This window comes from Elephas maximus, chromosome 4 (genome assembly GCF_024166365.1).
Source record: "Elephas maximus indicus isolate mEleMax1 chromosome 4, mEleMax1 primary haplotype, whole genome shotgun sequence".
Classification (NCBI taxonomy): domain Eukaryota; kingdom Metazoa; phylum Chordata; class Mammalia; order Proboscidea; family Elephantidae; genus Elephas; species Elephas maximus.
In genome coordinates this window covers 169,631,308-169,703,396 of record NC_064822.1, presented here as the reverse complement: position 1 = coordinate 169,703,396, position 72,089 = coordinate 169,631,308, and positions in this window count along the sequence as shown.

Sequence of the window (72,089 nt, the reverse complement as noted above, 5' to 3'; positions counted from 1 at the left end):
CTGAGATACAAAGACAACCAGCAACAAAAAAAAGAAAGAGAGCGGGACAGAAAGTTTCATTACTAAGAACCAAAAAAAAAAAAAAAACCTCTGCATTGCCCTTGGGTCATAGCCATGGATCCCTATGTAGAAATGGGCCATTCATTACAAAGGTCCAAACTTTAATTTGACGTAATACGAGTTCTTCATTTCACAAAGTGTCTTTCATCATATTGACCTCTGAATTAGAAAATAATTATTTAAAAAAATTGAAAGCTAGAAGCTGCTTTTTGAAGGGGAAAAGGAGTAAGACAAATTGTTTTCCTCCTTTGAGACTTAATTTTGACCACAGCACAGGGAAACACATTCATAGTTGCTTTTCTGCATCCTGTATGCGTCCTCTTGTTCACAGAAACCACTATAAAAGTATGCAGCATTCATCCTGAGCTGCCCTAGATGAGTGCATCTTCTGCGTCATTAGGAGACTTCTGAAGTCTGCTCCACTAGCCAATCTTGGGCTTTTAGAAATCAGAGCCTGGACCATTTTGCTCTCAGTTTTCTCAGTTGATGTCACATTTGGGCCGAGACTGAGTGGAGACACTTGGGGCATTTAGGCTGAAAAGTTCTGGGTTTTTTGATTATTTCGCAAAATGCAGAATTTGCTCTTTAATCTCCTACCCATGATCCAAGGAAGCTGAGCTTCTTTTCCTACCACGTGGTTAATGTAATAGTGTACGCAAACCATAATTAGTACATACTTTTTGGAAAAATGCTTTCACCTCATGATGTGAACGGAGACATAAGGAAGAACATTCTTCTCTGTCTCGTGAGCATATAAAGACATTTTCAACTTGTACAAAGAGACATGTCTTCCTTAAAAGGCGCCATTCATACACAGCACATTTTCTGCAATAGCATCTACACAATTGTTCTTGCCTCTGCATGCTCAATTATGGTAGAGTCTATTTTCTTTAGAGTCCCTGGTTGGCACAAAGGGTTAATGAGCTCATCTGCTAACTGAAGGGTTGAAGTTTAAGTCTACCCAGAGGCACCTCAAAAGAAAGGCCCAGTGATCTACATCCAAAGTATCAGCCACTGAAAAACCTGGAGACAACAGATTTGCTTTGACAAGTATGGGATTGCCATGAGTCAGAATGGATTCAGTGGCAACTGGTACTGGTAATATTTTCTTTATATAAAAGAACTTACAGATGACTTTTATTATGTTTTAATTACATAATATTTTATATAATAATTACATAATACTTAAAGACAAAAAATCAAACAGAAAATGAAAAGAAAAACATAAAAATTACCCACAACTCTAACACCTGAGTTTACCATTATCAGCATTTGGTGTATAACATTCCAGACTTTTTTTTTCTCTCAATATACATTTTTTTATATTAATCCACACAAAAAATATTTGAATTTTTTAAGTCCAAATATCACTGTACTTCACATACTGATTTGTAATCTTTTTTTTTTAATCTTGAATATCTTTAAATGTCAGTAAACCCAATTTCATAACATCTTGTAATGATTGCAGAGTATTTCATTATATGGTTATACCATGGTTCTACCTCTTGTCTGTCAGCTTGTCATACTACAGTGGCTTTCGTGTTACTGTGATGCTGGAAGCTATGCCACAGGTATTTCAAATACCAGTAGGGTCACGCATGGTGGACAGCTTTCAGCAAAGCCTTCAAACTAAGACAAACTAGGGAGAAGGACCTGAAGATTTACTTCTGAAAAAAATTAGCCAGTGAAAACCTTATGGATAGCAGTGGAACATTGATACAGTGCTGGAAAATGAGCCCCTCGGCCTGGAAGGCACACAAAATACAACTGGGGGAAGAGCTGCCTCCTCAAGGTAGAGTCAACCTTAATGATATGGATGCAGTAAAGCTTTCTGGCCCTTCATTTGCTGGTATGGCACACTCAAAATGAGAAGAAACAGCTGCAAACATCTACTAGTAATCAGAATGTGGAATGTGTAAAGTATGAATTGAAGAAAATCGGAAGTTGTCAAAAATGAAATGGAACACTTGAAGCTCAATATCCTAGACATTAGTCAGCTGAAATGGACCAGCACTGGCCATTTTGAATCAGGCAATCATATGGTCTACTATGGTGGGAATGACAAATTGAAGAGGAATGGCATTGCATTTATTGTCAAAAGAACATATCAAGATCTAACCTGAAGTACAGTGCTGTCAGTGATAGGATAATACCCATACGCCTACCAGGAAGACAAGTTAATATGACAACTATTATTTAAATTTACACACCAACAATTAATGCCAATGATGAAGAAACTGAGGACTTTTAACAACTTCTGCAGTCTGAAATTGATCAAACATGCACTCAAGATGCATTGATAATTACTGGTGATTGGAACGTTGAAAGCTGGAAATGAAGAAGAAAGACCAGTAGTTGGAAAATATGGCCTTGGTGATAGAAATGATAAGGGAGATTGCATGACACAATTTTGCAAGACCAACAACTTATTTGTGGGAAATACCTTTTTTTTTTAACAAAATGAATGGTGACTATACACGTGGACCTCACCAGATGGAATATGCAAGAATCAAACTAATAGTGTATGCAAACCATAAATTGACTACATCTGTGAAAAGAAATGATGGAGATGCTCAATATCATCATTCAGAAAAAGACCAGGGGCCAACTGCAGAACAGACCATCAATTGCTCCTATACAAGTTCAAGTTGAAGCTGAAGAAAATGAAAACAAATCCACAAAAGCTGAAGTATGACCTTGAATATATCCTACCTGAATTTAGAGATCATCTCAAAAATAGATTCAATGCATTGATCACTAATGACTGAAGACCAGAGAAGTTGTGGCGTGTCATCAAGGACATAATACGTGGAGAAAGCAAAAGATCGTTAAAAAAGACAGGAAAGAAAGAAAAGATCAAAATGGATGTCAGAAGAGACTCTGAAATTTGCTCTTGAACATAGAATAGCTAAAGCAAATGGAAGAAATGGTGAGATAAAAGAGCTGAACAGAAGATTCCAAAGGGCGGCTCAAGAAGACAAAGTAAAGTATTATAATGAAATGTGCAAAGACCTAGAGTTAGAAAACCAAAAGGGAAGAGCATGCTTGGCCTTTCTCAAGCTGAAAGAACTGAAGAAAAAAGTCAAGCCTTGATTTGCAATATTGAAGGACTCTACATGCAAAAATCTGTTTCTTCCTGTTTTGAGTTGTGCCACACCAGCAAATGAAGATCCTGAAAGTTTTACTCTAGCCACATCATTAAGATCAAGTCAACTTTGGGAAGCAGATTTTTCCCAGTCGCATTTTGAGTGCCTTCAAACCTGAGAGGCTCATCTTCCAGCACTATATCACACAAATTTCTGCTGCTATCCGTAACGTTTTCACTGGTCAATTTTTTTCAGAAGTAGATTACCAGGTCCTTTTTCCTAGTTTATCTTCGTCTGGAAGCTCCACTGAAACCTGTCCACCATGGGTAACCCTGCTAGTATTTGAAATGCCTGTGGCATAGCTTCCAGCATCACAGCAACGCAAAAGCTATCACAGAACGATGTACTGACAACAAAGCTCCAGGAATTGACAGAATACCAACTGAGATGTTTCAATAAACCGATGCGATGCTGGAAGCACAAATATCTATGCCAAGATATTTGGAAGACAGCTACCTGGCCAACTGACTGGAAGAGATCCATACATGTGCTCATTCCAAAGAAAGGTGATCCAAGGGAATACCAATATTATAGAACAATATTATTAATATCATACACAAGTAAATTTTACTGAAGATAATTCAAAAAAGGCTGCAGCAATGCATTGACAGGGAATGGCCAGAAATTTGAATTGGATTCAGAAGAGGACATAGAACAGGAGCTATCATTGCTGATGTCAGGTGGATCATGGTTGAAAGCAGAGAATACCAGAAAGTTGTTTACATGTGTTTTATTGACTATGCAAAGACATTCAATTGCATGGATCATAAATTAGGGATAACATTTCAAGGAATAAGAATTCCAGAACCCTTAATTGTGCTCATGCAGAGCCTGTGCATAGACCAAGAGGCAGTTGTTCGAACAGAACAAGGGGATACTGCATGGTTTAAAATCAGAAAAGATATGCATCAGGGTTGCATCCTTTCACCATACTTAATCAATCTGTATGCTGAGCAAATAATTCAAGAAGCTGGACTGTATGAAGAAGAATGTGGCATCAAGACTGGAGGATGATTCATTAACAACCTGCATTATGCAGATGACACAACCTTGCTTGCTGAAAGCAAAGAGGCCTTGAAGCACTTACTGATGAAGATCAAAGACTATATAGCCTTCAGTATGAATTACAACCCAACGTAAGGCAACAAAGATCCCCACAGCTGGACCTATAAGCAACATCTTGATACATGGAGAAAATATTGACATTGTCAAGGAATTTATTTTGCTTGCATATTGTATTTCGGAGTAGAACTGCCCGCATAGGGTTTCCAAGGAACTTCTGTGAATTCGAACAGCTGACGTATTGGTTAGCAGCTGAACTCAACCACTGCACCACCAGGGATCCTTGTTTACACTAATTTTCCCTTTAAGATAAATTCCTATAAATGGAATTATTAGGTCAGAAAATGTAGACATTTTTTAAGGCTTTTTATACATAATGCCAAATTACCCTCCAGATGGGCTACACCAAGTTAATCTCCTATCAACAGTGCATGAGAATGCCTGGATATTTATACTCTCACCATCTCTAGATATTCTATTTTTATCTTGGCCAATTTGATAGACCTAAAAAAAAAAAAAACTTAGCCCATCCTTTTCAAAGCAATAAAGATGAACTTGAACTGTAAAATCTCTGTTAAGGGCAATGATCATCGCTACATTTTCTCACAAGAACTCTAGGAATCTCTTTGAGATTGATAAAGACCCATAGCTTACTTAATTCAAACTAGAAAAGTCAAAATTTGAAGAATTAGCTTTTTGGGGTAATAATAGACATCCTTTAAAAGTATAAAAGATGAAAACCATAACCAGAAAAACCAGAATTTAATAGTAATTTATTTTGGCAGTTTTTGAGAAGTACATTGTAGAGATGCGTTATTTAGTGGTCTAATATCCAATACCGCTTTCTAGCATCCTGGTTGTTTTTCTGGATAATCTCCCATGGTGTGTAGTCTTGATAGGAGACAGTGCCCACTCCCAGTGTTGTAGCTTAAGAGCGTGTAGCCTCAACACAGCCAGGGATATGTCACATGACTCAGTCTTGGCCAATCAGATACTCTCCCCTGGGATTTTGAATCTTGAGGGAAGAACACAGTGATGTAGAGATCGTTGTCAAGCAGCAATGGTGTGGTTCTTATAGCTTAGCCCTCTAGAGCCCCATGGTTCTTGCTAAAAGTCTGGTCCTCCTAAGCAGCCCCCATAACCATCCAAAAAAATTCCCTTCTTGAGTTGCCAAAGTCTATTACCTGCTGCCAAGAACTCTGACTACATACATACATACATACAAATGGATAATGTGATATTTTCTTTAAAAAGTTGTAAATGCTAAAATTTTTCCTCTACTCTTCAAAATTACGTCACTCTTTAAAAATCTCCTTTATTTTTAGCATCATGAAGAATGTATGTTAAAGCTCAACCCTCAAATGAGAGAACTCCATTGTGGAAGACTTTTCTCACTGACTTGAATGATGAAAGCTGATACCAACGTCTACTTTGCCTGGACCATTGCAAAATCAGAAAATTGTTCTCTTTGCCTTTATGGTGTCTCATTTTTCATTAAGGGACTTACCTTCTGTACTTTGAATATGGCGTAAGAGCGGAAAAATACCACGGGACTTTCCTCAGTCTTGCTAAGGTGACTACAAATAGCCACAAATCTCTGGAAAGATAAAGCGCTTTGTATTCAGAGCCAAGATTGCCAACGATGGCACTTTTTCAGCTTTTTCTCCTCCTCCCCTTCTCCTTCTCTTCCTCTGCCTTATTTTTTTTTTCTTTTCTGTTATTGGAAGGAAGCCAAAGTAGCCTACTGAAAAACATTTCAAGACAAGCTTTTAAGCAAAATACTTGGTCAAGACTCTTTAGTCCAAAAGTTGCCCAGTAAGTAAGTATTGTCCTTGTTTATTATTTTCTTTCTGACTGGGAAGATGATAATGATGAACATATCAATAACAGTTACTAAGCACGTAATATCTATGACACAGTGTGGTAAGTGCTGCATTTGTGTTACCTCATTAAATCCTCACAATAACCTTGTGGGGATGATAAAAATACTAACAATATACATTAATTATATAGCATATTACATTAAATATGTTAATAGTATATGTAATACATTGTGTACAGTATAAATACATGTATAAAGTATATAACAATACAGTATAATAAAATATTATTGCTATCCATATTATATAATAATTATATAATAATATATAATTATTATATAATTATAATTTCATGGAGGGGAAAGTTGAGACTAGAGATTAAAAAAAAAAAAAACAGCTCAATGTACACAAGTAGTAAATGGCAGAGCTTGGATTTGTACTCAGATCCTTAACCACCATTAGCTTTGTGTTCCTGAGATCACAATTACATAAAAAATTTCCCCAAATATTTCTGTTATTTCACCAGGTAGATTCTTCAAAAGCCTTTTCACCTATTAGAGAAAGTCTTTGTAGACATCATTCGGATCTGCAAGCCTTTGGGAGCACTTGCTATGGAAATATGGAGTGGATTTTTACTCCTTTCATAGAAATTGGTTGTGTTTGTACAAGCTTACATTGAGTCTACACAGACAATCTGGCAGCTGGGGGGCAAGCGTCTCCTGTCACGCATCAGAGAGCACTTTTCCTGGTTCCTGGTGTCTAATGTGGTACCACGCGGACTCTATGGCCCTGGGCGATGACAAGAGCAAGGAGGAAGGGGCAGCAGAGGCTGGGAATGCCAAGGACTGCACAGTGCCCAGCCTGCTCCAGATCCTCCTCTTTATCTTACCCTTATCAATCGCATCTCCTGCTACCCAGTAATTTTCCAATACTGGATTCCACACCAGCCATTTGGTAAACATCAAGCTACCAAGGCCCCCTTTCATGAGTCAGGCCCCTTGAAAACGCCACTGCTGGACTGGAAAAGAGGACAGCCTATGGTGTCTACTATTCTGCACTCGCTTGTTCAAAGGCACAGAGATGGTCAGATTGACTTTTTTTCCTCTCATTTTTATCCCCTGGAGTGAAAGCTTGCAGACAATAAGCTCATCACCTGTCACGTTCCAGTGTAAAATGTACTGCTCACAGACAGATAGTCGTGAACCGACCCAAGCCTCTAACCATGCTCACTTCTGCGTTTTCGTGTTCTGAGCAGTGAGGCTACCCCACATTGTGGTTTTTTTCTTTTTCTCATTAAATAGAATCTCATATCTTTTTATATGAAATTCAATGACTTGTGTTTAAAAACTCGACTTGAACACACTAGTGGACTTGGTTAAAACATTTATTTCATTTTTCACTATAGTTATTCCTAAAAAAAAAAAGGGCTTACTGCTAGGCATGAAGCACCTTGAGCACAGAGTTGAAGCACTAGCTGAGACACATGCAGACAGCTCTCAGGAAGGTTTTTAATGCCCACAAAGGTTTGCGGTTTACTTTAACAGCAACTGCCATCTCCTGCACTCTCCTTCCTTTCCAACTTCTCCCATCATTGAATTTCATAGTATAGTCAGTTCAAAGAGCCCTGGTGCAACGGGTAAGTGCTTGGCTGCTAACCGAAAGGTTGACAGTTCAAACTCACCCAGCGCCCCCACAACAGAAAAACCTGGCAATCTGCTCCTGAAGAGATTACAGCCCAGAAAATTCTATGGGGCTGTTCTGCTCTGTCACATGCAATTGTTAGGAGTCGAAATTTAGTCAACGACACCTAACAACAACAGTTCAACAAAATGATCAAAATGGAGCTTTCATTCTCTCTTTCATATGCAACAGTCTTAAGTTTGGGACCAGTCCTTCAATGTAAAATATTAATGAATCTACCAAGTTAAGTTATTCAAACTCAGTGAAGGCTTAAAAGAAAAATCAACCAGGCACAATTACCTTGACGGGGGTGAAACTTGCCAAAAGTGTTCCAAATTAACACCCGTAAATATCGGAGGCATTAAAATGATTTATTTTAAGTGATACTCTCTCCTGAAAATCAGTTTCAGTAATTTTAGTCTACCACCACCACCACCAACAAAATAACTGCGCAGCAAAACTAGTCTCACGGAGTTTTGGCTGGCCTGGAGCAAACACTTGCTGATTTCCAAAGATCACATTCTTCCATCTTTGCTACCTCTGGCTACATATTTGGTAACAATATTATGTGAAAGGAAAATGGAAATTAAAGGGGTACTTAATTGGACATTTTTAAATATCTAGAGCTTTCATTTCAGTATAGATTCTACTTTTAAAGTCACAATGTTCATTTATTTTTACCCAACATTTTATTATGAAATGTTCAAAATACAGATAATTTGAGAGAATTGTACAATGTATATTCATATGCTCACATCTAGATTCTACAATTAACATTTATCTATACGGAACTGACTCGATGGCAATGCGCTTGGTTTTTGGTTTATACTTGCTTTATTACATACCTATTCAACATATTGCATTGGGTAAATTTGCTGCAAAAGACCTCTTCAAGGTGTTAAAGTGTTGAAAAGCAAAGATATCACCTTGAAGACTAAGGTGTGCCCAACCCAAGCCATGGTGTTTTGAATTGTCTCATATGCATGTGAAAGCTGGACGATGAATAAGAAAGACCAAAGAAAAATTGATGCCTTTGAAGTGTGGTGTTGGTGAAGAATATTGAATAGACTATGCACTGCCAAATGAATGAAAAAATCTGTCTTGGATGAAGTACAGCTAGAATGCTCCTTAGAAGCAAGGTTGGCGAGACTATGTCTCACATACTTTGGACATGTTATCAGGAGGGATCAGTCCCTGGAGAAGGACATCATGCTTGGTAAAGTGGAGCGCCAGCAAAAAATAGAAAAACCCTCAACAAGTTGGATTGACACAGTGGCTGCAACAATGGGCTCAAGTATAACAATGATTGTGAGGATGGCACAGGACCAGGCAGTGTTTTATTCTATTATATATAAGGTCGTTATGAGTCTGAACTGACTCAATGGCACCTAACAACGCCAACAACATCCATTTATCTATCCTTGCATCATTTTTTAAATTGTGATAAATATATATGTAACAAAATGTTTCCCATGTCAACAATTTTCCCATGTACAAATCAGTGACATTAATTATCTCCATTATGTTGTGCAACCACCACCCTTATCCATTCCTAAATTATGCCATCACCCTTAACAGAAGCTCAGTGTACCCTAAGCATTGAGTCTTCCTTTCTCTGTCCGTCCTCCCCATCCCTGGTAACCACTAATAAATTTTGATCTATGTTGTCGTTTTTAGGTGCCCTTCAGTTGTTTCCAACTCATAGTGACCCTATGTAAACAGAACGAAGCACTGCCCAGTCCTTCGCCATCCTCACAGTCAATGCTGTGTTTGAGTCCATTGTTGCAGCCACTGTGTCAGTCCACCTTGTTGAGGGTCTTCCTCTTTTTTGCTGACCCTCTACTTTACCAAGCATGATGTCCTTCTCCAAGGACTGGTCCCTCCTGATAACATGCCCAAAGTATATGAGACAAAGTCTCGCCATTCTCACTTCTGAGGAGCATTCTGGCTGTACTTCTTCCAAGATAATTTTGTTTGTTATTCTAGCAGTCTGTCTTAGTTATCTAGTGCTGCCATAACAGAAATACCACAAGTGGATGGCTTTAACAAAGAGAAACGTATTCTCTCACAGTCTAGGAGTATAGAAGTCCGAATTCAGGGTGCCAGCTCCAAGGGAAGGCTTTCTCTCTCTCAGTGGACTCTGGTGGAAGACCCTTGTCACCAATCTTCCCCTTTTCTAGGATCTTCTTAGGGCAGGAACCTGGGTTCAAAGAACATGCTCCCCAACTTGTTCTTCATTCTTGGTGGTAGGAGATCGTGGCCTCTCTGCTTACTTCTCTCTTTTATACGTCAAAAAAGATTGACTCAAAATACAACCTAATCCTGTAGATTGAGTCCTGCATCATTAGCGTAACTGCCTCTAATCCTGCCTTATTAACATCATAGAGGTTAGGATTTACAACACATAGCATAAATATATCAGATCACAAAATAGAGGAAAACCACATAATACTGGGAATCATGGCCTAGCCAAGTTGTCACACGTTTTGTTGTTGTTGTTGTTAGGTGCCGTCAAGTCTGTTCCAACTCATACAGAACATACAACAGAATGAAACACTGCCCAGTTCTGTACCATGCCCAAGTCATTGTTATGCTTGAGCCTGTTGTTGCGACCACTGTGCCATTTCATCTCATTGAGGGTTTTCCTCTTTTTCATGGACCCTGTACTTTACCAAGCATGATGCCCTTCTCCAGGAACTGATCTTTCCTGACATAGTCTTGCCATCCTTGTTTCTAAGGAACATTCTGGTTGTACTTCTTCCAAGACAGATTTGTTTGTCTTTTGGTAGTCCACGATATAGTCAATATTCTTCGCCAACACTATAATTCAAATGCATCAATTCTTCTTCAGTCTTCTTTATTCACTGCCCAGCTTTTGCATGTATGTGAGGTGATTGATCTCTATTCACTTGCCTATTCTAGATATTTTGTGTAAGTGGGGTCATATATTTGTCCTTTTGTGACTGACTTATACATTTCAAAGTAAGTTGTGAACATCAGTACACTTCCGTCTAACACTTCACCCTGCACGTCATTAACTCAGCAACCCTACAGGACAGAGTAGAACTGCCCCATAGGGCTTCCAAGGAGCAGCTGGTAGATTCGAACTGCCAAACTTTTGGTTAGCAGACAAGCTCTTAACCACTACACCACCAGGGCTCCACATCATTAACTAGAGTTCAATATTTGTTTGCCAATTGGTTGATTTTTAACATATTTTATTTTTGGCGTATCTTTGTGTTTCTCTACTGACATTTGGCAGGGGGGGCATTTGTGGTTCAATGGTAGAATTCTCATCTTCCATGCAGAACTGGGTTCGATTCCTGATCAATGCATCTTACGTGCAGCCAGCACCCATGTGTCAGCAGAGACTTGTGTGTTGCTGTGTTGTTGAACAGATTTCAGCAGAGCTTCCTGGCTAAGACAGACTGGGAAGAAAGGCCTGGAAATATACTTCTGAAAATCAGCCAGTGAAAACTCCATGAATGACAACGATCTGATCCACAACCAATCATGGTGATGGCGCAGGACCAAACAGCACTTCATTTTGTTTTGCATGGGGTCACCATGCGTCGGGGGCCAACTCTACAGCAGCTAACGACAACACTGACATCATGCCTTTCTAGATTTTTTACTTTCCTTTCCCTGTTTCTTGCCTATCCCCAATTGTCCTCATTCTTTTGTTTTTCTTACTCTTTGTTATCTTTAGTTTCATTTCTTTCCTTTTTCAACAGAACTTCTCAGGTGGAGTGCTATTGATCACTACAGAAAACTGACTTGTGCCTAGTAAAGATTACAAAGTTTAAAAAAACAAGCAGCTAAATTAGGGAGTGTAAGAGTCTGCTAGGCAAATGTGAGGCATTTGCTTTGTTGAAATAGTCGAAGTAGGCTCTGCCGCCGCTGACCCCATAGTGAAGGTGGTTTGCTTGGAAGCTAGTTAAGGTGAAATGCCTTTCCCAGATCTTGAGGGTTTGAGGCTCAAGTACAGGCTCATATTTTGCTTTTGAATCCAATAGCACCTTTTCAATGGTTTCTCTCCCATGTTGTTGATGTACGTGAGTCTGTGTGCAAGTGGATACGTTGTGTGTTATTTGTGTGTGCCTGTCTCCACATCACATTCTGGGCCCCTGTGACCCACAATTCAACATGAGGTTTGTCACCAAGCTGCTTTAGACTGTCAGCTTTATCAGTGCCATTTTTTAAGTTTGTTTTATTCCCTACACTAATAAAGCTTGTCTCTGCTTCAATCAAAGCATATTATCTCACCCCCTCCTTTTTTTTTTCCATAAGCAAGGCAGCAATCTGTTCTGTTTAAATGCCTCATCATCTTCACTCTCCCCATCCCTGTTTCCCCAGATTTTAGAGATTGTTGACTATTATGTAACAGATGGCCTGACAGACCTCCGACTCTTTGCTGAGCTGGCCAGCTTGGCTCAGAAAAATAGCAGCACTGAGTAAGTATTCCCAGGCATGGGACGCTCATGAATTTTAACTTCTCCACAACAAAGGAATTCAAAGGGGTAAGAGCCAATCTATCAGGAGCCGAGGCAATTAAAAGACTTAAGTTGGCATTCTGTTGCGAAGGATTCTCTTCTCGGGCTCTGAATATTTAGACTCGATTAGGTCAGCCTGGCCCCCATTCATCTCCACCCTGTCACAAGCCATCACAACAATGAAATGATGCAAAACCAGAAGCCAGCGGAGTCTTTGCTTTTAATGATAAAATGTTTGTATTGTTGTATATGGAGACCAAAGGGGAAAGGACAGAAGAGCCATAAACAAGATCCCACCTGATCTTCTCAAGGACAAGTTCAATGACAACCAGGAAGAGGCCATCCTTTCCAGCTTGGGTTGCCCAAAGCCTTGGTGTTTAGTATTTTAGCCATCTATAGGGTCGCTATGAGTCGGAATCAACTTGATGATGAGTTTTTTTTAGAGAGGTTGTGCTGAGGTCTCCAGTTGCACTTATTATGAAGATTATTTCAGGGCATGAAGACAGTCCCATAAAGCAATGCGATGAGGCGGTGAATAGGAGCTGTTTGTCTGTGTTTGCACTAACAAGTACAGAAATGGACAAAGAGGAAAGTAGTTATTTTTTGTAGTCCCACTACCTACCATAAAATTTGCTTCCTGTTCTTTTTTTTATCTCCCTGATGTTTACATTTTATTTTAAATCACACACACACACTAGATGACTGCATTGTCTCCTTAAAAAATCAGACTGCTACAGATAAAGCTTCACGGTTCCAGTCCCCACAGCCCCTCCAGTGACCCAGATCCTTTCCAGCCACCTGTGGACCTCAAAGTCAACCCAGAGTTTCTTCTGAGGTTTCTGTATGTGGCTGCTGCTTCTTTCTTTCTTTTTTTAACAGACGTAATTTTTTAGCCACTATACATTCTCTTTTTTTTTAGCTCAATTATATGTGTTTAAATATTTTTAAATATCATCATCTATCATTTCTGTGAGCGGGGATGTTTCTGTGTGTACTCAAGCCACTATCTGGAACATCCCAAACAAGAAATCTGAAGTAATTTTTCAACCTGGAATAACAAATGATGAATTCAAAAGCTATATTTCCAATGTACTGCATAATATTGTTTTAAAATACAAAAGAAATTTATGTATCACCCACGTGCCTGGAAAATAGTGCTGAATTAGATGGAGTTATTATCATTATTAATTATTATTGTTATCTAGTTCAATAATGCAATTTATGCAAGAAGAAATTAGTAAGGTGATGACCTAAGCAATGGGTTAAAGACAAGGCTGGGACTAGAAGCACTCATTTCCTCTGGTGTTTTTTCTTTGTGCTTTGCATTAAAGTATGGCATTCAATTAAGTATCTACTGAGTGCTGGATCCTCTGGGGAATACAAGGAAAGTGAAAGACAAGGACACTACTCTTGTAGGGCTGAAAATCTAGCTAAGAGAACCAGAAGAACTCACATGGCAGCATTAGAAAACATTTCAAATACACGACCGTGCTAAACTGGGAGGTTCTGATGGCAAGAGAAATAAGACTTCTATGAAGGGAGAGGATCAGCCCCATAGAAGAGTTTTCATTTGAACTGAATCTTGAAGGTCAAGATTGAAAAAAATGAATGGCAGAGGTTGGGTTGATGGAAGAGAGAGGCAAAAGGGTTAGTAAAGGCAAAGTGGAGAGTGGCCTGGCTTGCAAGGGTCAGAAGACAAAGACAGTCTGACTGGCTCAAGAGGTGTGCCATGTCACCAGCTGTGATCATTAAGGTTGTGTGTAAACTTGACTGGGCCATGAGTCTCATTGATTTGGCAATTATGATGTAGTTTGGCAGTCATGTGATGATATGGTCACTCCCATGATGAGATTTGATATAATGTGATCACCTCCATAATGGGATCTGATATGAGTAGCCAAGCAGTTGAAAGGGACTTTCCGTGGGGATATGGCCTGTATCAAATATAAGTGGACTTTCTGGCAAGTCATGTGGGCTTTTTGCTTGCTCTGGATCCTGCAACTGGCTCCTGTTTGCCTGATCTCCAATTCTTGGAACTTGAGGTAGCTGCTTACCTGCTGACTTGCCTGCCGATTTGGGGATTCATCAATCTTTGAGGCCTGCAAGAGCCCTATTGTCTGACCTGCAGCTGTTGGGTTCCCCAGTCCCTGTGACTATGCGAATCAAGAGAAGGCTGTATCCTGACCCACAGACTTGGGACATTCCAGCCTCTACAATTGCGTGAGCCACACCTTATTGGTTTTTCTTCTCTAGAGAGCCCTGCCTAAGACATTTGGTACCAAGAGTGGTTCTAGAGAAACAAAATTGTAAGGATGAGTTTTCTAAATTGGTTCTCAAGTCTGTTTTGTCTTAAAGATGTTGATGAGTCTGCTTCCAGTAGTAAATAGGGCTCCACTGATCTGTGGCATGAGGGGGCAATATGAATACGCAAAATATCACCACCAATAGAGCAGGTATTGGTGAAAGGTGTGGTTCTGGGTGATTGCATGTGTCATACCTTTCTACAATTCTGTCATAATGAGAAGTATAAGGAAGCTGGTTTGTTGGTCCTACTTTCGCTAAACAAAGTGGTGAAAGAAAGAGAAGAGCTCTGGGCTGCAGAGTCAAAACTCAAGTGCCGCATAAGTGACCTCAAAGCTTCCACTTGCTTCTTGAAAAGAAGCCTATTTTTTGTAATAACAGAGCTGATATTGCCAAAAACCAAACCCAGAGTCTTATCATAGGAGTGGCTGAATTACAATGGCAACTCAACTGCCAATATCGAGTGGCATCTGAAGTTAAAGTGAGGGCATTCACGGGGAAGAAATGGGATCCTGAAACTTGGGCTGGGGACATATGGGCAGATAATCAGGAAGCTGGAGACATTGAGACCCTAAATTCCATTGAATCACTCCTGCCAACATAACCAGCCCTCTCACTCATTTTGAAGAGATTGCTCCATGTTTATTTGTTAAATCACCCTCCCCAGTAAAACCATTAGCTCCTCCACCCCCATCTAATGAGATTAACCCCCTTTAGGGCACTGGGTTTTGGGTATGTTAAAGACGCTTTGTCTGAGTCATTGCCTGGGGCATAGACTGAGGCAAATGCCTTACAAAACAATGCTGAATGTTCCCAAAACACATCCCTACCACTGATTTTGGCTGCTAATAAAAAAAAAGACCTATAACTAGGTTTAAGTCCCAGTAAGCCCTAAAAGGTGAAGTGCGAAGTGTGACCTGGGAGGAGGTATGCTACACTCCAAAAGAACTACTTGACTTTTCTGATATGTACAACAGAAACCTAGGAAATATGTGTGGGAATGGCTACTAAGGGTATGAGATAATGGTGCAAGGAATATAAAGATGGACCAGTCTGAGCTTGATAATATGGGCCCACTAAGTGCAGATTCTTCATTCAATGTTTCAGCTCTAGAGGTTAGGGAAGGATCTAATAGTTTATTTTGTTAGTTTACTCAGTGGCCTGCATTAATGAAGCTGTAGTACCAGACCTGCCGTGGTATACTGTAGAAGAAGGTATCCAAAGGCTTAGGAAAATTGGCATGCTAGACTGGATTTATCAGGTTAGACCCACAGACCCACATATGGAGTGCCAGAGGACATGACTTTTACCACAACTGTGAGAAACAAATTTGTGAAGGGAGCCCCAACATCATTCAAGACTGCTGTGATTGCTATTTTATGTAAGTCAGATTTGACATTGGGAACTGGCCTAAATGAAAAGACACTTAACTACAATGGTGACTGATTGGATCCCATTGTAGTAGGCGCCCAAGTGGTGGCACTCGATCGACAAGACAAGGTGGGTGTGGTTATTGTAATGGACAGTAGAATCAAAGTAGTAATCAGAATAGTCTGACTCTTATGGACTTACGGTGTTGGTTTCTTCATCATGGTGTCCCTAGGAATGAAATAGGGAGGAAATCTACTAAATATTTACTTGATCTGTACAAGCAGAAGAATTCTAGGTCAAGTGAACAGCAATGTAACTTGAATCGCAAGAATAGTCAGAGTCCCTCAGTTAATTCCCAGACTTGAGCGAGTTTATAGGCCCATAACTCCTTGAGTTAAAGGGAGGCCAGGTCCCCCTGAAGGACTCCAAAACACTGCTAAAAACTTATACTGTTAATCTTTCTCCCAGCCCTCCCCAAAGGGATCTATAGCCTTTTACGAGAGTGACTGTTCATTGAGGCAAAGGAAATAACCAGACTATTTGGGGGTTACTGGATACTGGCTCTGAATGAACACTAATTCCAGGAGACCCAAAATGTAACAGTAGCCTGCCAGTCAGAGTGAGGGCATACGGTTGTTGTTAGGTGCCGTCGAGTTGGTTTCGACTCATAGCGACCCTGTGGACAACAGAACGAAACACTGCCTGGTCCTGAGCCATCCTTACAATCGTTGTTATGCTTGAGCTCATTGTTGCAGCCACTGTGTCAGTCCACCTTGTTGAGGGTCTTCCTCTTTTCCACTGACCCTGTACTCTGCCAAGCATGATGTCCTTCTCCAGGGACTGATCCCTCCAGACAACATGTCCAAAGTATGTAAGACGCAGTCTCACCATCCTTGCCTCTAATGAGCATTCTGGCCGCACTTCTTCCAAGACAGATTTGTTCTTTCTTTTGGCAGTCCGTGGTATATTCAATATTCTTCGCCAACACCACAATTCAAAGGCATCGATTCTTCTTCAGTCTTCCTTATTCATTGTCCAGCTTTCACATGCACATGATGTGATTGAAAATACCATGGCTTGGGTCAGGCGCACCTTAGCCTTCAAGGTGACATCTTTGCTCTTCAACACTTTAAAGAGGTCTTTTGCAGCAGATTTACCCAATGCAATGCGTCTTTTGATTTCTTGACTGCTGCTTCCATGGCTGTTGATTGTGGATCCAAGTAAAATGAAATCCTTGACAACTTCAATCTTTTCTCCATTTATCATGATGTTGCTCATTGGTCCAGTTGTCAGGATTTTTGTTTTCTTTATGTTGAGGTGTAATCCATACTGAAGGCTGTGGTCTTTGATCTTCATTAGTAAGTGCTTCAAGACCTCTTCACTTTCAGCAAGCAAGGTTGTGTCATCTGCATAACACAGCTTGTTAATGAGTCTTCCTCCAATCCTGACGCCCCGTTCTTCTCCATATAGTCCAGCTTCTCGTATTATTTGCTCAGCATACAGATTGAATAGGTATGGTGAAAGAATACAACCCTGATGCACACCTTTCCTGACTTTAAACCCATCAGTGTCCCCTTGCTCTGTCCGAACAACTGCCTCTTGATGTATGTAAAGGTTCCTCATGAGCACAATTAAGAGTTCTGGAATTCCCATTCTTTGCAATGTTATCCATAATTTGTTATGATCCACACAGTCAAATCCCTTTGCATAGTCAATAAAACACAGGTAAACATCCTTTCTAGTATTCAGCCAGGATCCATCTGACATCAGCAACGATATCCCTGGCTCCACGTCCTCTTCTGAAACCGGCCTGAATTTCTGGCAGTTCCCTGTCGATGTATTGTTGCAGCCATTTTTGAATGATCTTCACATCATACATGAAGAAAGCAAGAGGTCATTGAAAAGACAGGAAAGAAAGAAAAGACCTAGACGGATGTCAGAGGAGACTCTGAAACTTGCTCTTGAACATCGAGCAGGTAAAACAAAAGGAAGAATAGACGAAGTGAAAGAACTGAACAGAAGATTTCAAAGGGTGTGTTGAGAAGACAAAGGAAAGTATTATAATGACATGTGCAAAGAGCTGGAGATGGAAAATCAAAAGAGAAGAACACGCTCGGTGTTTCCCAAGCTGAAAGAACTGAAGAAAAAATTCAAGCCTCGAGTAGCAATAGTGAAGGATTCTATGGGGAAAATATTAAATGACGCAGGGAGCATCAAAAGAAGATGGAAGGAATACACAGAGTCATTATACCAAAAAGAATTAGTCGATGTTCAGCCATTTCAAGAGGTGGCATATGATCAGGAACCGATGGTACTGAAGGAAGAAGTCTAAGCTGCTCTGAAGGCATTGGTGAAAAAGAAAAAAAAATAAATAATAAGGCTCCAGGAATTGATGGAATATCAATTGAGATGTTTCAGCAAACAGATGCCGTGCAGGAGGTGCTCACTCGTCTATGCCAAGAAATACGGAAGACAGCTTCCTGGCCAACTGACTGGAAAAGATCCATGTTTATGCCTATTCCCAAGAAAGGTGATCCAACCAAATGTGGAAATTATAGGGCATTTGGAGGTCAAGTTATTAATGGAGTCTTAGCTCATGTCCGTCTCATAACAATGAGTCCCCGAACCTATTCTGTAGTGATTTCCCCAGTTCCAAAATACATAATTGGAAACCCCCACATTGGGTCCCTGACATGTGGAGTAAGGGCTATTATGGTCGGAAAAACCAAGTAGAAACCAGTAGAACTTCCTCTACCTAGGAAAATACTAAATTAAAAACAATACCTCATTCCTGGAGGAATTGCAGAGATTAATGCCACCATCAAGGACTTGAGGGAGACAAGGAAGGGTGGTGATCCCCTCCACATCCCCATTCAACTCATCTATTTGGTCTGTGCCAAGTGACTAGAAAAGTTGCTAGTTTTAAGTTGAGCCCAGAAAAAGAGGAGGCTCTGCAACAGGTTCAGGATGTCGTGCAAGTGGCTCTGCCACATGGGCCATAAAGTTTGGCTAATCCAATGGTGCTTGAAGTGTAAGTGGCAGATAGTGATGCTGTTTATAGTCTTTGACAGGCCACTATTGGTGAATCACAGCACGGACCCTTATGATTTTGGAGCAAAGCCCTGCCATCCTCTGCAGGGAAGTACTCTCCTTTTGAGAAACAGCTTTTGGCTTATTACAGGGCCTTAGCAGAGAGGGAATACATAACCACTGGCCAGCAAGTCGCCACGCAGCCTGAGCTGCCCATCATGAACTGGGTGTCTTCTGACCCATAGAGCCATAAAGTTGGATGTGCACGGCAGCACTCCATCATTAAATGGAACTGGTATATACAAGACTGGGCCCAAGCAGGACCTGAAGGCACAAGTAAGTTGCATGAGGAAGTGGCCCAAATGCCCATGGTCTCCACTCCTGTCACATTACCTTCCATCTCCCTGTCTGCACCTATGGACTCATGAGGCATTCCTTATGATCAGTTGACTAAGGAAAACTTATGCCTGGTTTACAGATGGTTCTGTGCCATATGCAGGCATCACTCAAAAGTGGACAGTGGCAGCACCACAGCCCCTTTCTGGTACCTCTCTGAAGGACAACGATGAAGGGAAATCCTCCTGATGGGCAGAACTTTGAGCAGTGAACCTGGTTGGTCACTTTGCTTGGAAGGAGAAATGGTCAGATGTGCTATTGTATACTGACTCATGGCTGTGGCCAATGGTTTGGCTGGGTGGTCAGGGACTCGGAAGGAACACGATTGGAAAATTGGAGACAAGGAGGTATGGGGAAGAGTTATTTAGATAGACCTCTCTGAATGGGCCAAAGAAGTGAGGATGTCTGTGTCTCATGTGAATGCTCATCAAAGAGTGACTTCAGCAGAGGAGGATTTTAACAATCAAGTGGGTAGGATGACACGTTCTGTGGAAACCAATCATTCTCTTTCCCCAGCCACCCCCATCATTGTCCAATGCGCTCATGAACAAAGTGGCCATGGTGGCATGGATGGAGGTTATGCATGGGCTTAGCAACATGGACTTCCACTCACCAAGGCGGACTTGGCTACAGCCACTACTGAGTGCCCAATCTGCCAGCAGCAGAGACCGACACTGAGTCTTTGATATGGCACCATGCCCCGAGGTGATCAGCCAGCAACCTGGTGGCAGGTTGATTACATTGGACTGCTTCCATCATAGAAAGGGCAGGGTTTTGTTCTTACTGAAATAGACATTTACTCTGGATATGGATTTGCCTTCCCTGCATGCAGTGCTTCTGCCAAAACTACCATCCGTGGTCTTACAGAATTCATTATACACTGTCATGACGTTCTACACAGCATTGCCTTGGATCAAAGGACTCACTTCACAGCAAATGAAGTGGAGTAATGGGCCCATGCTCATTGAATTCATTGGTCGTACTATGTTCCCCATCATCCTGAAACAGCTGGCTTGATAGGACAATGAAATGGCCTTGTAAAGACACAATTATGACCCCAGCTAAGCGGCAATACCTTGCAGGGTTGGGACAGTGCTCTCCAGGAGGCTGTATATACTCATTTCTCTAGGATATATTCTTAGGACTGGGATTGCTGGATCATATGGTATTTCTATTTCTAACTTTCTAAGGAGGTGCCATATTGTTTTCCAAAACGGTTGTGTCATTTTACATCCCCAGTGACAGTCTTTTGTGCACTCTTAAAGGAAGAAATGTCCTCTTCCATTTGGGAAGGCCATACCTCTGACTGACTTCAGAGCCTGGGGCCTGAGACACAGGGAGTGGTGGGTGAAGAAATAAATAGTCATCCAGTTACATGGGTTGAATCAACCCCAAGGATCAGTGGGATGGCTTTTCCATACATTAGTCATTGGTATTCTTAGCAATCTGCCTCTACAACCCGGTCTTTGACTTTTGATAAGCACAGTGACTGCATATTGTATTCTTGGAACTTGTCCTTGAAGACCAATGACAGAGTTGTGGGATGGAGGGTAGGAACCTGGGGATAGAGAAACAGCAAGGTCCAGGACAGTGATTGCTCAGGACTTATGGAAAGAGGCCACGAATAGGCCCCAAATATGGAAGGAATGACCACAGATGATTGATTTTTTAGACTTTGCACGTGATTTCAATGAGTCAGGGTACACGGAGTTGGGTGGCATCAGGGGACAGTGACTTTGGAACCTACCCAGACCTGGGTCAGATGGAATAAAAGATGGGAAGCTTGGATAGGAGAAATTCAAGTAGATGAGGTAAAGTTTATTTGGAAGTATTTCATTTGTCCAAGATGACATAGTTAATATTTGAAAAAAAGTTTAGAACAATGCTTGGCAATAGGAAGTACTATGTGTTTTCTAAATAAGAAATAAATAAAAATATTGGGCAAAGTCTGAAAAGAATAAAAATTTGCACCCACCTCTCTAACTCCAAAGTCCGTGGTCTTTCTATCGCAACACACTGCTCCCACCTTATGCTATGCTGCCCATTCTGTGTGTGGTCTTGCGCTAGGTGCTGGGACAGGGAGGGGCAAGGGAAAGCATAAGGACTTATAAAGTCAGTCAGCTTTTTCCATTTCCTTCCTCCCAATCTCTCTCCCTTCTTCCTTCCTCTATCCCTTGCTATCACGAACAGAGACTAAACACATCCCAGATATCAGGCTCTGGGATAGGCACCTGGGAAAACGATCCCTACACTCAAGCTGTTTGTGGTTCCTGACCACAAAGGGCTTATAATCTAATTGGAGAGTTGAAACTAATACATGAAAAACTATACCAGGATAAAACCAAATGGACTGTAATTGTTTTAAATGATGTGATACCAACTAGAAGTATTATAGCAGTTCAGACCAGGGAGAAAGAGGTTAGTGAGTAATTAAAAGGCAAGCAGAATGGGACACATTAAGAGCATCCCTCCTTCCAGACACCCAAAATTGGATATCATTTTATTGTTTTTTTGGACTCTAAAAGTAATCTAGGTTCATTACCAAAACATTTAAAACACACAATAATGCAAAGCAAAAGTAAATCATGTATAATCTCAGAAGCACTATAAATATCAATATATATTAGGGTTTCTCAACTTTGACAGTATTGACATTGCGGCCAGATAATTCTTTGTTCTGGGGGGAAGTCCAGCACATTATAAGATAAAGGTCCCTAGATTCCTGGCCCTACCCACTGGATGCCAGTATGACCAACCCTTCCAGTTGTAACCACCAAAAAACACCTCCAGATATTGCCATATATCTCCAGGGGGAGGTCAAAATTGCTCTCTCTTTCATAAATGTACCTATACATATATGTGTGTGTGTGCGTGTGTGTGTGTATGGGGCTTGGTGGCACAGTGGTGAAAATGCTTAGCTGTTGGTCTAAGCCAAAAGGTCTGCAGCCCAAACCAACCAGCCGCTCCACAGTAGAAATATGTGGCAGTCTCTTTCCGTAAAGACTTACGGCCTTGGAAACCCTATAGGTAAGTTCTACTCAGTTCTATGAGTAGGATGAGTCACTATGGTCACTATGAGTCGGAATAGACTTGACAACAGTGGGTTCAGTTTTTTTGATTAGACAGAAGGACAGACAGATAGATAGATGGATGGATGTTGTTGTTGTTAGGTGCTGTTCAGTTGGTTCCGACTCATAGTGACCCTATGAACGAAACACTGCCTGGCTCTGTGCCATCCTCACAATTGTTGTTGTGCTTGAGCCCATTGTTGCAGTCACTGTATCAGTCCATCTTGTTGAGGATCTTTCTCTCTTTTGCTGACTGTCAAGCATAATATCCTTCTCCAGGTACTAGCCCCTCTTGATAACCTGTCCAAAATATGCGAGATGAAGCCTCGCCATTCTTGCTTCTAAGGAGCATTCCGGCTGTACTTCTTCCAAAACAGATTTTTTTGTTCTTCTGGCAGCCCATGGTATATTCAATATTCTTCACCAACACCATAATTCAAAGGTGTCAATTCTTCTTCACTCTTCCTTATTCATTGTCCAGCTTTCACACACATACGAGAGAACTGAAAATATCACGGCTTAGGTCAGGCGCAAGTGAGTCCTTAAACCAAAATCTTTGTTTTTAACACTTTAAAGAATCTTTTGCCACAGATTTGCCCAACATAACGCATCCTTTGATTTCTTGGCCTTAGTGGTTAAGCGCTATGGCTGCTAGCCAAAGGGACGGCAATTCAAATCTGCCAGGCGTTTCTTGGAAACTCTATGGGGCAGTTCTACTCTGTCCTATAGAGTCACTATGAGTCGGAATCGACTTGATGGCACTGGGTTTGGTTTTGGTTGGTTTGGCTTCTGTGAGTGTTGATTGTGGATCCAAGTAAAATGGAACCTTTGACAACTTCAATCTTTTCTCCATTTATCATGATGTTGGCTGTTGGTCCAGTTGTGAGGATTTTTTTTTTTTTTATGTTGATGTGTAATCCATTCTCAAGTCTGTAGTCTTTGATTTTCATCAGTAAATGCTTCAAGTCCTCTTCACTTTCAGCAAACAAGGTTGTGTCATTCATGTCACAGATTGTTAATGAGCCTTGCTTCAAACCTGAAGCTATATTCTTTTTCATATAGCCCAGCTTCTCAGGTTATTTGCTCAGCATTCAGATTGAATAAGTAATGGCGAAATGATACAACCCTGATGCACACCTCTCCTGACTTTAAAACACATAGTATCTTCTTATTCTCTTCAATCAACTGACTCTTGGTCTATGTACAGATTCCTCATAAGCACAATTAAGTGTTCATGAGTTCCCATTCTTAGCTATGTTACCCATCATTTGTTATGATCTGCACAGTCAAATGCATTTTCATAGTCAGTAAAACACAGGTACATACCTTTCTGGTGTTCTCTGCTTTCAGCCAAGATTCATCTGACATCACCAATGATATCCGTTGTTCCACAACCTCTTCTGAACCCAGTTGAGTTTCTGGCAGTTTCCTGTTAATACACTGCTATATCCACTTTTGAATGATCTTCAGCAAAATTTTACTTGTGTGATATTAATGATATTGTTCAATAATTTCCACATTCAGTTGGATCACCTTTCTTTGGAATGGACACAAAGGATCTCTTCCAGTCGGTTGGCCAGATAGCTTTCTTCCAAATTTCTTGACATAAATGAGTGAGCAACTCCAGCGCTACATCCATTTGTTGAAACATCTCAATTGATACTCTGTCGATTCCTAAACAAAAAAAAAAAAAAAGATGGTAAATATAATAACCCTTAATTACCATGCATACAGCAAAGAATTTTCAAGTTTATTTGTATTTTAACTTTAGTGAGAGTTGTTTGTGGTTGTGAAATAATTTTTTTTTAATTTTTATTGTGCTTTAAGTGAAAGCTTACAAATAAGGTCAGTCTCTCACACAAAAACAAGCTTGGCATTTCTCAAGCTGAAAGAACTGAAGAAAAATTCAAGCCTTGAGTAGCAATAGTGAAGGATTCCATGGGGAAAATATTAACTGATGGAGGAAGCATCAAAAGAAGATGGAAGAAATACACAGAGTCATTATCCCAAAAAGAATTAGTCAATATTCAACCATTTCAAGAGGTGGCATATGATCAGGAACCGATGGTACTGAAGGAAGAAGTCCAAGCTGCTCTGAAGGCATTGGCGAAAAACAAGGCTCCAGGAATTGATGGAATATCAATTGAGATGTTTCAACAAACAGATGCAACGCTGGAGGTAATCACTCGTCTATGCCAAGAAATATGGAAGACAGCTTCCTGGCCAACTGACTGGAAGAGATCCATATTTATGCCCATTCCCAAGAAAGGTGATCCAACCAAATGCAAAAATTATAGAACAATATCATTAATGTCACATGCAAGCAAAATTCTGCTGCAGATCGTTCAAAAACGGCTGTAGCAGTATATCAACAGGGAACTGCCAGAAATTCAGGCTGCTTTCGGAAGACAATGTGGAACCAGGGATATCATTGGTGATGTCAGATGGATCCTGGCTGAAAGCAGAGAATACCAGAAGGATGTTCACCTGTGTTTTATTGCTTATGCAAAGGCATTTGACTGTGCGGATCATAACAAACTATGGATAACGCTGCGAAGAATGGGAATTCCAGAACACTTAATTGTGCTCATGAGGAACCTTTACATACATCAAGAGGCAGTTGTTCGGACAGAACAAGGGGATACTGATTAGTTTAAAGTCAGGAAAGGTGTGCATCAGGGTTGTATTCTTTCACCATACCTATTTAATCTGTATGCCTAGCAAATAATCCTAGAAGCTGGACTATATGAAGAAGAACAGGGCATCAGGATTGGAGGAAGACTCATTAACAGCGTGCGTTATGCAGATGACACGACCTTGCTTGCTGAAAGTGAAGAGGACTTGAAGCACTTACTAATGAAGATCAAAGACCACAGCCTTCAGTATGGATTACGCCTCAACATAAAGAAAACAAAAATCCTGACAACTGGACCAATGAGCAACATCATGATAAACGGAGAAAAGATTGAAGTTGTCAAGGATTTCATTTTACTTGGATCCACAATCAACAGCCATGGAAGCAGCAGTCAAGAAATCAAAAGACGCATTGCATTGGGTAAATCTCCTGCAAAGTACCTCTTCAAAGTGTTGAAGAGCAAAGATGTAACCCTGAAGACTAAGGTGTGCCTGACCCAAGCCATGGTATTTTCAATCGCATCATATGCATGTGAAAGCTGGACAATGAATAAGGAAGACTGAAGAAGAGTTGACGACTTTGAATTGTGGTGTTGGCGAAGAATATTGAATATACTATGGACTGCCATAAGAAAGAACAAATCTGTCTTAGAAGAAGTACAGCCAGAATGCTCCTTAGAAGCAAGGATGGCAAGACTGCGTCTTACATACTTTGGACATGTTGTCAGGAGGAATCAGTCCCTGGAGAAGGACATCATGCTTGGCAGAGTACAGGGTCAGTGGAAAAGAGGAAGACCCTCAACAAGGTGGACTGACACAGTGGCTGCAACAATGAGCTCAAGCATAACAACGATTGTAAGGATGGCGCAGGACGGGGCAGTGTCTCGTTCTGTTGTGCATAGGGTCGCTATGAGTCAGAACCGACTCGACGGCACCTAACAACAACAACAATAAACACACAAAAACTGATATACAGCTTGCTGGATACTCCCAATTGCTCTCCCCCTAATGAGACAGCCGGCTCTCTCCCTCCAGGCTCTCTTTTCCTGTCTATTTCGCCAGCTTCTAAGCCCCTCTACCCTCTCATCTCCCCTCCAGGGAGGAGATGCCAACATAGTCTCAAGTGCCCACCTGATCCAAAAAGCTCACTCCTCACCAGCATCCCTCTCCAACTGATTGTCCAGTCCAATCCCTGTCTGAAGAATTGGCTTTGGGAATGGTTCCTGTCCTGGGCCAACAGAAGGTCTGCGGCCTTCACCACCAGGGTCCTTCTAGTCTCAGTCAGACCATTAAGTCTCGTCTTTTTACGAGAATTTGGGGTCTGCATCCCACTGCTCTCCTGCTCCCTCAGGGGTTCTCTGTTGTGTTCCCTGTCAGGGCAGTCATCAGTTGTAGCCAGGCACCATCTAACTCTTCTGGTTTCAGGCTGATGTAGTCTCTGGTTTATGTGGCCCTTTCTGTCTCTTGGGCTTGTAATTACCTTGTGTCCTTGGTGTTCTTTATTTTCCTTTGATCCAGGTGGGCTGAGACCAATCGTGGCATCTTAGATGGCTGCTTGCTAGCGTTTATTACCCCAGACACCTCTCTCTAAGGTGGAATACAGAATGTTTTCCCAATAGATTTTATTATGCCAATTGATTTAGACATCCTCCAAAACTACGGTTCCCAAACCCCCGTTCCTGCTACGCTGGCCCTTGAAGCATTCAGTTTATTCTGGAAACTTCTTTGCTTTGGATTTAGTCCAGCTGTGCTGAGCTCAACCTTACTGTGTGTTGTCCTTCTTGTCACCTAAAGTAGTTCCTATCTACTATCTAATTAGTGAATACCTCTCTCCCACCCTCCCTCCCTCCCCCCTCTCATAACCATCGAAGAATATTCTCTGTTTAAACCATTTCTCAAGTTCTTATAATAGTGGTCTTATACATTTGTCCTTTCGCAACTGATTAATTTCACTCAGCATTATGCTTTCCAGATTCCATGTTATGAAATGTTTCACAGATTCATCACTGTTCTTTATTGATGTGTAGTATTCCATTGTGTGAATATACCATAATTTATTTATCCATTCATCTGTTGATGGCACCTTTGTTGCTTACATCTTTTTGCTATTATAAACACTGCTGCAATGAACAAAGGTGTGCATATATCTGTTCTTGTAATGGCTCTTATTTCTCTAGGACATATTCCAAGGAATGGGATTGCTGGATCATATGGTAGTTCTATTTCTAGCTTTTTAAGGGAGTGCCAAATCGATTTCCAAAGTGGTTGTACCCTTTTACATTCCCGCCAGCAGTGTATAAGCATTCCAGTCTCTCCACAGCCTCTCCAACATTTATTGTTTTGTGTTTTTTGGATTAATGCCAGCCTTGTTGGAATGAGATGGAATCCCGTGGTGGTTTTTATTTGCATTTCTGTGATGGCTAATGATCTTGAGCATTTCCTCATGTATTTGTTAGCTACCTGAATGTCTTCTTTGGTGAACTGTCAGTTTGTATCTTTTGCCCATTTTTTAATTGGGTTATTTGTCTTTTTGCAGTTGAGTTTTTGCAGTATCATGTAGATTTTAGAGATCAGGCGCTGATCAGAAATGTCGTAGCTACAAACTTTTTCCCAGTCTGTAGGTAGTCTTATTACTCTTTTGGTGAAGTCTTTGGATGAGCGTAGGTGTTTGATTTTTAGGAAATCCCAGTTATCTAGTTTTTCTTCTGCATTGTTAGTAATGTTTTGTATACTATTTATGCCATGTATTAGGGCTGCCAACGTTTTCCCCATTTTTTCTTCCATGATCTTTATCATTTTAGATTTTATATTTAGGTCTTTGATCCATTTTGAGCTCGTTTTTGTGCATCGAGTAAGGTATGGGTCTTGTTTCATTTTTTTTGCAGATGGATATCCACTTACAACAGCACCATTTGTTAAAAAGGCTGTCTTTTCCCCATTTAACTGTTTTGGGGCCTTTGTCAAATAGCAACTGCTCATCTGTGGATGGATTTATGTCTGGATTCTCAATTCTGTTCCATTGGTCTATGTATCTGTTGTTGTACCAGTACCAGGCTGTTTTGACTACTGTGGCAGTATAATAGGTTCTAAAATCAGGTAGAGTGAGGCCTCCCACTTTGTTCTTCTTTTCCAGTAATGCTTTACTTGTCTGGGGCCTCTTTCCGTTCCATATAAAGTTGGTGATTTGTTTCTCCATCTCATTAAAGAATGTCGTCGAAATTTGGATCGGAATTGCATTAAATGTATAGATCGCTTTTGGTAGAATAGACATTTTTATAATGTTAAGTCTTCCTATCCATGAGCAAAGTATGTTTTTCCACTTATGTAAGTCTCTTTTGGTTTCATGCAGAAGTGTATTGTAGTTTTCTTTGTATAAGTCTTTTACATCTCTGGTAAGATTTATTCCTAAGTATTTTATCTTCTTGGGGGCTACTGTAAATGGCATTGATTTGGTGATTTCCTCTTCGATGTTTTTTGTTGGGGTAGAGGAATCCAACTGATTTTTGTATGTTTATCTTGTATCCCGATACTCTCCTGAACTATTAGTTACAGTAGTTTTCTTGAGGATTCCTTAGGGTTTTCTTTGTATAAGATCATGTCTCTGCAAATAGATATAATTTTACTTCTTCCTTGCCATTCTGGTTGCCCTTTATTTCTTTATCTAGCCTAATTGCTCTGGCTAGGACCTCCAACACAATACGGGGTCATCCTTGTCTGGTTCCTGAACTCAGTGGGAATGCTTTCAGGCTTTCTCCATTTAGGGTGATATTGGCTGTTGGCTTTGTATAAATGCCCTTTATTATGTTGAGGAATTTTCCTTCTATTCCTATTGTGCTGAGATTTTTTTTATCATGAATGAGTGTTGAACTTTGTCAAATGCCTTTTCTGCATCAGTTGATAAAATCGTGATTCTTTTTTTAATTATGTGGTGCATTGCATTAATTGTTTTTCTAATGTTGAACCATCCCTGCATACCTGGTATGAATCCCACTTGGTCATGGTGAATTATTTTTTTGATATGTTGTCGAATTCTGTTGGCTAGAATTTTGTTGAGGATTTTTGCATCTACATTCATGAGGGATATAGGTCTATAATTTTCTTGTGGTGTCTTTACCTGGTTTTGGCATTGGGGATATGGTGGCTTCATAGAATGAGTTTGGTAGTACTCCATCCTTTTCTATGCTCTGAAATACCTTTAGTAGTAGTGGTGTTAACTCTTCTCTGAAAGTTTGGTAGAACTCTGCAGTGAAGCTGTCCTGACCAGGGCTTTTTTTGGTTGGGAGCTTTTTGATTACCTTTTCAATCTCTTCTTTTATTATGGGTCTATTTAGTTGTCCTACCTCTGTTTGTGTTAGTTTAGGTAGGTAGTGTGTTTCTAGGAATTCATACATTTCTTCTAGGTTTTCAAATTTGTTAGAGTACAATTTTCTGTAGTAATCTGATATGATTCTTTTAATTTCAGTTGGGTCTGTTGTAATATCGCCCCTCTCATTTCTTATTTGGGTTATTTGCTTCCTCTTCTGTTTTTCTTTTGTCTGTTTGGCCAGTGGTTTATCAATTTTGTTGATTTTTTTTTCAAAGAACAAGCTTTTGGTCTTGTTAATTCTTTCAATTGTTTTTCTGTTTTCTATTTCATTTAGTTCAGCTCTAATTTTTATTATTTGTTTTCTTCTGGTGTCTGATGGATTCTTTTGTTGCTCTCTTTCTACTTGTTCAAGTTGTAGGGATAATTCTTTGATTTTGGCCCTTTCTTCCTTTTGGATGTGTGCATTTATTGATATAAATTGGCCTCTAAGCACCGCTTTTGCTGTGTCCCAAAGGCTCTTATAGGAAGTGTTTTCATTCTTATTGGATTCTATGAATTTGTTTATTCCATCCTTAATGTCTTCTATAATCCAATCTTTTTTGAGCAGGGTATTGTTCAGTTTCCAAGTGTTTGATTTCTTTTCCCTGCTTTTTCTGTTATTGATTTCAACTTTTATGGCCTTATGGTCAGAGAAGATGCTTTATAATATTTCAATGTTTTGGATTCTGCGAAGACTTGTTTTATGACCTAATATGTGGTCTATTCTAGAGAATGTTCCATGTGTGCTAGAAAAGAAAGTGTACTTGGTTGCTGTTGGGTGGAGTGTTCTGTATATGTCTATGAGGTCAAGTTGGTTGACTGTGGCATTTAGATCTTCCATGTCTTTATTGAGCTTCTTTCTGCATGTCCTGTCCTTCACCAAAAGTGGTGTGTTGAAGTCTCCTACTATTATTGTGGAGTTGTCTATTTCGGTTTTCAATTCCGATAGTTTTTTTTAAGTATCTTGCAGCCCTGTCATTGGGTGCAGAAATATTTATTAGGGTTATATCTTCTTGGTGTATTGTCCCTTTAATCATTATATAGTGTCCTTCCTTATCCTTTCTGATGGATTTAATTTTAAAGTCTATTTTGTCAAAAATTAATATTGCCACTTGTGCTCTTTTTTGATTGTTGTTTCCTTGGTATATTTTCTTCCATCCTTTGAGTTTTAGTTTGTTTGTGTCTCTAAGGTGTGTCTCTCGTAGGCAGCATATAGACAGATCATGTTTTTTAATCCATTCTGCCACTCTTTGTCTCTTTACTTGTGCATTTAGTCCATTTACATTTAGTGTTATTATGGATAGGTATGAATTTAGTGCTATCATTTTGATGTGTTTTTTGTATGTTGTTGACAGTTTCTTTTTCCCACTTAATTTTATGTGCTGAGTAGATTATCTTTATATATTGCCCTTTCCTTGTATTTTATTTTGATGAGTAGGATAGTTTGTCTCCTTCATAGTTACCTTATTATTTGACCCTTTTCTTCTAAATTTAAACTTAACTTTTATTTCTTTGTATTGCTGTATCTTCCTCTCCATATGGAAGATCTGTGATTACATTCCTTAGTTCCTCTTTGTTGTTTTACTATTGTCTTCTTTTATATAATAACATCGCTGTTACCCTGTTTTGAGCTTTTCTTTTTTTTAATCTTGCTTTGGCGTCGGAATCTACTCAACAGCACTGGGCCACTGGGTTTTGTTTTTTTGGATTTCCCTGTCTGGGTTGACCTTTGCTTGCTCTGCCCAGTGTTCTAGTCTTGGGTTGATCCCTGATATTATTGATTTTTTTATCTAAAGAACTCTATTTAGTATTTCTTTTAGTTTTCGTTTGGTTTTTACAAATTCCCTAAGCTTGTGTTTATGTAGAAATGTCTTAATTTCAGTTTCATATTTAAGAGACACTTTTGCTGGATATAAGATTCTTGGCAGGCAATTCTTTTCCTTCAATTTTTTAAATATGTCATCCCATTGCCTTCTTGCCTGCATGGTTTCCCCCGAGTAGTCTGAGCTTATTCTTATTGGCTCTCCTTTGTAGGTGACTTTTCATTTATCCCTTGCTGCTCTTATAATTCTGCCTTTATCTTTGGTTTTGACAAGTTTGATTATAATATGTCTTGGTGACTTTCCTTTAAGATCTACCTTATGTGGAGTTCGATGAGCATCTTGGGTGGATATCTTGTCATCTTTCACGATATCAGGGAAGTTTTCTGCCAAAAAATCTTCAGCAATTTTCTCTGTATTTTCTGTTTTCCCTCTCTGTTCTGGTACTCCAATTACTCGTAGGTTATTTCTCTTGATAGAGTCCCACATGATTCTTAAGGTTTCTTCAGTTTTTAATTCTTTTACCTGATTTTTCTTCAAGTATATTAGTGCCAAGTGATTTATCTTTGAGTTCCAAAATTCTAGCTTCTACTTGCTCAATTCTGCTCCTCTGACTTTCTATCAAGTTGTCTACTTCTGTAATTTTATTGTTAATCTTCTGAATTTCTGATTGCTGTCTATGGATTTTTCCAGCTTATTAAACTTTTCATTATGTTCCTGAATAACCTTTCTAATTTCTTCAATTGCTTTATCTGTGTGTTCCTTGGCTTGTTCTGTGTATTGCCTCATTTCCTTCCTGATGTCTTGAAGGGTTCTGTATATTAAGCTTTTGTATTCTGCATCTGGTAACTCCAGAAATGCACTTTCATTTAGAAGATCCCTGGATTCTTTGTTTTTAGAGCCTCTTGGGGTGATCAAGGTCTGTTTCTTTATGTGATTTGATATTGACCATTGTCTCCGAGCCATTTATAAGTTATTGTATTAGTTTATGCTTGCTTACTGTGTCATAGCTTCTTGCTTTGTTTTGTTTTGGTATACCTCTATGGGTTGTTTGAGTGAGCTAGCTTGATTATTTTTGCCCTTGGAGCTCTGACATCCTGTCCCCAGATGGCTAGAGCTGTTATCAGGTATATCAGTCTAGGAGTCCATTCAGTTTTCTTGTATGAACTCAGCTCAGGTTTCCAGGTAGCTAATCATCAAGTGTATGGTACTGGCTCTGTCCTACAGTCTCAGAGGGGCAGTGATGATTGCCATATATACCGGTGTGTGATTGCAGCAGTGGGTCATGCTCTGAACAAGGCAGGGGGCTGAGAACCGACCTCTGAGTGTCTCTGAGAAAAACATGTCCCTGTTTCCTAGAGCATGCAGGTGTGTGGGTTCTGCAGATGGACCATGGACACTCATAGTTTGTGGTTGTAAGGACTGGGAGGTACCAGTTATCTTTGGACCCCTGTTGCGGGTAGCTGGGTGACCTGAGTGGAGGTACCAGTCCTTACCTCCCTGATGTGGTTAGGTGAGGACCTTGTTCAACAGGCAAAGCAATGTCAAACATCAAACACCCACCTCTCCACTGCACAGCTGAAATGGTTGGAGTCTGCCATCGAGGGCCTATTCTCCTGAAACAGGCCCACACAGGTCCATGCAGAAGGGAAAGGTGCTCAAAGTCCACAGACGGTTTATGCCTGGACAGGAGCCGCTTCTGTCCTGAGCTCCCCCAGTTAGTGGAGCTGACAAATTATCTTTTCCTCCAGTTGCAAGTTTTTCCGTTCCCGAAGGCCAGAAGGATGGCTCTAGGTGCTCAACAGTGCCTATCTCAGGCCCAGGGAATTCAGCCGCTGAAGTCGGCTTGGGAGTGGGTGGGCAGGGTAAAGTATATGCAAGTACTTAGCTTTTACCGAGAGCACCGTTATTCTCAGGTTCCGGAGGTGTGAGTAGGCTGTGTGGCTGGCTGCTTCTCCCTGAGGAAACTGCAGCCGAACGCCAGTACCAGCCGGCTGCCACTCCAGGAATGGTGCCTGAGGGCTCCCCGCGATTCAGGTCCGGTAACTCCTCTCCACTTCTGGACAGTCTTTTCCTCCCCCTGTCCCTCAGTTTATTTTCTATGCTTGCTCTTGAAGCTCAGGGCTCCCAGCTTGTCATAAATATACTCATTTCACTTGTTTTATTGGGTCTTTGTTGTAAAGAGGGCTCGCTGGAAGCTTCTGTCTATTCTGCCATCTTGGCTCCACCTCCTGTTGGATCACTTTTCTTTGGAATGGGCACAAATATAGATCTCTTCCAGTCAGTTGGCCAGTTATCTGTCTTTGAAATCTCTTGGCTTAGATGAGTGAGCACCTCCAGTGCTGCATCCGTTTGTTGAAATATCTCAATATTTCATCAATTCCTGGAGGCTTGTTTTTCACCAGTGCCTTCAGTGTGCCTTGTAGTTCTTCCTTCAGTATCACTGGTTCTTGATCACATGCTATCTCCTGAAATGATTGAAAGCCAACCAATTCTTTTTGGTACAGTGTCTCTGTGTATTGCTTCATCTTGTTTTGATGCTTCCTGCATCGTTTAGTATTTTTCCCTTAGAATCCTTCAATATTGCAACTTGAGGCTTGAGTTTTTTCTTCAGCTCTTTCAACTTGAGAAATGCCGGGCAAGTTCTTCCCTTTAGGTTTTCTAACTTCAAGTCTTTGCACTTTTCATTACAATATTTTACTTTGTCTTCTAGAGCTACCCTTCGAAATTTTCTGGTCAACTCTTTTACTTCATCCGTTCTTCCTTTTGTTTTTGCTACTCTTCATTCAAGAGCAGCTTTCAGAGTCTCTTCTGACATCCATTTTGTTCTTCTCTTTCTTTTTAATGACCTCTTGCTTTCTGCATGTGTAATGTCCTTGATGTCATTCCACAACTTGTTTGGTCTTTGGTCATTAGTGTTCAAAGCATCAAATCTACTCTTGTCATGCTCTCTAAATTCAGGTAGAATGTACTCAAGGTCATACTTTGGCTCCTGTGGATTTGTTCTAATTTTCTTGAAGTTAACTTGAACTTACATGCGAACAATTGATGGTCTGTTCCACAGTTGGCTCCTGGCCTTGTTCTGTCTGATGATATTGGGCTTTTCCATTGTCTCTTCCCACAGTTCTAGTCAATTTGATTCCTGTGTATTTCATCTGGTGAGGTCCAGGTGTATAGTCATCATTTATGTTGTTGAAAAACGTACTTGTAATGAAGAACTCATTGGTCTTACAAAATTCTATCATATGATCTCCGGCATCATTTCTATCACCAAGGCCATGTTTTCCAACTACCAATCCTTTGTTGTTTCTGACTTCTGCACTCCAATCACCAGTAATTACCAATGCATCTTGATTGCATGTTTGATCAATTTCAGACTGCAGAAATTGGTAAAAATCTTCAATTTCTTCATCTTTGACCTTAGTGGTTGGTGCATACATTTGAATAATAGTTGTATTAACTCGTCTTCCTTGTAGGCATATGGATATTATTCTATCACTAACTGTGTTGTATTTCAGGCTTTTTGACAATGACTATGACGGCATTCCTTTCCAATTTGTCATCCTGGCACAGTAGCTCATATGATTGTCTGATTCAAAATGGCTCATACCAGGCTATTTCAGCTCACTAATGCCTAGGATATAGATGTTTTTTGCAGTTTCATTTTTTATGGCTTCCAATTTTCCTAGATTCATGCTTGATACCTTCCATATTCCTGTTATTAATGGATGTTTACAGCTGTTTCTTCTCATTTTGAGTTGTGCCACATCAGCCACCACACGTCTGTCAGTTTGTTATACTGTGGTGACTTGAATGTTGGTGTGGTACTGGAAGATTTGCCACCAGTATTTCAAATATCATCAGGGTCACCCATGGTCAACTAGTTTCAGTGAAGCTTTCAGAATAAGACAGACTAGGAAGAAGGGACTGGCAGTCTACTTCTGAAAAAATTGGCCAGTGAAAACGTTATGAATAGCAGTGGAACATTGTCTGACATAGTGCTTAGGTTAGAAGACATTCAAAAAACATCTGGGGAAGAGCTCTCTCCTTTAAGTAGAATCGACCTTAATGACGTAGATGGAGTCAACTTGCCTTCATAGAATATACCAAAAGGAAATAAACTATAGTCCAGAATCTTTCTATAAGTAGACCTCCCATAGAATTAAGTTAGACCCTTTAGGCTACTGATGCAGTTTCTTTTCCATCTATTTGGGGATTATACTTAAGATATTAAAATGATCATTCTCAAACAAAAAACTAAAAAACAAAAAGCCACCAAACCTGTTGCCGTCAAGTCAATTTTGATACATGGCAATCACATACATATAAAATTATTTCTTGTATAGACTAAATGACCTTTAGGTCAACATAAAGGAGTCCTAGCGGCGTAACAGTTAAGCACTGAACTGCTAAAGAAAATGTCAGCAGTTTGAATCCACCAGTCGCTCCACAGGGAGAAAAGACCTGGCAATCTGCTCCCATAAAGATTTCACCCTTGGAACCCCCATGGGGGCAGTTCTACTCTGTCATATAGGGTCGATATGAGTCCAAATCGACTTGATGGCACACAACAACACAACAGATCAGCATAAATTGGTTGATCTTACCATTAAGCAGAGATATCAATTGTTAAAAATCATCAAAGTTACCATAATGATAGATGTGAACCTCTTGTCTGATATTCAAGAGCCATACTCCATCAATTCTTATCTTACACTTTCTTGTTTAACCCTCACAACAATCCAATGGGGCAAGTGTTCTCTGTTATCATTCCCATCTACAGGTGAGGAAACAGACCCTGAGTTAGGTAAGTGGAAAAGTAGGAATTCAAACCTACTACTCCGACTTCGTTCTCTGGATTCACCTTCTATCTTTAATGATCGTAGCTGCAGTGGCATGGGTCCCGTGCATAAGATTGTCTGGCTTTGTATGGCTCATGAATATCAGACAAGAGATTCATACATGTCATTACAATAACTTCACTGCTTTTTAACAATTGATATCTGGTGACATAGTGGTTAAAAGCTATGGCTGCTAACCAAGAGGTTGGCAATTTGAGTCCACCAGGCACTCCTTGTAAACTCTATAAGGCAGTACTGCTCTGTCCTATAGGGTTGCTATGAGTCGGAATCGACTCTACGGCAGTGGTTTTTTTTTTTTTTTTTTTTGGAGGCAGGCACATAAGTGACCTGTAAATGGTAGCCGTTGTTTTAATCCTGGGACAAGGCTTGAAGAAATTTAAGTGCAAAAAGTAATTCTAGATCTATAACTGCTCCATTGAAAAATATGTAGAGTTTACAATTTTCATGACAGATAGGGCTAAACACTAAATATAGTTGGAGACAGCATGACGTTTAAAAAATAAGATGGGATTTAGAGTTAGCCCAGTCTGGATTTGAATCCTGGCTCTGCTATGTACTCACAGTGTAACCTTGAGCAAGTTGCTTAACTCTCCGAGCCTCATTATTCTTATCTGTGAAATAAGGATAATAGTATTTTCCCTATAGTGATGACTATACTAGATAAATAAAGAATTTTGACATGGTGAACTCAGTGAGGGCAGGGACCGTTGTTAGTCATGTATATTGATGAATTCCCAGCATGTTGCCCAATGCTTCCACAAAGCAAATGCTCATTAGTTGAATTTAATTAGAGAATTTTCAGGCACAGGGTGAACGCTCAATGCATTAACATGGTTTTTATTGGTGACGCTTGCTGGTATTGAGGACTTGGGGGCTGAGGCAGGAGAGGGCACATCCCAATGCCTGGGAAAAACTAAGCTTGACCAGGTCACTCTGACATATTGGCAAGACAGATATCTTATCACTCCAAATTTAAATGTCATCAGGAAAAGAAGGGCGACTTTATCAGCACCCCATTTTGGCACTAAAAATCTGTTCAGTTTGACACTCCTTATCAGCAGGTACATTGATACGTTCACATATTGATCCACTGTTCCACAAATATCCTTTTATAACCTAAACACCAAGTCAGGGCACCATGACTGAAATCCTGTTCACGGTACAAACTACATGGATATTTAGACCAAAAAAAAAAAAAAATGAGCCACTGGATTTCCGATTTCCATAGGTAAATTCAACTGCAGTTACCAAGAAAACCAAAAGCATTGGATAGAATTGGGAGAGGTCCATATATTTTTAAATGAGCACTTACGAGTTGCCAACCACTGCTTTACATTCTTTACATATATTGGATATCTTATAATCACATTAATTCTCAAAACAACTCTGTGAGGTGTGTAATGTGACTCTACTTTTCCAGTTGAGTATACACACCAGAACCAGCCGTGAAGAAGGGACTAACTTGAACTGGCGTGTGTTCTGCTGTGTATAGTCTCAATAACAACAAAATAAAAATAAATAAATAAGGGACTAATTTTTCTGAATGCTCTCAAAAATAGCATTTATAATGATTTTACTTTGGTGCTAGCATGATTTTCTAAATGCTCATTTGACTTTATCTCATGAGGAAAATGAAATTGTTTAGAACTTTTAACTTCCAGTAAGTAGAGGCTTTGCTAAGCTATACTTGTGTGGGTGAGGGACAATACTCTCATCATATCACCTTAGAACCTAAAGTAGATCACTAGAAGACCTTCAGATTATTTTATAGTCATACTTGAAAAAATCTGATGACTATTTAGGATCCAGGATTTAGTCTCTTTAGGATCTAGCTGAGGTTCTTCAACTTGTGTGATTCTGAGAGCTTTTGCCCCTAACACAATGAAGAAGAAAATGAGAGTGTGAGAGATTAGTTTAGATATTATGAGGGGAAATCACTAACTAGATAGTAGACAGGTGTCAACTTTGGTGAAGGAAAAGACAACATACAATATAGAGGAAGTCAGCACAATTTGACAAGCAAAGGCATGGAAGTTTCCTAGACACATCTAAACACCTTGAAGGACTGAGTTCCTGGACTGGGGCTGGGGACCACGGTCTCAGGGGACATCTAGGTCAATTGGCAGAACATAGTTCATAAAGAAAATGTTCTATATCCTACTTTGGTGAGTAACCTCTGGGGTCTTAAAAGCTTGTGAGTGGCCATCTAAGATACATCTATTGGTCCCATCCTGTCCAGACTAAGGAGAATAAAGAAAACCAAAGACACAAAGAAAATATTAGCCTGAAGGACTAAAGGACCACATGAACCAGAAACTCCACCAGCCTGAGCTCTGAAGAGCTAGATGGTGCCTGTCTACACCACCAACCGCTCTGACACGGTTCACAAAAGAGAGTCCCAGTCAGAGTGAGAGAAAAATGTAGAACAAAATTCAAGTCACGAAAAAAGACCAGGCTTACTGGTTTGACAGAGACTGGAGGAACCCCAGAGACTATTGCCCCCAGACACTCTGCTAACCCAGAACTGAATCCACTCCTGAAGCCTACTTTTCAAAGATTAGACAGGCCTATAAAACAAACAATAACACATGTGAGGAACATGCTTCTTAGTTCATTCAATTATACAAGACCAAATGGACAACTCTTGCCCAAAAGCAAGATGAGAAGGCACCCAGCAGACAGCATTCATACAGTTCCTGGATAAGTGAACACAGGGAAGCCGAGGTGAAAAGGGGGAGTGTGCCGTCACATTGTAGGGATTATAACCACTGTCACAAAACAATATGTGTATAAATTCTTGAATGAGGAATTAACTTGAGCTGTAAACTTTCACCTAAAGCACAATAGTTTTTTTTTTAACTTAGAAATTATTGATTCAGAGATTAATATTAAGACTTTGTTCCTTTTTAGCAAGATGGTCAGTGATAAAACAGAACTGAATGTCATTTCACAGTGTGTTTTTAGTTGTAGGGATTTATCAGTGAAACTGAAGTTCGATTTGTTGTGTACAATCTGTCATCAACAAGGACCAAGAACATTGGGATGCATTTATGCCAAGATGCAATTATTCACTGGATGTTTTGGGGTGTCTTTTTTGCATGGCCTGCAAGTTTTCTTGCTGACCCTGGTAAACACTGAGTCATTTCCACCAACCCTCTATCTGATTGATAAGTGGCCTGAGCCATTTGTCCCAGGAGTGATCATCTCCACTTTGGGGATAATGGACAGACAAAGTCAAGGGCACATTTGTAAACAGGAATTTGAAGTGGTTCATTTTGGTTCAAACCCCTGCTGAGAACTTGGATTTCCATCCCAGACACCTTGAATCAGAATCTGCATTTTAACAAGATCCCCAGGTGAAGGCAGACCTTCTGATCACCTGGGGATCTTGTTAAAATGTAGATTCTAATTCAGTATATCTGAGGTGGAAGTGCAAAGTCTCAGGAGAGATTTGAACTGAAATGAACCGGTTTGAAGCCCTGTTTTAAGTGAGGTCCAGGCCTTCTGTCCTCAACAGCATTGACTGTGATTCTGATTTGTCAAGGATTAATAATTAGCATTTGGCTTTGCAGTTTACAGTGTGCTTTTATATACAAGTCTTTTGTTTTCATCCAGGGAGGTAAATACACAAAGAAACTAAGATCAGAAAAGGTAGCTAACATGCCCAACTGACATAAGTAGGAAGAGAAAGAGTTAAGATCTGTGGTTCTCATTTTATCAAGCATGAGAATGACCCAGGGGACTTGTTTGCTGGGTCCTACACACCCCCAGAGTGTCTGAGTCAGCAGATCTGACCAGTTGCCGGAGTCACTCTGGCTCACGGTGATTCCATCTGTGAAAGAACTATGCTTGGTGTGGTGCCCAAATACTTGCTCTAACAAGTTCCAGGTGATGCCGCTGGTGCTCCAGGGGCCATGCTTTGAAGATCACCAGATTAAAAGGCAGGCCTTCTGATTCCTAATCCAGGGCTCTTCTCACTTGGCCTCACTTCCCATGTACCACAAATGGCAGCAACCCAACTGGCTTTCTCTTCTGCCATTTTAAAGGTGGTTGTTGTTGGTAGTTGTCATCAAGTCAGTTCCAATTCATAGCTACCCTATGTACAACAAAATGAAACACTCCTGTGCCATCCTCACAATTGTTGTTACGCTTGAGCCCATTATTGAAGCAACCATATCTATCAACCAAGTTGAGGATCTTCCTCTTTTTCACTGACACTCTATTTTCCAAGCATGATTTCCTTCTCCAGGGATTGGTCCCTCCTGATAATATGTCCAAAGTATCTGAGATGTACATGGGTATATGTGCATAGGGTCACTATGAGTCAGAACTGACTCAAAGGCACCTAACAACAACAACAACATATGAGACGAAGTCTGGTTATTCTTGCTTCGAAGGAGTATTCTGGCTGTACTTCTTCTGAGACAGATTTGTTCATTCTTCTGGCAGGCCATGGTACATTTAATGTTCTTTGCCAACACCATAATTCCAATTTATCAATTCTTCTTCTGTATTTCCTCATTCGTTGTCCAGTTTTTGCATATATCTGAGGCGACTGAAAACACCATGGGGTTAGGACAGGCGTACCTTAGTCCTTAAAGTGACATATTTGCTTTCTAACACTTTAAAGAGTTCTTTTATAGTAGGTTTACCCAAAGCAATCCATCGTTTGATTTCTTCACTGCTATTTCCATGGACATTGATTGTAGATCCAAGTAAAATTAAATCCTCGATAACTTCAGTCTTTTCTCTGCTTATTATGATGTTGCTTATTGGTCCTGTTGTGAGGAATTTTATTTTCTTTATGTTAAGGTGTAATCCATATTGAAGGCTGTAGTCTTTGACCTCTATAGTAAGTACTTCAAGTCTTCTTCACTTTCAGGAAGCAAGGTTGTGTCATCTGCATATCAAAGGTTGTTAATGAGTCTTCCTCAAATCCTGGTGCTGTGTTTTTCTTCATATAGCCCAGCTTCTCTGATTGTTTGCTTGGCATACAGATTCAATAATTGTTTTAAAGGCATCTTTCTTCAAATATAAAACATGAACTTGTATTGAACCATTTTAAACCTTTACAACTAGTTATCTTCCACATTATTCAAACGTTTTAACAAAAATGGAAAACAATTCTTTGTCTACTGGTGGGGAAAAGAATTACCAACCATTGTATTAAAAACTACATAAAGAAAAACTGTGATTTAGCAAGAAAATTTAAACTGTTGAGTGTATTGAAGCATTCGTGTAAATGGCCTCATTTTCTGAAACAAAACATACTAAATTAAATCAATGTGTAGTCTAGTTGGAAATGATATTTTCTTGTCCTGAACCCTATGCAATTGTTCACAAATGGGGAATCTGAAACACAAAGTGTTTTAAGAATTTCTCAGTATCTAGGAAAAAAAACAATTATTTTCATTTAACAAGTAGTTGTTGTTGCTGTTGTTAGGTGCTGTCGAGTTGGTTCCGACTCAGTGACCCTATGTAAAACAGAAGGAAACACTGCCCCATCTTGTGCCATCCTCATGATTATTGTTATGCTTGAGCCCATTGTTGCAGCCACTGTGTCAATTCATCTCATTGAGGGTCTTCCTCTTTTTTGCTGACCTTTTGCTTTACCAGGCATGATGTCTGTTATGGATTAAACTTCATCCCTAAAAATTGTGTGTCAACTTGGCTAGGCCATGATTCCCAGTATTGTGTGATTGTCCACAATTTTGTCATCTGATGTGATTTTCCTCTGTGTTCTAAATCCTACCTCTATGATGTTAATAACGCAGGATTAGAGGCAGTTAGGTTAATGAGGCAGGACTCAATCTACAAAATTAGTTTGTGTCTTAAAGGCAATCTCTTTTGAGATATAAAAGGGAGACGCGAGCAGAGAAACAAAGGGACCTCATTGCACCAAGAAAGCAGCTCCTGGAGCAGAGTGTGTCCTTTGGACCAGGGCTTTCTGCTTGGAGAAGCTTGTCAACTGGGGAAGATTGATGACAAGGACCATCCCCCAGAGCCAACAGAGAGAGAAATTCTTCCCCTGGAGCTGGTGTCCTGAATTCAGACTTCTAGCCTACTAGACTATAAGAGAGTAAACTTTTATTTGTTGAAACCATCCACTTGTGGTATTTGTTATAGCACCACTTGATAAGAAAGGTAATGTCCTTCTCCAGTGACTGATCCCTCCTGATAACATGCCTGTGATGGTTAGGATTGTGTGTCAACTTGGCTGGGCCATGATTCTCAGTGTTTTGGCAATAGTATAATGTTGTGATCACTTCCCTGTTGAGATTTGATACGTGATCACCTCCATGATGGGATCTGCTGAGCGGTACCAGCTGGGGCAGGGCCTGTGGTGGCTCACTGCCCTCTCAGCCTTCATCTCTCCACCCTCCAGTGCCTAGTACTTCCTGCTGTTTTTGCCCAGGCCTTTGCTTGTTCTGGATCCTACAGCTGGCTAGTGTTAGCCTGACCTCCAGTTCTTGAAACTTGGGCTAGCAGCTTACCAGCGGTCTTGCTTGCTAGTATTGAGATTCATTGATCTTCACAGCCTGCAACAGCACTGCTTTCTGGCCTGCCAATTTTGGTTTCACCAGACCCTGCAGCTATGTGAATCCAGAGAGCCTCTTTCCTGCCTCACGGACTTGGGATGTTACAACCTCTAAAAACTGGGTGAGCAATTTCCTTGAATATAAGTACGTATATATATATATAAATATATATATACACTTTACTCATTTTGCTTCTCTACAGAACCCAGCCTAAGACAATGCCCAAAGTATATGAGATAAAGTCTTGCCATATTTGCTTTTAAGGAACAGTCTAGCTGCACTTCTCCCAAGACAGATTTGTTCCTTCTTTTAACAGTCCCTGGTATATTCAATATTCTTCGCCAACACCATAATTCAAAGGCATCAGTTCTTCATCGGTGTTCTTTATTCATTGACCAGCTTTCACATGCATATGAGACTACTGAAAACACCATGGCTTGGGTCAGCCACACCTTAGTCTTTAAAGTGACTTCTTTGCTTTTTAATACTTTAAAGAGGTCTTTTGCCACAGACTTGCCCAGTGCAATGTGTCTTTTGATTTCTTGACTGCTGCTTCCATGGGCATTGATTGCAAAACCAGGTAAAATGGAATCCTTGAGAATTCAGTCTTTTCTCCGTTTTTCATGATGTTGCTTATTGGTTCAGTTGAGAGGATTTTTGTTTTCTTTATGTTGAGGTGCAATCCATACTGAAAGCTGTGGTCTTTGATCTTCAACAGTAAGTGCGTCAAATTCTCTTCACTTTCAGCAAACAAGGTTGTGTCATCTGCATAACGCAGGTTGTTAATGAGTCTTCTCCAATCCTGATGCGACATCATTTTTCATATAGTCCAGCTTTTTGAGTTTTTTGCTCATCACACAAATTGAATAAGTATGGTGAAAAGATACAACCCTGGCGCACACAGTATCCCCTTGTTCTGTTCAATTGACTGCCTCTTGATCTATGAACAGATTACTCATGAGTAGAATTAAGTGTTCTGGAATTCCCATTCTCCGCAATGTTATTCATAATTTGTTACGATCCACACGGTAGAATGCCTTTCCATGTTCAATAAAACACAGGTAAACATCGTTCTGGTATTTTCTGCTTTCAACCATGATCTATCTGACATTAGCAATGATATCCCTTGTTCCACATCCTCTTTTGGTTCTGGCTTGAATTTCTGGCAGTTCCCTGTCAATGTACTGCTGCAACTGCTTTTGAATGATCTTCAGCAAAATTTTGCTTGTGGCTGTTAATAATGATATTGTTCAATAATTTCTGCATTTGGTTGAATCATCTTTCTTTGGAATAGGCACAAATATCGATCTCTTCTAGCTGGTTGGCCAGGTAGCTATCTTCCAAATTTCTTAGCATAGACAAGTGAGCACTTGCAGCACTGCATCTATTTGTTGAAGCATCTCAATTGGTATTCCATCAATTCCTGGAGCCTTGTTTTTCTCCAGTGTCTTCAGTGCAGCTTGGACTTCTTCCTTCAGTACCATTGGTTCTTGATTAAATGATATGTCCTGAAATGATTGAATGTCAACCAATTCTTTTTGGTACGGTAACTGTATTTCTTCCTTCTTCTTTTGATGCTTCCTGCATCATTCAGTATTTTGCCTGTAGAATACTTCACTATTTCAACTCGAGGCTTGAATTTTTTCTTCAGTTCTTTCATCTTGAGAAATGCCGAGCGTGTTCTTCCCTTTTGGTTTTCTAACTCCAGGTCTTTGCACATACCATTATAATGCTTCACTTTGTCTTCTTGAGAGGCCCTTTGAAATCTTCTGTTCAGCTCTTTTACTTCATCATTTTTCCACTTGCTTTAGATACTCAGAGTTCAAGAGCAAGTTTCAGAGTCTTTTCTGACACACGTTTTGGTCTTTTCTTTCTTTGCTGTTTTTTTTAATTTCTTCTTGCTTTCTTCATGTATGATGTCCTTCCACAATTCCTCTGGTCTTCAGTCACTAGTGTTCAATGCATCAAATCTATTCTTAAAATGGTCACTAAATTCATGTGGGATATACTCAAGGTTGTACTTCGGCTCTTCTGGAGTTGTTCTAATTTTCTTCAGCTTCAACTTGAACTAGCTTATGAGCAACTGATGGTCTGTTCCAGATCTGAACCCTGGCCTTGTTCTGACTGATGTTATTGAGCTTTTTCATCATCTCTTTCCACAGATATAGTTGATTTGACTCTTGTGTACTCCATCTGGTGATGTCCATGTGTATAGTCACCATTTATGTTGTTGAAAAAAGGTATTTGCAGTGGACAATTTGTTGGTCTTGCAAAATTCTATCATGCGATCTCTGGCATCATTTGTATCACCAAGACCATATTTTCCAACTACCAATCCTTCTTTGTTTCTGATTTTTGCATTCCAATCACTGTTAATTATCAATATATCCTGATTGCACGTTCCTTCAATTTCAGAATGCAGAAATTGGTATGAATCTTCGGTATTTTCATCTTTGACCTTAAAGGTTGGTACGTAAATTTGAATGACAGTTCTATTAACTGGTCTTGCTTGAGGCAAATGAATATTATCCTATCACTGACAGCATTGCACTTCAGGATAAGTTTTGAAATGTTCTTTTTGATGATGAAAGCAATGCCATTCCTCTTCAAGTTGTCATTCCCCGCATAGTAGACCATATGATAGTCTGATTCCAAATGGCCAATACCAGTCTATTTCAGCTCACTAATGCCTCAGATATTGATGTTTATGTGTTCCATTTCATTTTTGAGGATTTCCAATTTTCCTTGATTCATACTTTGTACATTCCATGTTCCTATTATCAAAGGATATTTACTACTGTTTCTTCTCATTTCAAGTCATGCCACATCAACAAATGAAGGACCCGAAGCTTGACTCTGACTATATCATTAAGGTTGACTCTATTTTGAGGAGGCAAGTCTTCAGTGGTCTTTTGAGTGCCTTCCAATCTGTGGGGCTCATCTTCTGGCAGTATATCAGACAATGCTCTGCTGCTGTTCATAAGGTTTTCACTGGCTAATTTTTTTCAGAAGTAGGCCACCAGGTCCTTCTTCTTAGTCTGTCTTAGTCTGGAAGTTTGACTGAAACCTGGCCACCACGGGTGACCCTGCTGGTATTTGAATACTGGTAGCATAGGTTCCAGCCTCATAGCAACATGCAAACCCCCACAGTAAGACAACTGACAGATGTGTGGGGGAAACAAGTAATTAGCCTATTCCAAATTTCCAACCAGAATGTTCAACCAGAATGCTCCTTAGAAGCAAGGATGTCAAGACTAGACTACATACTTTGGACATGTTATCAGGAGGTATAAGTCCCTGGAGTGGGACATCATGCTTGGTAAAGTAGAGGATCAGCTAAAAAGAGGAGGATTCTCAACCAGGTGTATTGACACAGTGGCTACAACAATGGGCTTAAGCATAGTAATGATTGTGAGAGTGGCACATGACAGGGCAGTGTTTCTCTCTGTTGTATATGGGGTTGCTGTGAGTTGGAACCAACTTGAGGGCACCTAATGACAACAGCAACAATAAATCTCTTATATTAAACCACTCATTTTAAATCAGCATCTCTCAACGTGAGCACTGTTGACATTTGGGGCTGGATAATTTTCTGCTTGGGGGCCTGTTCTGTGCATTGTTTAGCAACGCATCTGTGCCCTATACTCACTACATGCTAATAGCACCCCCTTAGTTCTGACGAGTCTCTCTTGGAAGAAGTATAGCCAGAGTGCTCCTTGGAAGCAAGGATGGTTAGACTTCATCTCACGTACTTTGAACATTTTTTTTAGTGCTTGGAGAAGGACATCGTGCTTGATAAAGTAGAGGGTCAGAGAAAAAGAGGAAGAACCCCAATGAGATGGATTGACACAGTGGCTACAACAGTGGACTCAAACATAGGAAAGATTGTGAGGACAGTGCAAGACCAATTGTTTCGTTCTGTTGTACGTGGGGACACTATGAGCCAGAACCCACTTGACGACACCTAACGATGACACAAAACAGTTTTGACGAAGAAACCCTGGTGGCGCAATGCTTAAAGCTCTTGGTTGCTAACCAAAAGGCATTTGGAACCCACCTGCTGCTCCTCAGGGAAAGATGAAATCAGTCTCCTTCCATTAAGATTTACAGCCTTGGAACCATTGTAGAGCAAGTCTACTCTGTTCTGTAAGGTCGCTGTGAGTCAGAATCAACTCAATGGCAATGGGTTTGTTTTTTGTTCTGTTTTCTAGTTTAGTTGTGACAACCAAAAATGTCTCCACACATTGCCTGATGTTCCTTAGGGAGGTGGTAGGGGAGGAAATCTCCCTTGGTTGAGAACCAATGCTTTAGGAGAAGGGAGATCAAATTTTTTTAGCCCCAGGGTATGAGGGAAATTTTGCATGCAAGATAATTAGATTGTTTAAAGTGGGTTGAGGGATGCTGGGGAGGCCTCAACCCCAAAACACCTTCTCTTCTTTGTTGCAGTACCAGAAATCCCACTAAATATTTATTTTCCTTTGGGCTAAATATTGCCTGCAGTACCCATGAAATTCTTTAAGGGTGCAGGGACTCTAGATGTAGTAACACATTTTCACTAACACCAGAGTAAACACTGAGTCATTTCCAAGAACTCTTTATCTGATTGATAAGTAACTTCAGTTTAGGGACACCGGGTAACAGACAGAGAGGCTGGAACAGAGGAGTTCAAGGTCAGGGAAGAGGAGCAGGTGAAAAGCACTGAACAAATTTTACCCATTCTATTTCTAGTCTGACATTCATGGAAAGCTTTGGCAATTTCAGAACAGCTTATATCCTTACAGATTTTTTCTGGCTCTACAAGAATACATCAGAACAAACAAATCATTTTAAGTGCTGACTCGTCCTGTTCTCTTTTCCTACCCTTGAGATAATGTAGGTAAACTTTGTAATTGCTCAGACTAATGGGATCATAACTCTTAAAATTCTATGCGAACTCTCAGCCTGATGGGAGTAAGCTTCTGAAGGGCGCTTTGAGTTGACGTTAGGGAATGAGGGACCACTGGAGCAGCCAGACAATAACATAAGCTCACGTAATGCCTTCTCCAAAACTCAACAGGAGGAACTGCTCTTAAATATTTGAAAGGAATGCAATGCTTTTGACTCTGTTTTCCATTTTTCAAGACCAGTCTTTACTTGACACCATCACTTTTCTTAAAAGGTCATATTTCTGGTGGCTTATTCAACTTCTCAGCATATGCCTTGAACATATGTAGTAGGCACTCAACAAATACCTGTTAAATTAATTAATCAATTGAGTAGTACCAGGAACCCTAGTGGTGCAATTGTTAAGCGCTCGGCTGCTAATGGAAAGTTCAGAGGTTTCAACCCACCAGTTACACCATACTGGGTTGGGGAGGACTGGTGATCTGCTCCCATAAAAATTACAGCTAGAAAACCCTATGGGGCAGTAGTACCCTGTTCTATAGAGTCTCTATGAGTCGGAATCCATAGACAGCACACAACAACAATGAGTCACAAACTTTCACATATGAATAAAATAGAAGAGATAAAAGGGGTTGATGTAGAACAAACCAATTTGTGGGAATTCAAACTACATTTTTGCAGAAGTGAGATTTACAGTCATTTGCTCCATAAAGTGAAAATCACTACAGACAAGAGAAAATAGAAATCAGGAAAGCAGTCTTAAAATATGTAAATGAGTATTCACATAAAACCAAAGGGTACAAGTGATTTCTTAACATTGCAGTTATTTTTAATACCCTCTTTTTGTTTTGAATTATGTTTGGAGATGATCTAAAATAAAGAAAAGTAAGACGAACGGGAAATCAAATAGGAAAAACCAAATAAAAGATGGAATAAATAAGTAAAACCCTAAATCAGGTTAAATTGGCTGCTATGGTTGGTATTTCAGTGGGCTCTGAGTTTCCCGGGAACCAAAGCAAATAGAGTTTTAATAAAAGATAAGAGCTGACTGGTGCTGCCTGAATGGTGGTGAGGATTCAGGGAACATGCCATTTAATAATGACAGTATAGCCCACCTGATGTTACCCACTTAAAATCTATCCGCATATTTGCTACGAAAGACTAACAATTACCCATGAAATTTGTTAAGGGTGCAGGGACTCTGAAAGTAGTAACACATTGTCCCTGACACTGCAGTAAACACTGGTAAACACTGAGTCATTTCCCTGAATCCTCTATCTGATTGCTAAATGACTTCCATGCCATCAGCACTGTTTGTAAATAAAACGTAAAACCTTTGCTAAATCTCTCCTCCCAAATAAACAAATCAAGAATTTAAAATATAGCAAGTGACTCTTTTTCTATAATCCAGAAGGATTTAAAAAATAAGTAGCAAAGTGGCGGATAGTTGTTTATTTGCATGATAACTAATGAAGATTTTAGATAATTTTATTGAGTGCTTGCATTACCCAGAAAGTTTATATGACTTTATTTAAACTATTTTAATTATTACATATTTCAAACATGAACAAAACTCAGAAAAAATATATTGGACACTCTTGCACCCACTACTTACAATTGGCAAATGACTTTGCCATAATTGCTTTAGACCTTTTGTTTTAATAAGTGGATTTGAAAGTAACCCTTCCTAGCCAACACACCTTCCTCACTCCCAGAGATAATCCTTATCCTGAGGTTGCTATGTATCCTTCCTGTACTTTTATTATATGTGTATGTTGTCTTATGCAATATATAGTCTTGTTTTGTGTATTTTGAGAATCTACATAAATGGTGGCTGTAACAATGGGCTCCAACATAGCAATGGCTGTGAAGATGGCGCAGTACCAGGCAGCATTTCCTTCTGTTGTACATAGGGTCACTATGAGTCAGAACCAATTCATTGGCACCTAACAACAACAACAACAACACATAAATGGCATCATACTCAAGGTCCAATTTTGATAAATGCTTTGTTCACTCAACAAAGTTTTCTAGTTTTAACCACGTTGATATTCATAAATCTCTTTTATTTCTCTGCCCTATGGTATTTCATCATGTAATATCTTTATGTATTCCCTACTCATGAGTATGTGGGTTGTTATTCTCCAAGGCGGTCGTGCCAGGACTATGTAGGAAATCCTGATTCCACTATCAAAACCTAAACACTGGACACCATAAGACATCTCACATCAGACTTATTTTTACAAAGTTGAGTCACTCACACTATCTCATTACTGCTCTATTGGATGTTATTGATTACTATTAAACTTATTGGGATTTTGACTTTCACTTGGTGAATTGCTGATTCATAACCTTTTCTTATTGCAGAGGAGAGAGGATTGTCTGTCATCTCCTTAACATTAGTAGAAGTTGTTTGTATATTTTGGAAGCTAATAAGTTCCCTTTAACCCACATTTTAAAAAAAAAATCTGTGGCTTAGATTTTCGATTTGTTATGGTGACTGTTTTTATATAAATATTTAAACTTTAATGTGATGCCACTTGTAGTCTTCTCATTTACAGTTTATGCTTTTATGTCTTATATGATATAATTTTCTATCCAGATATTATAAAGATATTCTCCCATTTTTTCTTCTAAACATACTAGCATTTTCAGTTTTATATTTAGAGATTTAATCCATCCAGAATTGCTTTTTGTGAAAGTCATAAAGTGGGGATCTAAATTTGACTTCTTACTATATGGCAGGGCAATTGTTCCAGTCCCACTTAGTAAAAAAAAAAAAAAAAATTTTTTTTCTTCCCACTGATCTATAATGCTGCCTCCATCACATACCAGCTTAGAGCATGCACACACACATGTATGGGTTTGTCTCTGAGCTTTCTATTCTATTTCATTGCTCTATTTGAATCAATATCACCCTACTTTTATTAATCTAGATTTATAATATTTTTTAATACCTGACCAGGAAAATTTCCCCTTCTAATTCTTCCTCAAAATTGTCTTGATTATTCTTGGTCTTTTATTATATCACATAAATTTTAGGACTAGGTTTCTATCACGTCTATGGAAAACTGTATCAAGGTATCAAGGTGTGATTAGTTGCATTAAATTTCTAGATCTTTTTCATGAGAGCTGCTATCTCTATACCCTGTACCTCTCTCCAAATATTGACATCTTCTCTTATATACTTCAACATTTTTCTTTAATAATTTTCTGCATAGGGTCTTGTATATTTTTTTTTCCTAGATTTACTCTTAGGAAACTTACAGTTATTGTTGCTATCGTAAATAGGATCATTTTTATGAATTGTATTTCCTAATTGGCTTCTTACTGCTACCGCTTTTTAAATCAATTTAGTACCTAGCAACTTTGTCATAATTCTTTATGGACTTTAATATTTTGCCTGTAAATTCTCCCTGGTTACCAATGTAGATGATCATATGGTCTGTGAACATTGATCACTTTGTCTCATCCTTCCTAGTACTCAATTCTTATTTTTAAAAAATCAGCTTTATTGATAAAAATTCTATAGTTTAAAGCATATAATTCAATGAATTTTGACTAATGTAATCAACACCATGATTATGTTATACAATGTTACCATCACTCCAAAAATTTTAATGATATCCTTTGGAGTCAATCTTCTCTTCCCCTAACCACTAGAACCATTCCCTGACAACCACTGATCTTCTTTCTCTCACTGCTGTTCCTTTCCTAGAAATTCATATATGTAGAATTTTTGAGATTTTTCTGTGTTGTGCAAGTCAGAAGTTTGTTCCTTTCTATTACTGAGTAGTATTCCATTCTATGATGTTATCAATTAAATTGTGTTCACCCAAACACATGTTGGAATCCTAACCCTATCCCTGTGGCTGTAATCCTATTTGAAATAGGGTTTTCTTTATTATGATAATTAATTCATACCTCAGTAGAGTGGAGCCATATGAAGATTGCCAAGGAACTAAAGAACCCCCAGGGCTACTGACAAGGAAGGGATAAGCATGGTTGAGACCCTGATTTGAACTTTCAGCTTCCAGCTTCCAGAACTGTGAAATAAATTTCTGTTCTTTAAAGCCACCTATTTGTGGTATTTGTGTTACAGCAGCCGTAGGAAATTGAGTCACGTGGATATACCTCTGTTTGTTTATCCACTCACTATCTAGTTGACAGACATTTGGATTGTTTCCAGTTTGGGACTCTAATGAATAAATTTGTTAGACACCTTTGAGTACAAGTCTTTTTGGGAACATAATTTTTTAGGTCTCTTGGAAAAATGCCTACAAGTATATTGCGAGAGCGGATATTAAGTAAATGTCAGTTTTATTACTTTATGAGCAACTAAACCGTTTCCAAAGTGGCTGTAGCATTTTACATTCCCACCACCAATGTATGAGCATTCCAGCCATCCTCCATTACTTAGTATGGTCAGTCTTCTTAATGTTAGCCATCTGAGTGGCTGGTATTTCATTGTGATTTTAATTTGCTTGCTCTGGACATGTCATCAGGAAAGACCCATAGCTAAAAAAGGACATCATGGTTGGTAAAGTAGTAGTTGTTGTTAGGTGCCTTTGAGTCAGTTCCAACTCATAGCAACCCTATGTACAACAGAATAAAACATTGCCTGATCCTGTACCATCCCCACAATTGTTGCTATGTTTGAGCTATGTTGTTGCAAACACTGTGTCAATCCATCTCGTTGAGGGTCTTCTTCTCTTTTGTTGACCCTCCACTTTACCAAGCATGATGTCCTTCTCCAGGGATTGGTCCCTCCCAACAAAATGTCCAAAGTATGTGAGATGAAGTCTCATCATCCTCACTTTCTAAGGAGCATTTGGCTGTACTTTTTCCAAGACAGATTTGTTCATTCTTCTGGCAGTCCATTGTATAGTCAATATTTTTCACCAATACTATAATTCAAATTTATCAATTCTTCTTTGGTTTTCCTTATTTATTGTCTAGTTTTCCCATGCATCTGAGATGACTGAAAATACCATGGCTTGGGTGAGGTGCATCTTACTCCTCAGAGTGACACCTTTGCTTTTCAACACTTTAAAGAAGTCTTTTGCAGCAGATTTGCCTAATGCAATCATCGTTTGATTTCTTGACTGCTTCTTCCATGTGTGCTGATTGTGGATTCAAGTAAAATAGAAATGGTAGAGAGCCAATGAAAACAAGGGAAACCCTCAATGAGATGGGGTGACACAATAGCCACAACAATGAATTAAAACATACTGACAATGATGAAGATAGCACAGGACCTGGCAATGTTCATTCTGCTGTATCTGAGATTGCCTTGAGTCAGAGTTGACTAGATAACAACTAACAACAACAACAATAATGACTAATCATGTTGAACATCTTTTCATGTACTCATTTTCCACTTACATATCTTTTTTCATGAAGTATTTACAAGCATACCTTATTTTATTGTCCTATTATTGTGCTTTGCAGATACTGTGATTTTTCATGCAAACCTTGTGTCGAGTGTCATTTTTCCAACATCCACTCACTTTGTGTCTCTGTGTCACATTTTGGTAATTCTCACAATATTTCAAACTTTTCATTATTGTCTTATCTGTTATGGTGATCTGTGATCAGTGATCATTGACATTAGTATTGTTTTTGGTTTTTGGGCACCACGAACTACACCCATATAAGACGGCGAACTTAATTGATAAATGTTGTGTGTGTTCTGACTGTTCCACTGACTAGCAAATTTCCCCATCCTGTCTCTCTCCCTCTACTCAGGCCTCCCTATTCATTGAGACATGACAATATTGAAATTAAGCCAATTAATAACCCTATGATGGCCTCTGAGTGTTTAAGCGAATGAAGAGTAGCATGTCTCTCATTTTAAATCAAAAGCTAGAAATGATTAAGCTTAGTGAAGAAGGCGTGTTGAAAGCCAGCACAGACCAAAAGCTAGGCCTCTTGCTCCAAACTGTTAGCTAAATGGTGAACGCAATGGAAAAATTCTTGAAGGAAATTAAAGTGCTTCTTCAGTGAACACATGAATGGTAAGAAAGCTAAACAACCTTATTGCTGATATGGAGAGAGTTTTAGTGGTCTGAATAGATTAAACTAGCCACACCATTCCCTCAAGTCAAAGCCTAATCCAGAGCAAAGCCTTAACTCTCTTCAATTTTATGAGGGCTGAGAGAGGTAAGGAAGCTACAGAAGAAAAGCTCAAAGCTAGCAGAGGTTGGTTCATGAGGTTTAAAGAAAGAGGCCATCTCCGTAACACAAAAGTGCGAGGTGAAGCAACAAGTGCTGATGTAGAAGTTGTAGCAACTTATCTAGAAGACCTAGCTAAGACAATTGACAAAGGTGGCTACACTAAACAACAGATTTTCAATGTAGACAAAATAGCCTTATATTAGAAGAAGATACCATCTAGAACTTTCATAGCTAGAGAGAAGAAGTCAATGCCTGGCTCCAAAGCTTCAAAGGACATGCTGGCTGTCTTGTTAGGAGCTAATGCAGCTGGTGACTAAGTTGAAGCCAGTGCTCATTTACCATTCCAAAAATCAGAGGACCCTTAAGAATTTTGCTAATTCTTCTATGCCTGTGCTCTATAAACGGAACATCAAAGCCAGGATGACAGCACATCTGTTTACAACATGGTTTACTGAATATTTTAAACCCACTGTTGAGACCTACTGCTCAGGGGGAAAAAAAAAAAATTCCTTCAAAATATTAACTGGTCATTGACAAATGTACCTGGTCACCTAGGAGCTCTGATGAAGATGTGCAAGGAGAGAAATGTTGTTTTCATGCCTGCTAACACAACATCTATTCTACAGCCTGTGAATCAAGGAGTAATTTCAACTTGCAAGTCTTATCATTTAAGAAATACATCTCGTAGGGCTGTACTGCCATAGGTAGTGATTCCCCTAACGGATCTGGGCAAAGTAAATTGAAAACCTTCTGAAAAAGATTCACCATTCTACATGCCATTTGTGGTTCATGGTAGGAGATCAAAATACCAACATTAATAGGAGTTTGGAAGAAGTTGGTTCCAACCCTCACGAACAACTTTGAGTAGTTCAAGGCTTCAGTGGAGGAAGTAATTGTGGATGGTGGAAATAGCAAGAGAACTAGAGTTAGAAATGGAGCCTGAGGACATGAATGAATTGCTACAATCTCGTGATAAAACTTTAATGCTTTAATGGGTGAGGAGTTGCTGCTTACAGATGAGCAAAGAAAGTGGCTTCTTGAGACGGAACCTACTCCTGGTGAAGATGTTGTGAACATTGTTGAAATGTCAAGAAAGTATTTAGAATATTACATAAACTTAATTGATAAAGCAGCAGCAGGGTTTGAGAAAATTGACTCCGATTTTGAAAGAAGTTCTACCGTGGGTAAAATGCTATCAAACAGCATCATATGCTACAGAGAAATCTTTTGTGAAAGGAAGAGTAAATCGATGAGGCAAACTTCATTGTTTTACTTTAAAAAATTGTCACGGCCACCTCAGCCTTCAGCAACCACCACCCTGACCAGTCAGCAGCCATCAACATCGAGGCAAGACCTCCCACCAGCAAAAAGATTATGACTCTATGAAGTCTCAGATGATGGTTAGCATTTTTTAGCAATAAAGTATTTTGTAGTTAAGACCACCAGGCGCTCCTTGGAAACCGTATGGGGCAGTTCTACTCTGTCCTATAGGGTTGCTATGAGTCGGAATCGACTCGATGGCAATGGGTTGGGTTTTTAATTAAGATGTGTACATTGTTTTTTTCAGACATAATGCTATTGCACACTTAATAGAGTACATTATAGTGTAAACATAGCTTTTAATTACACTGGCAAACCAAAAAATTCGTGTGACTTGCTTTATTGCCATATTCACTTTATTGTGGTGGTCTGGAACCAAACTCGAAATATCTCCGAGGTATTCCTGTATTCGGATTTCCTACTCATGTAGTTGAGTTATTTGTCTTCATATCACTGAGTTTTTAAAAAGCTCTTTATATATTCTGCGTACAAGTCCTTTATCAGGTATATTTTGCAAATATTTTCTCAGTCTATGGCTAATCCACATTTCTTTGGATTGCAACTGATTGAGACCTTCTGTACAATACTGAATGGTAACAGTTGATAACTGGCAGCTTTGATTTATTCCTGATTTTAAAGGCAATTCTTTTATCAGTAATTCCAATGTTTGCTGTCAGTTTGGGGTAGATTTTCTTTATCAGACTGAAAAAGAGTCTTTCAGTTCCTATATTGTTAAAAAGTTATTAATAATGACTGGGTTATAGTATCTATATTTTTTCAAAGTATCGAGATTTTTCTCCTTTAATCTGCTCATGTGATAAACTATGTCAACAAATATTTCTGATGTTAAATTATCATTGCCATTCACCTATATACAGACACACACATGCAGAGTTGGATCAATTTACCAATATTTTACTTATAACTCTTGCATGTATATTAATTAATGAGATTTGCTTTTTTAGTTTTCTTTCTAATATTGGCTTTTCTGCTTTGGGCATCGAGATTTTATTAGCCTCATAAAAAGATCTGAGGAGCTTTCACTTTTGCTGTTCTCTGAAACAGTTTATATTATTTCTTCCTGGAAGGGTTGAGAAGTCTCTCCCGGAAAATTATCTTGGCCTGCTTCTTTTATGTTATGAGAAAATTTGGGACGATAGATTAAATTTACATAATGATTATAAAGACCCATCCATGTCTTCTAGTTTTCCTTTAGTCAATTGTAATAATTTATGTTTTTTCAAGTACTGTTTATTTTTTTCAAATTTATTGACAAAACTGTTCAGAATATCAGTGTTGTATGTTTATAGTTATATGCTCTTTTAAAATTCCTAATATTGTTTCTTTTTCTTTCTAATCATCATGTCAGAAGATTATTTTATTTGTCTTTTCAAGGGAACAGTATTAGATTTAGTTGTTCTTTCTCTTTTTTTTTTCCTTTTTTGTTAATATGTTCTCTTTATTATTTCCTTCCTTCCACTTACTTTAGGTTTACAATGTTCTTTTTTTTCTAACTTCTGGATTTAAAAGTTTAATTTCTTTTTAATCTTTCTTCTTTTCTAATTGATGTGGAAAGATTATAAATTTTCTCTAAGTAGTACAGTTGCTCCATCTCATAATCTTTAAAATGTAGTACTTTCACTTTCATTTAATTTTAAATATTTTTTATTTCGATAACACATTTTTAACCAATGGGTTATTTTAATGTATACTTTGTTAATTCCCAAACACATGGGGTGTTTCTAACTACAGTTTTCTTGTGGTTTTTTATAGTTACTTGTGCCATGAAAAGAATCAAATCTGTAGGCTGATTTTTTTAGTACTTTTTAACATTTGTTTCCTGATGTTGTATGTGGTCAATTTCGTAAATTTCAATGTGTGCTTAAAAAGAATACTATTCTATACTTTTGGGTGACAAGATTCCAATACATAATAAATATATATTAAAACATTTTTTACTTTTGTTTTTCAACTTTTTTGTGACTTTAGTGATTATTTCATCTGCTTGATTGACATGTCATTTTCTCAAAGAGGTAAGTTAACATTGCAAACCTTGTTTCTGAATTTATCAATATCCACCTAAGGTTTGTAAGTTGCTGCGTTATAGAGTGTGAATTTACATGGTGTGGTGCTTACAGGTCTGGATTGCTATAGTTTTCTAGTAAATTATTTCTTTTATCTTTATTTCTAATAATGCTTTTTTCCTTGTAGACTAATTTGTCTAATGTTAATATTGTTATATGTGCTTGTTTTTGGTTAATATTTTTCTGGTATATACTTTCTCCTCTGAGTACTTTCAATCTTTCATTAGTATATAGTTCAGTAGAGTTGGAAGCATCCTTAACAAGATTTTATGTTTTTATCCAATCTGAGGATATCTATCTTTTGACTATGGAGTTTAATCAATATATACATATTGTGATTCCTGACATACATGATTTGTTTTCATTGTTTTTTAGTTTTATTCTTACCATGTTTATTTCTGTTATTTCTTTTTTCCTCTATTCCTGCCTTCTTTAGACTGATTGGTTTTTTTATAATCACTTTTCTCCCCATGATGCTTTAAAAGCCAAATATATTATTTTCATACTTTTAGTGCATACCCATAGTTTTTAATTCTGTCTTCTTAAAGTATAAGGTTTAAGAATGTTTCCACATCCCTTTTCAACCATACAAGAAAGTTAGACCCTTCATCCCATATTGAATGTTATTGTTGTCTAAAATCGTGGCTCCTTAGTGTTTCCTTTTTAAAAATCTTCCCAAAATTACTTTTAAGAACAGTAAGTATTCATTTATATTTACTTATATGTTTAGTAGTTTATTTTCCACCACTGTCTCTTGCACCCCACTTCCTTCAGTTTCAACTTCCTTCTTACTCGAATACATCCTTTAGTAGTGTTTTTTCAGCGAGGGTCTACGAGTTACAAACCATTTTAGTCATTTCATGTCTCAAATATCTTTCATTTCCCTTTCACTCTTGACTTGCAGTTGAGTTGGGTATTACATTATTCCATCACCTCCTAACTTCCATTTTTGCTGCTAGGAAGTCTTTTGTCTATCTAATTACTATCCCTCAGGAGGGAATATATTTTTGCTCTATGGTTTCATTAAAATAGTTTTCTCTGAAGTTTCACCACACTGCATCAGAAGTGGATTTACTTCTACTTACTCTACTTGGTACTAATGTGCCTTCTTCAATATATGGATTCATGTTTCTAATGGATTCTAAAAAATTATTAATTATCATATCTTTGAATATTTCCTCTAGCTACTCTCTAATCTTTTTACAGAATGCCTATTAAATTTTTATTATATCACCGTGTACTATCCTCCTTGTCACTATCATCCCTTTCAAATCTCAAATGTTCTATCTTTTCATCCCTTTGTGCAGCGTTCTGTGTAATTTCCTCATGTTTAACTCCAGGTCATAACTTGTTTCTTCTTGTATTAAATCTGTTGTTAATTCGTCTATTGAGTTTTTTGTTTCAATAAGATATATTACATTTTAAGAAGTTCCATTTAGTTTTTTTATCAAATCTTCTTCATTTTTGAGACTTTTTTAAAATTAAGATTTTTATTTCCTATTTTATAACCTCCTCTAGACATGATGTCTGAAGTTATGAAGGTGCTTATCCTCCTTTTTATTGTGTATGCTGATTCTTAATCTTAAGGTTAATCAATCCCTCATATGATTTATAATTTTGACTGTGAATCCATCTTATCTCTATTTTTTTTTTTTCCTTCAGTGTCCTATATTGCCAGTTTAGAAGGGTCTCTATGTACAGTGGATTCATTGCTTCTGGCAGTGGTCCAGGGGTTTCAACCTAAGAAAAACCTTATATGTGTTTCTTAGCTTGGAATACCAGCACAGTGCAGGAATGTACATTCCAAGGCCACATTTGGAGACAGACCAGGCTTGAGTTTTGATATTTCATTGGGAAAGTATAGGCTCTTTTTGCCATGCTAGAGCACCAAGCAGAGAAAAATGTCTTTGTTGAGTTCATAACTTTGAGAGTGGAGTTTTTTTCTCCCCACTTACATGATGGGGCAGTGCCGCAAGTATTACAACCATATTCACCTCCAGCTGCACATCTTGGGCAGGTACAAGGCCTCATCTTCTCTGTGTGAACATGAAAACTTCAACCCCCAGCTATTGGGACATGTATCCAAGTCTGGAATTGCCCTGGATTGCTGTAGCATTCATTTGTTCTGTCTTTACTCTGGCAATTCATTCTGGCATCAAGAGTTTCTCTTTCTTTATTCTGAACTCATGTGTATTTAGTTAAATCTTGTTATATTTTATCTAATATTTGTAATTAGTCCAGAAAGAGGCTCTGCACTGGATCCATTTACCATTTGCCAGAACTGGAAGTGCTCAAACATTATCTCACTTAGACAGATAGATATGTTTGATTACTTTTTTTTTTTTTTTTTTTGCCACATATCATCACTAATCTCCCCTATGCATCTGTCAGTTTGTCATACTATTGAGGCTTCCATGTTGATGTGATGCTGGACACTATGCCACCAGTATTCAAATACCAGTAGGATCACCCATGGAGGACAGGTTTAAGCTGAGCTTCCAGACTAAGACAGACTAGGAGGAAAGACCCAGTGATCTCCCTCTGAAAAGCATTAGCTAGTAAAAACCTTATGAATAGAAGCAGAACATTTTCTGATATAGTGCCAGAAGATGAGCCCCTCAGGTTGGAAGACACTAAAAATATAATTAGGGAAGAGCTGCATCCCAAAGTATAGTTGACCTTAATGACATGGATGGAGTCAAGCTTTTGGGACCTTCATTTGCTGCTGTGGCACAAATCAAAATAAGAAGAAACAACTGCAAACATCCATTAATAATCAGAACATGGAATGTACGAAGTATGAATCTAGGAAAATTGGAAATCCTCAAAAATGAAATGGAACACATAAATATTGATATCCTAGGCATTGGTGATCTGAAATGGACCAGTATTGGCCACTTTGAATTTGACAATTATGTAGCCTATTATGCCAAGAATGACAACTTGAAGAGGAATGACATTGCATTTGCCATCGAAAAGAATATTTCAAGATCTATCCTGAAGTACAATGCTGTCAGTGATGGGATAATATCCATACACCTACAAGGAAGATCAGTTAATATGACTATTATTCAAATTTATACTCCAACCAGTAATGCCAAAGATGAAGAAATTGAAGATTTTTACCAGCTTCTGCATTCTGAAATTGATTGAATATGCAATTAGGGTGTATTGATAATTACTGGTGATTGGAATGCAAAAGTTGGAAACAATGAAGAAAGATCAGTAGTTGGAAAATATGGCCTTGGTTGTAGAAACAATGCCAGAGATCACATGATAGAATTTTGCAAGACCAACAACTTCTTAATTGCAAATACTTTTTCACCAACATAAATGGCAACTATACATGTGGACCTCACCAGATGGAATACACAGGAATCAAATCGACTACATTTGTGGAAAAAGACAATGGGAAAGCTCAACATCATCAGTCAAAACAAGGCTAGGGGCTGACTGTGGACCAGACCATCAATTGCTCATATACAAGTTCCAGCTGAAATGGAAGGAAGTTAGAACAACTCCACAAGGGCCAAAGTACGACCTTCAGTATATCCCACATGAATTTAGAGACCATCTCAAGAATAGATTTGATGCATTGAACGGTAATGACTGAAGACCGGATGAGTTGTGAAATGACATCAAGGACATCATATATGAAGAAATCAAGAGGTCATTACAAAGACAGGAAAAGAAAAAAAGACCAAAATAGATGTCAGAAGAGACTCTGAAACTTGCTCTTGAACGTTGAATAGCTAAAGCAAAAGGAAGAAATGATGAAGTAAAAGAGCTGAACGGAAGATTTCAAAGGGCAGCTCAAGAAGACAAAGTAAAGTATTATAATGACATGTGCAAAGACCTGGAGTCAGAAAACAAAAAGGGAAGAATATGCTCAGCATTTCTCAAGCTGAAAGAACTGAGGAAAAAAATTCAGGCCTTCAGTTGCAATACTGAAGGGGTCTACAGGAAAAATACTAAACGACACAGGAAGCATCAAAAGAAGATGGAAGGAATACACAGAGTCACTATACCAAAAAGAACTGGTTGATGTTCAACCATTTCAGGAGGTATCATATGATCAAGAACTGATGGTACTGAAGGAAGAAGTCTAAGCTGCACTGAGGCTTTGGTGAAAAACAAAGCTCCAGGAATTGACAGAGCACCAATTAAAATGTTTCAACAAATGGATGCAGCACTGGAAGTGCTCACTCATCTATGCCAAGAAATTTGGAAGAGAGCTACCTGGCCAACTGACTGAAAGAGATCTATTCCAAAGAAATGTGATCCAACAGAATGCAAAAAGTATCTGACAATCTCATTAATATCACATGCAAGTAAAATTTTGCTGAGGATCATTCAAAAGTGGTTGCAGTGTTACATTGACAAGGAACTGCCAGAAATTCAAGCTGGGTTCAGAAGAGGAAGTGGGACCAGGGAAATCATTGCTGATGTCAGATGGATCCTGGCTAAAAGCAGAGAATACCAGAAAGATGTTTATCTGTATTTTATTGACTATGCAAAGGCTTTCCACTGTGTGGATCATAATAAATTATGGATAACATTGTGAAGAATGGGAATTCCAGAACACTTAATTGTGCTCATGAGGAACCTGTACATAGATCAATAGGCAGTCGTTCGAACAGAACAAGGGGATACCATATGCATGGTTTAAAGTCAGGAAAAGAGTGTGTCAGGGTTGTATCCTTTCACCGTAGTTATTCAATCTGTATGCTGAGCAAATAATTCAAGAAGCTGAACTATATGAAGAAGAATGTGGCATCAGGATTGTAGGAAGACTCATTAACAACCTGTGTTATACAAATAACACAACCTTGCTTGCCGAAAGTGAAGAGAACTTGAAGCACTTACTGATGAAGATCAGAGACCACAGCCTTCAGAATGGATTACACCTCAAAGTAAAGAAAACAAAAATCCTCACAACTGGACCAGTAAGCAACATCATGATAAACGGTGAAAGGATCGAAGTTGTCAAGGATTTCATTTTACTTGGATCCACAATCAACACTCACGGAAGCAGTAGTGAAGAAATCAAAAGACTCATTGTGTTGAACAAATCTGCTGCAAAAGACCTCTTCAAAGTGTTGAAAAACAAAGATGTCACCTTGAAAACTAAGGTGTACCTGACCCAAGCTATGGTGTTTTCAATTGCCTCATATGCATGCAAAAGCTGGAAGATGAATAAGGAAGACGGAAGAAGGGCTGATGCCTTTGAATTGCGGTGTTGGGGAAGAATATTGAATATACCATGGACTGCCAAAAGAATGAACAAATCTGTCCTGGAAGAAGTACAACCAGGAAGCTCCTTGGAAGCAAGGATGGCAAGACTACCTCTCACTTACTTTGGACATATTATCAGGAGGAATCAGTCCCTGGAGAAGGACATCATGCTTGGTAAAATAGAGGGTCAGAAAAGAAGAGGAAGACCCTCAGCGAGATGCATCGACGTCATGGCTGCAACAATGGGCTTAAGCATAACAACGGTTGTGAGGATGGTACAGAACTGGGCATTGTTACGTTCTGTTGTACACAGGTTTGCTATGCGTCAGAATGGAATCGAAGGCACCTAACAATAACAACAACATCACTATCTATTTAACTTTCTTCTGCCTCAGTTTCCTCATTCAAAATCATGTTGCTTGTCATATCTACCTCACTTTACTGTTAGAAGAATCAAAGAAAATTATGTACATAAACTAGGTACAGCTCGTAGCCTATAATAGCCATATAACACATGTGAGCTATTGAATAAGTGGGATTGAGTTCTATTGACAAAATTTATGTTATTGAATATTTATTACTTCATACATTATTGCAATATTTTTGTTCATTTATTTTTAATAAACACAAATACGTTTGTATGCGGTGTGCTCACATTTTATTATCCAGAATTTTAAAGGGGAAAAGACCCATTTTGTCCACAATATCCTCTTTCTAATGATTTTTCAGAGTCCATATGGCCCATGATTAAATAAAGTCCAAAAATAAAGCAGATGGTGTGCTTTGAGCTCAGATAAATCATTTAGATACCTTCCACTTGTCTGCTAGCCTGGACACCTCTCTGATTCAATGTCCTGCATCCAAAGCTGAAAATATTTTCCCTGTGTCCAGGCTTGTGTGAGTAAGGTTTTCAAGGAAATGATTAAATCTCTCAAGGAAGATCTTTATCTTATAGGCAATGGGAAACTATGAAAGATTAAAAGCAGAGTAATAGCATAATCCAATTTGTATTCTGAAGAGATGGCTATTTTTGGAAGAGGGATTGGAGGAGGGTCTGGCACACAGAATTCTATGATGGCCACCAAGATTCTCGCTCCCTGGTGTATGAACATTGTATAATCTCTTATCCTTAAGTGTAGGAGAAACATATGAATATGATGACCTAGTTGTTCCCTTGATTAGATTATGTTAACTGGCAAATAATGATGGGATTGCCACTCCTGTGATTTGGTTACAATTAATCAAATTCTATCCTAGCATACTGATGAGAGTGGGGGAAGGAGGAGGATGGACATCAGTGAGATGCACTCCTTCTGACTTGGGACAAAGCAACCGCCATGTTTGTGGAGAGAGAATTGCAGTAGGGAATGGCCTCTAGATGTTGAGAGCAGCCCCCAGAAATCCGTGTCCTCAGTCCTAACACTGCAAGGAACTAAACTCTGCCAACAGCCTTGTGAGCTTGATTAAGAACCTTGAGCTCCAATAAGGAATGCAATCTGCCTAACATATTGAGGCTAGCCTTGTGAGACCCTGAGCAGAGAATCCAGCTAATCCATACCTGGACTTCTGACCTACAGAAAATGTGAGATAATAAATGTGTGTTGTTTTAATCAGATAAATTTATGGTAATCTGTAGCTATAGAAAACAAATACAGAGGGTAACACTGGAGACAGACAGGCCATTTGGGTTATGGTAACAATTTGTGCCAAAATGAGAAGACTCTCAGCCAACTGAGTTTGCTGGAATGAAGATAATAAATAAGAACACTGAATAAAGATCTGTCCAGAAGATGGATGAATAAGACTTTGTCACCCACTAAATGTCAGCATACAGTGCCCCAGAATGACTTTAAGGTTTATGGGCTCTTGATAACTTTAGCCAAATTGGGGAAAATTGGAGTGAGAAAATGTTTGAGAAATGAGTTTAATTTGCGGCAGCTTGGGGTTATTTGTAAAAATGGCCACAATTTTTTCTCTCTCTGTATTCATACTTCTTTGCAATTAGATTTTGAGCCTCCTCTTGCCAAGAAGTGTAATCTATCCACCCCTTTTTCCCACCCTTTGAATCTGGGCTTGAACTTGAGATATGCATTGGCCATTATAATGTAGAGGAAGTAATAGCATGACAGTTCTAAGCCTGGGTAACGAGAGGCCTTGAACACTTCCACCCTTTCTCTTGGAACCCATGTGAACAAGCCTAGACTAGCCTACTGCAGGATGAGAGACCATGTGGAGCAGAGAGATGCCACCCTGGCTGAGGTCATCCTGCACCAGGCAGCTGCCCACAGACGAATGAGTCCAGCCAAGATCAAAAGAATCACCCAGCTGAGCCCAGCTGAACTTGCCAACCTACAGAACCATGAGCCAAATTAGTAGCTATTGTTTTAAGTTACGAAGTTTTGGGGTAGTTTATTATGCAGCAAAACTACCTTTTATGGACATATTGAGATTGAGGTACCTATGAAACATTTTTAAGTACACTCAGTGGGAAGTTTAAATTATAGGTGCGGGTCTCAGGAGAGCAGATAAAGTTTTAGGTAGGCAATTAGCAGTAGTCATATGAGTTGTTATTGATGTCACGGATGAATATGAGAATACCTATTATCTGAATAAAATATTAGTTTTATGATGACAATGACTGTGGTGAAATATTATAGTTCATTCATCTCTACTGCCATTATTTCTTTGGAGAAACTATGATGAGACTAATAGTATAAATATCTCTAAGAGAGTAATTGATTTTCCTCTTGAACTAGTCTGAGGTGTTATGCAGCTTGAATCACTCCTCTCAGAATGAAATGTTTGGAAAACAAAGTTCAAATTTGCCTCTTCACCAGAACAGTTTTTACCTTTACTTTTTTTAGTAGACTATCTACCTGGTGGAAACCCTGGTGGCGTAGTGGTTAAGTGCTACGGTTGCTAACCAAAGGGTTGGTAGTTAGAATCCTCCAGGTGCTCCTTGGAAACTCTATGGGGCAGTTCTACTCTGTCCTATAGGGTCGCTATGAGTCGGAATCGACTCGATGGCACTGGGTTTGGTTTGTGAGTGTGTGTGTTTTTTTTATCTACCTGGCGTGTATGTATATTCAGGCATAATGCGTGTAGCTCGAAAGTGAGAGATAACCAACAGCTATTTAATCCAATATGATTTACAAGGTTCTTCTTCATATGATCCTTTTGATAAGCTGGCATTATGATTTTCCCCATTTTGTGAGTTAAATAAATTGCCCAAGGTCATTCAAGGAGTAAATTTAAGAACCAAGATTATAAAACTAAGTTTTTTAACTCAAAGTCTTATATTCTTCCCACCACACCATCACATCTCAGATAAAATTGTATTCAGTTCTCAGCATTACCTTGTGAGGTATTAATAAACAATTAAAATATCTCTTGTGTTTTATGAAGCTTTCTCTTTTTTTTCCAACACACTTTTACACAGATTATTTTACCCTGTCTAAAAGTCCATGGATGCCCATCCACATGGCCCAAGAAATAGGGCAGAGCCAGACTGGGTTATGCTCCCGGGTGAGTCACACTAACCTATCTTCTCATTAGAAATGGCTCTGAGTCTTTATCTGTCCACAAACTCTAATTAATAATCATTTAACTGTAATGTCAACTCTGTTTAAATTTGAGTAATACCAGTTGTTTCTTCCTTGGGCCAGCCAATAGCAACAGGGGAAGTCATTCATGCATGCCATTGTCCGGGTGGCTCCGGACCTATAGCAGCCCAGTTTAATGGGCATTCAGAGCTCATTAGTGAGGAAACACATCAGGAGTGACTGCCCCGGTGCCACACGTTGCAACTAATAGCCCTGCCGAACAGAATCGTTTCTGTTTCTGCTCACTTGTTGTGAAATCCTTTCAATGTCAACAAGTGGTCGTGTCGGCAGGAGCCCGCCATCCTGCCCAGCAGTTTTATCTGTTGCTCTCCTGAGCCAGACTTGTGTCCTCCTCCATTGTCCAGTACCACAAAGGAGCCTGAGCAATCACAAAGACTTCACAGCCATTCATCATCAGCTCACCAATTCTGTGGGCAAGACTGCCCGCCAAAGTTTTGGCCAGTCCTGTGGACACGGCCTATATGGATCTGGATTGGCCTACGCCGCCTCCTTGAGGGAGTTCAACAGCACAGATATATAAGGTTTGCTTTTCCTAAAGAACATCAAAATTACATGTATAGAATTGGGCTAAGACTATGCTCACAGGAATATTGCAAGTGTGGCAAGTTTAGGTAAATTATTTCATCAGGAAAATATAATCTATAGTTTAGAACATTCCCTGATCAAAGGGGAGAATTGCACCAAGAATTGGCAACTGATTTGTCTCCTCTATGGATGCATGTTCTTTTATTCTTGAATAACTTCGTGTATTTGTCCAGTGCGTAGAAATAAAAGCTGTCTACAAAATACCAGGCAAACTTTCTAAGCTGTATTAGGTTTTTAGAAAGCGATGCTCCTGTTTCTACAATGTGTTGATAACCAGGTGATAGAGAATTAGACAGAATTGCTTGAAATACCAATATACTAAAAATGGCTCACCAAATACAACATTTCATAGCCACAGGACAAAGGTGTCATATTTTAACTGAAAAAAGAAAATTTCTCCTTGGATACAATACTTTGTTCATTCTTTCAGAGCTCTCTGAAGGAAGCGTATGTTGTAATACATTCTGTATTCAATAAAGTAGCAATGGAGAAGTGAGAAGGATGCCAAACTCCTCCAGCACCTCCTCCAACTCAGGCCTGGCCTCTGCGTGCCTTCCATGCCTTCTCTGCCCCTCTGTTCTAGGCCTGGCTTCACTGGATTTTCTAATTATTGGTTTGCTTGTCTGCATTCCTTGCTAAACTGAGAACTGCTAGAAAACTCTTTCTGCTTCTTTCTTTTTTGGGTTGACTCCACACATGTGGATGAGTAGATGCTCAATAATTAAGTAAACAACATCACAAAGTTGCCAAAAAGTGAACCTATGCCTTTGCATTTTCAATCTAGTGGTACCACAAAATGTGGCCAGGCTGTTAAACATAGAACATTTCACTGAGTTTGTATAACAGATAAAAGTAATTTCCTTGTCAAAATGTTTGCATAGAATGAGTAGGTCACTGAATTCATTTTGTGTTTTCTTCTTAAGATTTGATTTCTCTTCCGTTATATCTGATGTCAATGTTACCAACACCATAAAAAAAATAAAATAAAATAAACTAGTTGTCATTGTGTTCACTCCAATTCACGGCACCCCATGTTTGCAGGGTAGAACTGTGCTCCATAGGGTTTTCCAGGCTATGACCTTTCAGAAGCAGATCACCAGGCCTTTCTCCTATAAGGCCTCCAGGTGGGTTTAACTGCCAAGCTTTTGGGTGGTGGTAAAAACCAAAAACCAAACCCATTGCCTTTGAGTCGATTCTGACTCATAGTGACCCTATAGGACAAAGTAGAACTGCCCCGTAGGGTTTCCAAGGGGCATCTGGTGGACTTGAACTGCAGACCTTAACCATCATACCACTAGGGTGTTAGTCAAGTGGTTAACCAAACTCCTTCTACCATCACCATAGCTTTCAATAACTGAATACTACCTAGTATGTGCCAGATACAACTGATGACCCCAAAGTCTTTTCTCATTCAATTCTACCTGACTCCTTTCACTAATTTCATGAATATGCAAGATACTGTGACATTTCTGCAATTGCTCCATATATTATTATAGCTGTGTATTTATAAAAGATTCTGAAATACCTGTATAGGTTTCGTATTTCAGATACTGAAAAGATATGAAAAAGGGAAAGGAACTCTGTTTTATAATGGACCTTTCTGGTTTTTAGTGTTTCTCTCATGCAGCACTTGTATGAGATCACTGACTCACATGTGGGATTTAAGTCACTGGGCGAAGATGCACAATGCCAAGGTAGCACATGGCCTTTGATCCTTTTTAGGGTAAAAGATAACTTGCATTAGCTTCCAAAGGTAAGTCCCTCGATGATGGCTGAAACTCAGACTTTGAAATGTTTTTGCAATTATTAAAATAAAAATTTAAAAAAGGAGAACTAAGAATTGTTTGTTGTGGTTGTTGTGTTATTTGCCATCTAGTCGGCTCCAAATCCTGGCAACCAGATATATAACACAATAAAATGTTGCCCTGTCCTGTGCCATCTTCATGATCATCAGTATATTTGATCCATTGCTTGGGATATTGTGTTAGTCCATTTCATTGAGGGTTTTCCTAATTTTCACTGAACCTCTGCTTTACCAAACATGATGTCTTTTTCCGTCGAGTGCTTTTTCCTGGTGATGTATCCAAAATAAGAGAGGCAAAGTCTTGCCATCTTCACTTCTAATGAGCATTCTGATTGGATTTTTTCTAAGACTGATTTGCTCATTCTTCTGTCAGTCCATGGTATATTCAGTATTCTTCACCAACACCACAATTCAACTGCATCAATTCTTTCTTTGTCTTCCTTTTTCAATTTCCAGCTTTTGCATGCATATGAGGTTATCGAAAAGACCACGGCTTGAATCAGGCACATCTTAGTCATTAGAGTGAACCTTTGCTTTTTAAAAGTTTACATAGGCCTTTTCCAGCAGATTTGTCCAATGCAATACACTGTTTGATTTCTTGACTGCTGCTTCCAAGTATGATGATTGTTGATCTGTTGTTGTTGTTAGGTGCCATTGAGTCGGTTCTGACTCATAGCAACCCTATGCACAACAGAACAAAACATTGCCCGGTCCTGAGCCATCCTTACAATCTTTGTTATGCTTGAGCCCATTGTTGTAGCCACTGTGTCAATCCACCTCATTGAGGGCCTTCCTCTTTTTCGCTGGACCTGTACTTTACCAAATATGATGTCCTTCTCCAGTGACTGACTCCTCCTGACAACCTGTTCAAAGTATGTAAGACATAGTCTTGCCATCCTTGCTTCTAAGGGTCATTCTGGCCGCACTTCTTCCAAGACAGATTTGTTCATTGTTTTGGCAGTCCATGGTATATTCAACGTTCTTCACCAACACCACAATTCAAAGGCATCAATTCTTCTTCAGTCTTGCTTATTCATTGTCCAGCTTTCACATGCTTATGATATGATTGAAAATACCACGGCTTGGGTCAGGTGTACCTTAGTCTTCAAAGTGACATCTTTGTTTTTCAACACTTTAAAGAGATCCTTTGTTGATCTAAGTAGAGTGAAATCATTGATAACTTCAATTTCTTCATGTATCATGATATTACTTATTAGTCCAATGAATTGCTTATAGTTTTCTTTTTTAAAAAATTTCTTATGAATTGAATTGTATCCCCCAAAAAGACATGTTGAAGTCCTAGTCATGGTACCTGTGAATGTGACCTTGTCTGGAGAAATAGAGTTTTTCTTTGCAATTGTTATCAGTTATGTTAACATACCAGAGTGGGTTGGGTCCTAACTCTTCTGTGTGGTGACTTATACAAGTGGAGAACAGACATGGAGATAGGGGCACACAAAGGAGGAAGACAAATGCCTTGTGAAGATGCATCTGAAATCAAAGAAAAGGCAAGGAGTACCAGAATCTGAAGGAGACAAGGGAAAATCTTTCCCTGGAACAGACAAAGAGAACATAGTCCTGCCAACACCCTAAATTTGGACGTGTAGCCTCAAGAACTGTGAGAAAACAAATACCCACTTTTTAAAGCCATCCATTTTGTGGTATTTTGTTATGGCAGTCTTAGGAAACCAAGACAAATTTCTTTGGTATCCATAGTAGATTAGCTTTGACTTTAATAAGTGTGACATATTTATAAATGCTTTTGATGAATTATTTCATTTAATCTTATAAGGATTGTCTTAGGCTGGGTTCTCTAGAGAAGCAAAAGCAGTAAAGTGTATAAATATATAGAGAGAGATTTATATTAAGGAAACAGCTCATGTGATTGTAGGGATTGGAACGTCCTAAGTCCCTGTATCAAGGACAGAGGCCTTTCCTAATTCACAGAGTGGAGGAAGCTGGTGAAACCAAGATGAGCAAGTAGGAGAGCAGGGATCCCAGCCACAGGCTGTGACAGTCAAGGAATCCCCAAGTTTGGCAGGTAAGACTCCAAGGTTTCTCCTACATCACATAGCTGCAGGGGCTGCCAAATCCAAGATAGGCAGGTCAGGGAACAGGACTCTTGCTTGCAGACCATGAAGATCAAGGAATCCCAAGATGTACAGGTAAGCTGTTAGCTCAAGTCCCAAGAACCAAAGGTCAGACAAGAGACAGACAGCTGCTGGATCCAGAACAAGCCAACAACCTTTGCAAGGAGAGCAGAAAGGAAGTAGGTGGTGGGAGGCGGAGAGATGATGGCTGAGGGGACGGTGAGCAGCCATAGGCCCCACACCCAATGGCACCACTCAGCAGATTCCACCATGTTGGTGATCGCATATCAAATTTCAACAGGGAAGTGATCACAACATTATACAACTGCCAAAACACTGAGAATCATGGCCCAGCCAAGTTGACACACAATCTTAACCATCACAAGGATCCTAAGAGGTAAGTCTCAGTATTATGTTCAATTTACTCATAAAAAATTGAAATTTAGAAAAGCTTACCAATTAGCCCAATGTCAGAGAGCTGGTAAGCCATGGAGCCAGGGTTCAAGCCTCCTTCTGTCTGATTCTAGGGCCTGGGTCTTGATTAGATATATTCCTCTATTGTTTCCTAACCTGGGGCCATGGTAGAAGTTTAAATTTACCTTGAATTTTTTGCCAATTGCAGACTAAAATTTTTTGAAATAAGTCTTTTGTGATCCAGTAGGAACCAGGGTGGCAGCGTAGCAGGCCTTTCTGAGGGAGACTGGCTGACTCCTGTTCTTCAAACCATACGGCTCTTTGCTATCTGGACACCTCTAACATTTCCCAACAGGATACACTGGGGTTAGTTTTGTTTTTGCCTTGCAATTCCCACAGCATGTCACAGAGGAAGTGCTATAAAAAAAAAACCCCGCTGCCGTCAAGTCATTTCCAACTCATAGCGACCCTATAGAACAGAGTAGAACTGCCCCACAGAGTTTCAAAGGAGCTTTTTTGTCCCATTTACACGGGGGTGGGAAATGGACGGCTTTGCGGCAAATTTCTTCGGGGAACTTTAAAGAGGGTAATCAAATTGTTAAAATCAAATTTGGGGGCCCCTGTCACAAATCATTACCTTGTCTTCCTTCTATCTATCTTCTTGTTCTTCAAATTAATGGCACATACCACACTGGCCTCCATTAGCTTAATTTGGTTGAGACATTTGCCAGTCCATATCATCAAAATGAGGGAGAAATTATGTCGGCCAGAGGACCATCTGTGGAGTGCAAAATGTTAAAGATGCACACATTTTTCTCCATTTTCTTTTATTGAAACAACTCTCTATATAACTCTGGATAGCTGTAGTTATTAACTCAACAAAATTTCTCAGATTACCGACTTAAATTTCATGAAAGAGATTGGCATTCCTATTGTCTAGGATGAAATTGAAAATATTTTCAACCTTGAATTCTAAGACATGAACTACATAAAAAAGATAAAGGCTTTGAGTTCCTAGTCAAAAATTTCTCTTAAATGAGAATAGTATATATAGCTCTCCAGTGCTATATTCTCTCCAGCATTTCACAAGAGGTGTTGTGAAGTCAAGGCACCTCCTGGTACACCTACTCAACACACTCAATTTTTAATACATTGATTGACACATTAAAAAAAAAAAAAAAAAACAGCACTAATTCCTTCCTTCTACCAACTGTTTTTTCTAACTTCCCTGTTTCGTTAATTATCA